The sequence below is a fragment of the Leucopleurus acutus genome, assembly GCF_964270905.1.
Source record: "Leucopleurus acutus genome assembly, chromosome: 16".
Classification (NCBI taxonomy): domain Eukaryota; kingdom Metazoa; phylum Chordata; class Mammalia; order Artiodactyla; family Delphinidae; genus Leucopleurus; species Leucopleurus acutus.
In genome coordinates, this window is record NC_139158.1 from 82,545,981 (window position 1) to 82,616,586 (window position 70,606).

The 70,606-nt window shown below is 56.0% G+C and overlaps 1 protein-coding gene across 2 annotated transcripts; it reads right to left on the reverse strand.

The window, feature by feature from the left end:
- Window positions 1-1,813: 1,813 nt before the first annotated feature.
- On the reverse strand, window positions 1,814-58,955 carry PMEPA1 (prostate transmembrane protein, androgen induced 1; the record flags this gene model as incomplete). Of its 2 annotated transcripts, XM_082857434.1 has the most annotated exons (5): window positions 1,814-4,771; window positions 5,231-5,284; window positions 9,774-9,928; window positions 42,994-43,021; window positions 58,845-58,955. In XM_082857434.1, the coding sequence occupies 5 exons, from the start codon at window positions 58,953-58,955 to the stop codon at window positions 4,223-4,225; spliced, it is 897 nt and encodes a 298-aa protein (XP_082713560.1). In that variant the 3' UTR covers window positions 1,814-4,222. The 2 variants fall into 2 exon arrangements, with proteins under 2 accessions (XP_082713560.1, XP_082713561.1); XM_082857435.1 differs by lacking the exons at window positions 42,994-43,021; window positions 58,845-58,955 and adding an exon at window positions 57,800-58,286.
- Between the last annotated feature and the right edge of the window lie 11,651 nt (window positions 58,956-70,606).

Below are 70,606 nucleotides of genomic sequence, written 5' to 3' on the forward strand. Positions count from 1 at the left end.
CTGGGGGAGTCCTCTCTGCCCCACTCTCAGGCAGGAAGAGCCAGGAGCATCTGAGAGCCTGCCTCTCCCGGGTGCAAGCTGCATCCCAGAGCTTCCCAGACTCCCTGCGGATCAGCCTGAGGCTGGGACTTGGCCTAAAACAGTCCCCCTCGCACTTCTCCTCCCTCTGTCCTTTTCCCAGCTCCCTTCACTGTCTCCCCTGGGAGCAGAACTTTGATACATCCCTTCACACAAGTCCACGTCTCTGGAAGAGCCCCATTTAAGACAGTTTCTTTCTCGCAGCCCTTACCGGAGCTTTCATCGTGACACGGCGGCCGATATCCCAAGAGGGGGGAAACGTATGCAGTATTTTGCAAACTCTTTTACCCCAATGTCACCCGACGCACCCCCTGCCCGTGCAAGTGTTTTCACTGGGCTCCCTGAACGCTGCCTGAATGAAAACAGAGAGGTTGACGGAATTGCTCAAGGCCACACAGCAGCTCCGAGGGATCGCTTCCTTCCCACTAAAGGCATCCAAGTGTTGGTGCCGAGGGCGGTGGGGTGGCAGAGGGAAAGCAATGCAGCCCAAGAAAGCGAAAGAGCCTCGTTCCAAAGAATTGTAAAATTTATTGTATAAGTATTGCAGCTTTTCAGAATGTCATCATTGCCACTAATGATTATTGATACACAACAAGCGATTTCATCAGGCCTGTGGACTGGCATCCAAATACAGAGTCTTACGCAGCAGCAACGCGGGCGCCGCACCCAGCGTGCCACGGAGAGTTTACATACGTGTAACTTGAACAAAACTTGGGAAACAGGGCTGCGAAAGAGAGCGGTTCCAACGCCAAGGGAGCAACGTGAAAGCGTCACCATCAGCACAACCACCATGGAACCAGGCAGGCAAATGAGAACGCAGCAGGTCCTTCTGAGCTCTATAGTACAGCAGAATTTGAAGCGCAGTTTCCGGAAAACCAAACAAAACGGAACATTTTCTCTCCTTTGTCATCAGCATGTTCTACGGATCTGGAAGCTTGGTGTTGCACGTAGAAAAGAAAAGTCTCTGAAAAGTACAATTCACAGAGCAGACAGAAAAGGACTGGGAAGGGTTCGGTCCTCGCCCCGCCCCGGTGTTTGCCAGCCGTGGGGAGGCGTCGCTCTCAGCTCCAGGCAAAAACACGGGGACGTGGACGGCTCTTAGGGCACTTTGCTAAGTCCGTCTGTGTGGACCTGGGCTTGGCGGGGGAAAGAGTTTTCCTCCGGAGGAAATGTGATGATTGACAAGCGGGGAAACAATGAGAGGCTTAGAGAAAGCCAAGCTCTGCCACCTTCTCTGAGCCCAGCCTGGTCTCCCTCCAACCGGCCACTGCCGAGGGCCACCCCCCACCCCACTGACTTTCTACTGAAAAAAGGGGGCCTCCCGAGGGATGCGCAAAGGCTTTTCGAAGGTAAGGACATGACAGCTAACACCTAGTGGAAGGAGTGTACCCTCAGGGCTCTGGGTCCAGCAGGGAAACCAAGAGCTCTGCAGAAACACACCCCATGGTTTTCTTGGGAGGTGCCCTGGCCTTGACGAGCTGCTCCACCATGAACTTCTGCAACTGTCATCCGCTAGGCACGGAGCCCAGGGACAACGCGGCGGCCTTGAGGCCTGGACCGCCATCCTGGGGCGTAATGGGGGCGTGGGGAGGGTGCTCTGCCCTCAAGCCAGCTGAGGTCAGTAACCCCCTCACCTGCTTCCTTCTTCTACCTCGCTGCTCATACGGCAACGGCAGACCGCACCACCCAGCAACGAGATTCAAGGTTTGGTTCGAGGACCTCGGGAACACTTGGGCCTGGCTCTCGTCTGCTGCTACGCTACTCACAAAAACAAGGTCCACGACTAGGTTTGTGACCCAGGTGGGAGATCAACGAGTACTGACAAGAGGCTGGAGGGGCAGGAGGGGCGGCCTGACCCAAGGGAGGCACATCCAGGGTGGAGGGCGGGTGGGTGGGACACGGCACGAGGCGATGGGGATGTTTTTAAAGAAGCAGTAGCCCTCTGTCCACCTCGAGCGGGAAGGCCGGGCCCGGGTGAGCAGGGCGTTGTCCAGGAACGCCGCTGCCGGGGGACAAAAGGGGTCAACCGCTTTCTCAGTAAGGCACTAGGGAGACGTTTCACATAAAGGAACGATTTTTTTTTTTTTTTTAAACTTTATCTATAAATGTGTCCCTGTACCTTTCAGGACAAACTATGGATGTCTCTGCATGAATGACCTTTTCAAAGAATCTTTGAGAGAGAAGCAAAGGTTAGGCAAAGGTTAGGCTGAAGACCCCACGGAGAGGCAGGTTTTATTGTCAAGGTACCAGAACTTTCTGCCAGGCTGGTGAGCGGGCACTCACACCTCGGTCATCTATTGGTCACCGTGGTCTTAAAAGGTACGTATAGAAATAGAGTTCAAATGGTCAGAACTTCAAAACTGTTCTCGAGTTTTTGTTTTTCAAGTAATAAAAAAGTTGTTTAAAATCAATACTTATTGCCTCTTATACCTTTCTCTTATGTTAACCGGCTAGTTGGCATTCTGCCGAAGATGAAAAGACACCTCCGTGGGATGCAGGGGGCAGGGGGCAGGGTGGCCTGCTCTCCCGCTAAGGGCGTCACCCCATGGAGTATTAGCCCACCCTTGGTGGGAGGGAGGACCCCGACTCCACTCTCTCCCCGCCTTCTCTACTTGCACACACGCACGCCACCAGCAAGGGGTCCCGCCGACATCTACTCAGTAAAACCCTGGTAAACAAGAGTTGTGTCTGATGAAGACGCTTATGAAAACACAGATACACAAACACATCAAAAATGATGGTTTCCACGGGGAAGGGAATGAAATGCGAAAGAGAGGAGAAGGGAAAGAATTCTGCTTCTACATCCTAAAGCTCGAGTTCACGTTGGTTCGACTGTCTTTCTCGTTATAACCCTTTTGCAGTGTCCTGGGAGAAACCTGGGCGTGTCACCTTTTCATCTCTGGTCTTCTGGTTATGGGCCTGTTACGTGAGAATCAATACATAAAGACAGGGATGAGGTCACATGGCTAGTCCTTTGGGCCTTTCCTATACGCCAGTGGGCTGCACCCACCTCAGCCGGTAGAGTCTGAATGACCAGAGCATCCCGCACGCGCGAGCCACCTAACCGCCTCTGGCGTGGCCCTGGCGAGGCAGGCAGGGGGCAGAGAGCACCTTAGCGAGCCCCTTCCTACAGGGACCTTCGTGGTTCAGAAACGAGGAGAAAATACTAAGATTCCTTCAGTAACAGTTTATCTTCATTTTGGGAAGAGCAAAGCCCACCTCCTGGAACTTGGGGCCTCGAGTAACTTTCCTATTTTCTTTGCGATCCAAAGGCTGTCCTGGCCCAGAGGGGAAAAAATGCGTCTCCTTCGGGAGGGAATGTATAACGAGGTAATAACCTATCACTAGACAGAAGCTTCCACTCTGCAGGAAATCAGCCCCTCTGGGAGCCTCTCTCCAGACTCAGCGTGGAGCCCACCCTCTGCCTGACATCCACCGTGAAATTCCAACATTTCTCCCTTAAAAGTCTCGACAGACGTTGATAGAAGTTTCCATCAAACAAGCACTGACATATTTATATTAAAAAATAGTGCAAAAGCTCAACATTTATATAAATAACTCTAAACCCCTGCTTTGTAGTTTTTTTTCTTTACAAGGTAATACACACTTTCTGAGTTGGCACTCAAAAATGGCCTTTTTTTTTCTCTTCTAGCTCAGAAAACAACTTTTTTTTTTTGTAATAGGCCTCTTCTAATACAAAAATACTCCTGCCCTCGCACATACAGTCTCTCTTATTTTATATATATTTATATTTATATAATATTGCAGATCTTTAAACAAAGGTTTTGTGCAAATATGTCTTTAAAGTTAAGTGAAATCATCATAAACAAACAGAAGAAAGTAAGCATTCACGCACGCAGCTCAACTAGAAACAGGAAAGACTAGCGTAGAATTTTGTTTCCTCTTTTGCCTTCAAGACGCAGCTCAACAGAGAAACATGGTTTTTTTTGCAAGTCTTCTTAGCTTTGTGCATTCAGACCAGACAGAACATGTAAATATTTACACACAGAGAGGTGGGGAGAGGATGGTCATGCGTCGCAGTTTCCTGTGTGTCGCCCCGTCCTCCTCTCTCTTTTCTTTCAAGAAGTGCGGAGTGTTTTGCTGTTTTACCTACTGCGGCCCCGGCCCTGGCCCCCCGGGACTCCTAGAGGGGGTGTCCCTTCTGTTTATCCTTCTCTTTGCTCCAGGCCGCTGTGCTCTCCAGGGGGGCGATGTGTGCGGGGTGCAGCCGGGTGCCCTCCAGCAAGGAGGCCGGCCCGCTGCTCTGCTGGTGCTGGAAGGTGGAGGCCCCGGGGTAGTGGCCGATGACCTCGCTGTAGGTGGGGGGTGGCCCCTCCATGCGCCCACCGCCCCCGTAGCACGTGGCGCTGATGCCCGAGTTACTGCTGGGAGGGCAGGGGCCGCCCAGCATGGCGCTGTCCATCAGGTCGCTGTCGAAGATGGTTCTGTTTGGGGGCGCACGCACCGACTCCCGGTTCAGCTCCAGCTGCTGCTCGGGGTCCCGCAGCTGGAGCGTGCAGGGGCCCTGGTAGGGCGGGGGCTCCTCCCCGTCCGACAGCGAGATGGTGGGCGGCAGGTCGATCTCGTGCTGCAGGTACGGGTAGGTGGGCTGGAAGCGGTGGAAGCGGTCCCGCTGGGCGAAGGCGGGCACGGCCAGGCGGTCGGTGGGCCGGGGCGGGGCGTAGACGTGTGGCTGGAGGGGAAGAGCAGAGTGAGTGTCCCCCCAGGGGCAGGGCCCCTGTGACTCTGCTCTCTGGGGAAAGGGAGAGATGGCCGCCGGGTGGCGGGGGGAGGAGCCAAGCCCAGGGTCCAGCCCCCTGACGACTGGAGAGCCCTGGAGTGTGAACATCGTCACACAGTTGGAAGAGGGCAGCCTTTGGCCTCCGGTGTCGCAGATACTGAGGGCTGCTCCCCGGGGGTGGGGAGCGTATGACGTCCCGGTAGGGACGATGCCAGCAACCAAGGAGGATTCTTCAGAGAAGGGCAGGTGTGGGCCTCCTATAGCCGCTCTACTAGCAGGGGAGGTGCCCCCGGTCCGGATTAGGGGAGCTACTGGGTAGGGGGCCTTCGGCGTCCACTACAGCAGCCTTGGGTGGGGGGGTGAGGGGCGGGGGGAGGGTAGTGGTGGAGGGGAGGCGGCGCTGGGTCTCACCTCTGGGATTCCACTGCCTGACACCGTGCTCTCCGAGGGCCAGAGGCATCCTTCCTGTACGGGGAGGAAGAGGACAGGGTCAGCGGGACGGGCAGAGGTGGGAGAGCAAAGGGGCAGCCTGGCGTGGACTCTCAGAGCCTCCACTCGGCATGAGATGCTGCACCCATCCCCCGCTTCAGCCCCACTGCAGCGACCCCAGCCCGGGCCTGGACGTTTCTCTCGGACATGACACAATCGCTGATCTCCCAGGTCCCAAGGCTGCCCCCCGAAAATGTATCCTCCGAACTCACACTTTCCAAAACATACATCTGATTCGTGGGTCCCTCCTTCTCAAAACCCTCCAGCAGCTTCCGTGGGCCTTAGAACACATCCAAATGCACGGGTGAACCGGCTAAGAAAGCCTAGGTACTTGCTGTGCGACCTCGGTCAAGTTACTGCATCTGAAAACGTGCATAACTGCAGTATCTGTCGAAGAACTGAAGGAGGCGAACATGCAAAAGCCCCCGGGGTGCGCGCAACGCTCAGTGAGCCTGTGACAGTGCCGGGTGCCACCACCACTCTCCCTCCTGTCGCGCTGACCCGCTATTTAGTGCACGGAAGTGCTAACTGTGCACCACGGGGCCTTCGCACTGGCTGCCCCACTGCACAGCTGGCTCCTGCTCGCTTTTCAATTCCAGTGCCCACCGCAGGCTTTCTCTGGCACCATTATCTAAAGGGCCTTCTCCCATTAAACATCCCGTCATCTGCTCATCTCCTTCAAAGCATCCGTCATGTCTGTAATCACCTTGTCCGCGTATTTACTTAGCACTTACTATAGTCTGTCTTGCCCCCGTGGTTGGGGGCCCAGTTTATAGATGAAGAAATACAGGAGAGTTAATTATGCAATCATGCAGCACCACTTCTGTTCTGGTGATACGCATGGATAGGCCCGGGCCTATGGGGAGGGATGCCTTCCTTCCTCTAATTTTATAGTTTTATTGAGATGTAACTGACATATAATCAACTGCACATATTCAAAGCATACAATTTGGTTGTTGTGGCATAGGTATCTACCAGGAGCCCATCACCACAATCTAGGTAATGAACATATCTATCACCCCAAAGTTTTTTGGGGGGCATGTTTTCTTGAGGGTTCCCTTGTAAGACGATTCTCACCGGCAGTCTGGGGAGGAATTGCCAGGAGGGCTGCAATTTCCTATTTGGCCACTAGGGGAGCTCTGTGTCTCTCATCAGGAAAGCACCCCACAAAGACTCACCGGGGTCTAGTTTATTCCAGGCGTGGGGATACAGAGGGCAGACATACACGATTACTGTTAATATGGTCATCAAGGGCCATTCTGTTACTGATATTAGGAACGCCTTGGCGCCAGGCACTGTGCTACGCTCTTTAAAGCACTAACTCAACTCTCCCGACATCCCGACCAAGCCGGCAAGGCTGAGGTCAGGTGGCTGAGCCGAGCTGCTCCCGCTGGCAGCGGGCAGTGCTGGGATCCAAACCTCGCCCACCGCCTCCAGAAGCATTCGGGCTCAAGCCGACCCTGGCAGGCTCTGTGGCCCCCAGTCGGGCCCCTGGCACAGTCCATGTGAGCACCAGGAAGCAGATGGGGGGACATCCACCTGCTCCCCATTCAAGTCGGGAGTCCTGGGGAGGGGTGAAAGCAGCCAAGGTCAACTTGGATAAATGTGACCCAGACGGGCCCCTGCCTAAAACCCCCCAGGAGGCCCTCTGTTCAAGGTCCCCACAATGTCTTCCCACCACTGCCCACCCCCCAGCCCTCCGTCGAGCCCTAGCCCGGGGAGTCTCCACCCACAGTGCTTAGGAAAATACCAGTCACTGCTTGGGAGGCCCCACCGCAGACCCCAGAATCACTTCCATCCTTGTCACCTGACTACCCCCAACTTGTGCACCTGGAGGTCACCTCCTCCTCCAGGGAGGCCTCCAGGAACCTCCTACCTGCCGGATGCCCCTCCCACAGCATCTCAGCTCCTGTATCAGCCTGGCCCTGCTGTGAGGAACCCGGAGGCCAGCTGGCTGCACTACACCTGCCCACAGGCCGTGTCTTAACTCACCTTGTTCTCTTATTCAGTGAATGGCCCTGACGCCTTTCCAGGTGCCAGTGCCCACAGGGCTGCTCCTGGCAGCTCCTTCTCTCACCCCCGCTCCACTCCCCCGACACCTCCTTCTCTTTCTAAAAGCTTCCTTGGAGAGTTCGTCCAGCTGCCCATGGCTTCCCCATCTAGACCAGGGGTCTGCAAACTGGCTCCATCAAGGGAGCCAGACAGTCTGTCACACCACCAAGAAGGCTGCTGCAGGGCAACTGCAGCTACAGAAGAGACCGTGGGGATGAGCCCAGAAACCTGACTCACAGAGTGGGCACCTGGCCCTGGTCTATCTGGACCTGGCTGACTCCCGCCCTGCCTTCAGCTGCAGTCTGTACCCCTGCAGTATTTTCTAGCTTCTCTGGCAGCAGCATCAGGTGGGGAAGTGAGGTCCCAGGGCCACAGGGCTTTACCTGCACCTGAGCCCCACCCTCCGACAGATGAGGAAATGAACTCCCAGAGGTTCACCCTGAAAAGGGGCCACGGCAGGACAGCCATGCCAGGGGTGGGCCCAGCGCCAAGCAGACGGCGGCTGCGTTTGGGTCTCTCTGGGAGGTCATGGGCCCTCGAGACTCCTCAGACACGCCCTGTCTGGCAGGGGCCCCAGGGGAGCCGCCACACGTACTTCAGGTCTAACAAGCCTCCATGTTTACCCAGCTGGGCATCCCCGGGGGCCTGTGCAGGTGGCTGGGAGAAGTCGGCCGGGGGCAGGGGGGCAGGGGGGCAGGGGAGACTTTCTTTTAACCTCAGATGTTCAGGAACCAGAGCCCGAATCCTGACCTCCACCTGGGCACGAAGTCCCAGTGCTGCCTACAGGGCTGTCCCCGCTATGGTGGCACGGGTCCCTCACGCCGGAACCTCTGCCATCTCCCCAGCTCCCTCAGCTAACTTCACCCTCCCTGTGGCCATGCAGGGTAGGAAGGAGAAAGGCTCGCTCCACCCATTTTACAGACGCACACACTGAGGCTCAGAGCGGGTAGGATGCCCCACCCTGGAGCACGGCTACCAGGCTGACGTCTTCTCATTTGTCCAAAGCTTGCCCCAGCATCTGAGGTGGGACAAAACGGGTCATGGGCTCTTCAAGCTGTCGCTTAGAAGCTGTGTGGCCCTAGGCAAATGTTCCCACCTCTCTGAGCCCCAGTTTCTCCTCTGTAAAATGTGGGAGGGATTACTGAGCGCGGACGTGGCAGTGCAGCTGGTGGCACTGTCACTCAGGCAACAGCAACAGCACATAAACACGCAGGTAAGCCCTGCAGGGAGCTGCCGAGCGTCCTCCAGACACACCGCCCTCGGGTTTGGGGCACCCAGTGCTCCCGTCAGAGGGACCAGAGCGGATGCTCCTTGCCCTGGCAACCTGGTGACATACTGAGGCCTGACGCAAGCGGAAATGCCCAAATTTGCCAGGGACAGGCCTGCCAGCCTGACTCAGCTCAGTCCCACAGACTCTGGGCACCAGCGCTGGCCCCAGGCGTCCCCCAGAGCCGGGAGGCCATGCCCGCTGCCGCTTCCCCCCAGCGTCCGGTGAACACGGGCTCAGAGATGTGCTCCCTGCACAGCCCCGGGGCCGCCCACGGGCCCCCCTCTCCGTGTCATCTGCAGCCCGTCCCTCAGACAGCTACTCCTGTCCAGGTTGTTAAATTACACCTGACAGGCGTGGAGATGGAAACTGTTTAGTGATGGACTCTACACCGCCCCCTGGTCCATCTGCTGAGGAACACGGAGCGGCGGGCAGGGGTGGCACCGAAGGTGCAGGTGAATGAGGGGAACGTGGGTGCTCAGGTCTGGACGAGGGCGAGTTCCCAAACCGCTGGGAGCTGCTCCACCTGCCCCAGTTTGTGGTGTTTTGTGGGGATGTTCCTGGGTTTTCAGAATGCCCAACAGGGCACACGGTTCTAGTAACATATCCAACTGCAGTTTCGCAGGGACAGCAAGGGCCGCGCCGCGTTTGTCCTTCTCACCCTTCCTGTACTCGCCCACTCTGCACGCCACCCTTGTTTCTCCCTTCAGAGCTCGGCCTCAGGGGCTCACCTCGACTGTCCTGGGTAAACCACCCTCTGGGATTCCCGGTGACTCCTTTCAGCTTCCTTCGGAGCAGCCGGCGCTCCTGTCTGTCTACATCCAGCCCATCAGGCAGCACCCCCCTGCGACCTGCTCGAAGCTATCTCCCCCCAATGCCTGGGAAGGCTCTAGACACACAGAGGGTGCTCAGTAAATGTCTGTCCAACGGATGGATGGACGGATGGATCTGGGGACCAAAGCCCCACTGCATGGACTGGTCCACGGGCTCCCTTCCATCTGGGTCACTGCCTATACCTAGAAGCCCAGCACCCCCCAGACTGTCTCCCTGCCGTCAGCTCCTGTGAGCACCCGACCCTGACCCCACAGGCACTTGATGAGGGGCGTCCACGGGCGCCCTGGAAGCTCAGGGAGGGCAGGCACTCACCGAGGACAGGGCGTCTTCCCTCCTCCTGCCCTGGCTGTGCCGGCCAATGAAGGAGCGCGCGGACAGTTTGTAATGGCTCAGCAGACACGTGATCACCACCACCATCACCATCACCACCACCACGATGACGGTGATCTCAACGAACTCCAGCTCCGCTGCAAGACCAAGGGGACACGTGAGACCTCAGGGACCCTGGTGCGGGCAGAGGCTCGGGGCGTCTGAGCACCCACACACCCCAACCCACATGCACACCTAATACGCAGAAACGTTAGCACCCCTACACACCCCCACACACGCCAACACAAACGAACACAGATAACACAGCCACGTACAGACACATCTATCACACACGCGGGACGCACGAAGACACACCACTCTCCACGGGACAGAGCGTGTGCGGGCCACCGCCGGGAAGAGGCCTCAGAGAAGCCCCATTCCGGGCGGCTGCAAACACTGCAGCTCTCATTTCTTTTTTTCGGGTTTGTTCTGTTTTTCCCCCAGAAGGCGGAAAAACCCTCAAGTGCTGGAAAAGGAAGGAGGTTATTTTGATCCTGCCGGAGTCGGGCGGTTTCTGCTGACTCGAGCGGGTCCGTGTCGGGCGGCGCGGCAGCTGGCCGTGCCCGGTGCCAGCAGAGTCCCCAGCAGCGGCGGGCGAGATGCCGGGGACCTGGGGAGGGACAGGGCGGCAGAGGGGGCGCAGCCGGCCTCCGCCAGCCTGAGGCCGCCCACGGACGATCCCAGAGGGCAGGCAGGAAGGCCCCCCTCCCCCGCTAACAAGCAATTGGCGGAGGGCTCCCCAGGGGCACAGGTTCAAGCTCAGGGCCACTGACTCAGCTCTTCTTCCCCCCAGAGAGACGCAAGGAAGCTGGGGTGCGGGGGGCGGGCCGCAGGTGGGGACTGTGTCGCTCGCAGGTCGCTCAAGCGGGGCCCTGCCAAACCCGGTAAGGGCCAGCCCTCCTGCCGCCAGCCTCGGTGTCCCGCGGGAGATCGGGGCATCCCGGTGGGCGTCCCTGCTGGTACAGCCGCGGAAGCTCCTCCACGCGCAGCCTGCCCGCACGTCCTCTCCGAAGCCCCGGCCACCCCTTCTCCCCCACCCAGGGCTCTGCAGGACGCCCACCTTCCTGCACCACGCCAAGCCTTTGCCCAGCTGTGCCAATGTCTGCCTGAGGCCGTCAGTGAGTCGGGTTAGTCTAACCCCCAGGGGACACGTGGCAATGTCTGGGGACACTAGTGGCTTGTCACAACTGGGGGCGCTTCTGGAACCTTAATATCCTACAGGGCACAGGGCACCCCAGACAAAGAGTGTGCCGGGGCTGAGGACCTCTGCTCAGGGCTGAGCGTACACACGGGTACTTTTTATCATCCCGTCTTGCAGGTGAAGAGACCGGGTTCAGGCCTAGTGACAGACTCGTGTAGCCCCAGGGCCCAGCGCTGGTGCCCCCCCGCTCGACCACCCGCTGGACGGCCGCCTCTGCACCCGGGAATTCGGTCTGGAGCCGGGGCCCTGGCTCCGGCCTGTGTGGAGCTGCAGCCCTCCCTCGCCTTGGGGGGCCCAGGAAGGAGGATGAAGTAGCCAGGGACTTTGGTGAGACCTTCCCGAGCCCCAGAAGGCCGTGCCCCGCCTAGCGGGGAATCGGACAAGCCTCAAACCCTCTGAGGGGCTTCTTCGCTTTCCCGCCAGGAGGACGGCAGGGCCTGGGCTGGGCAAAGGCCAGGTCTCTGGCCTCAGACCCGATCACTGCGGCCACACCTCTCGCCTCCCCAGACGGGCTGGTCCAGGGCCCGTCCGCTAGGGCCTGGGATGAAGCTGCCCATTCAGGAGACACAGAGGCTGGCTTTGTGCAACACCCACGGCCCACCCCAGAGAGGCCTGCACCCGCTCCCCCCAGGCCATGCACTCTTCACCCCGCCGGGGACCTGGGGGTGGGCACCTCTCTGCCCCTCCCCCCGCCCTCTCCAGGCGCCCTGCCCGCCCGGGCCCGCAGGAAAGGAGGTGTGCGCTGCCTCCGTCTCTGTCCCTGGCCCCGGCGGCCTGCAGGGCCCTGGCCAGGCCTCTGCCCTCCTCCCGGTGTTGTCCAGCGGCCGAGGCAACAAGGCCGGTAGGGCCTGAAAGAGAGCAGTGGACGAGGCCCCAGCAGGCCGAGTGGGTGTGAACAAACCTCACAGCTCTCCCGACCCCAAAAGGGCAGGAGGACCTGATTTCTGGGGGCCGGGGTCCAGTGTGAAGCGTCACCCCTAGGAAGGAGCCCAGGGTGCCGAAAGCACCAATGTGACCACCCTGGTCCCTGGGCCACAGCCCTGTGCACATCCATGTGGGAGAAGAGAGGGGAAAACGCTCAGAAGAAGAGAAACCACAAATCATTTCTAGGCTCCATTCTGGAAGCCAAAGGCCTGGGGTCTTGGCCGGAGGAGGAGGGAGACTCCTGCGGGCTCCCGAGACCCTTGGGCAGGTCCCCAAGGGGACCCCCAGGCTGGCTCCAGGACCCTGACTCGCTGAATCCATCCCAGCTTCCCTGTGTGGAGGAGGAGGTGGTGCGAGGGCGACGTGCCCAGCGCGGAGAGCACTCCTCAGGGTGACCACAGTCAGTGGGGGGCCCTGCAGCACTCTAGCCACGGCAAAACACGGGCGGCCCGAACCCGTAAGCCTGAATAGAGAGGGTCGAGCAGGACTGAGCTGGGTATTCCGGGCCGTGCAGAGACATGGACTGGGGGGGGGGGGAGGGCGGGCACTGAGGGGTGCAGGAGAGGCCCCCCCGGCCGGCAGGTGATTCACCCCAACCCATGAGGCAGAGAACACCCCGGGCTGGGTGTTTTGACCTTGGCCACGGGGTGAGGGGGCTCTGGTCCCGCCGACAGCACCACAGTGAACTTTCGCTTTCAGGGTGCTCCTTCCGGGAGACACTGCCTTGGGCGACAGGAACCCACCTTTCCGGGAAGTGTATCAGAAAGGACCTGCTGGGAACGGTGGCAAACTGGGGACCTGAGGGTGCTTGCATGCACAGTCCCCTGCCTCCACTCAAAGGAACGGAGCTGCAGGGCAGCCACCCTCACTACACAGGCTGTGCTGTCCACTTGGCCCCAAGCTCCACCTCGGCCCCCATTCTGCTTGATGGCATCTGCCTGGCCCCTGTGGGCAGCCTGGGTTTCAGCATTCGTACCCAACTCCTCAATCCTGCTCCCACAGCAGGCATCACTAATCGAGCAGGAGGTCCTCCTCACCAGGTCCACAGGGCACTCTAGACAGGCACTGCTAATTGAAAGCCCAGCAGGCCAAACAGGACAGCCCCCAGGCAGGCTGGCCCAGTGCAGCCACACCTCCCCATCTCCCCAGAACTGCCTGGGCCTTAACGCCGGCAACACATTCTAGAGTTTTGAAAGCACCGAGCAGGCCAAAGCCTGCAGGACGGGCAGCTTCGGGAGTTCCAGCCAAGAGAGGGGCCCCCAAGATGTGGAGCCACACCGATCCTGCTGGACATGCGGCCGAGCGCCCAGCACAGCGGTGGAAGGCGTGGGTCCAACCACTGCCCCCCACTCAGCTCAAGTCTCCTGTGGCCATGGGACTCACAGCAAAGCCTGGTCACAGACAAAGGGAGACTAGAGCAAGAGGAGATGGCAGGCTGGTCCACAGCCCAAGCTCCCCGTTGTCGTGGCGACTACTCACTGGGACTAGTCAGGATGGTAACATGTACAACACACGCACGGCCCTGCTTTGAGCCCGCCTCCCCCAAGTCTGTGGGGTGCCAGCCATCACCACTGCCATTTTACAGATGGGCAAACCGAGGCATAGGGAGAAATTGCTCTAGATCAAAGGGCAGGGCCGGTCCCGAACCCAGAGCCTCCCTCAGGGAGCGAGAAGGGGAAACTGCTAAATTCTCCCAGCGTTCCCAAAGTGTCCGTTAGTTTCCCCTTCCCACGCCGGGAATACCTCGGAGGATGCCCAGTCCTGTCTCCCTGCATGTACCAGCTACCAGCTGTGTGACCCTGGGCACAGGCACCCCTGTGAGGTCCCCGGGGGATGAAATAATAGATGTCAAGAGCTCAGGACGGGGCAGAAAACAGCACGTGATCCTGTCACAATTCCCAACATGCCTTTGGGGACAACAGGCGCCCCTCACCCAGGCCGATGCCCTGGAAACGCTGAGCATGCCTCACGGGCCTCTGCCCCAGGGTCAGTCCAGAAAGGTCACCCAGGGTGGCGGCTGGACTTCTGGGCACTGGTGTCTGCTCCAAGGACAGGAGCCTTTGGGGAGGAAACATCACATTTCCCTCATCCTGTTCTGGGCGTCAAGTCCGCTCGCTGTTGGGGGGTGGGGGTGGGGGAGAGGTCCTGCCACTTTTCTTCATAATCTCCCCCTTGGGGTGGGTGATGGATGTGGCAGGCTCTTGGGGGTGGCCAAGCCCATCTTCCACATGCAAAGTAAGGTCATTCTAATTTGAGTGTCTTCTTTCCTCGTGAATAATTTCAAATTAACAGGTTCGTCCGCCTCATTGGGGCGGCCTGACCCTCCTTTTGTCTCCTCCTCCAGAGACAGACGCAGTCACGTCGAGACGCGTGCACGGGCATCTCTGATCCTCTCCCAGCCCCTCTGACACTAGTGAGAGAGGCAGCGTCGCGGAGAGGCCCCTCAAGGCCAGGCACAGCCCAAATCCGTACAGGCATCGTCTTACTGAACCGTCACCAGCATTCTGTGAAGTAGATACTAACATGACCCCCGCCGCCAACTTTACAGATGGGGAAACTGAGGCTGGGAGAGGGGAGGTGACTGGCCAAAGGCCACACAGCCCAAGAGAGCCCAGACCCCCCCAAGCCCATACTTTCAGGGCCAGGTTAGGCTGATGCCCCACACCCAGCGGTCCTGGGTGCTGTGGCCCCAGAGTGTCGGGAACAGTGTGGGTTCAAGCCAGGCGCTTGTGTGGAGTGGGCTTGGTCGCCAGGCTGGTTCAGGACCGCTGGAGCATCGCTTGTCATGTGTCCTCGAACCCAGTATCTTGGCCAGCAGTAACCACCTCCCCACCAGCATGGAGGAGAGTCACAGGATGGTTAGAAGGACCTCGTGCCAGGCACTCAGGGCAGCTCTGGGCACCTCCCGCGAAACTGCATAAAGATACTCACAGCTGCGTTCTCCTCTGCTGCTACCTGAGTGCCAGGCACCTGCCCAGAACAGGACCTTCCCTCTTCATTCCCACAAACCCCCGAGGGGCAGCAACGTCGGTCAGACCACGAGTCAGAAGAGAACAGTCCTGACTCCGAGGCTTCCTCCTCCGGCACCTGGGGGAGCCAGGACGCGCTCTCAGAATGAGATCTTTAAAATAAAATTAAACTGAATAAAAATTCAAGTCAGGCTTTGAAAGGAAGCCAACCGTATCAAAATAGTTCTCAAACTCTCAACCAGACTTGCGACATAGGAAGAATACACAGGATCACACGTGTGACCCGGGGATACTATCACAGTAAATATAACCCGGCCGGTTTCGACGCGACACGCAGCCTGTGGTTTCCACCGGCGACCACATCGCAGGTGCTGTTGACGCCCTGCGGTTTGGTGTCCGTGTTCCTGTTCGGGCTGGTTAAGGTAAAGATGCAATGCTTTTGCGTCCAAGCTTATGGTCCCCTGTTCTTGGTGATGGAGCCACAACGTGAACCAAACGCAGGAGCCTTGGTTCAAACCCCTGTCCGGCCACTTCCCAGCTGTAAATGGGGCTGGTGTAGAATTCACCATGCGACGTGGGCACGACTGTCACTGGGCTCTCAGTTAATAATTGGAGCGGCAGCCCGGCGCTGGGGCTCTTTTCTCCTTCCTTGGCTGGAGAGCTGGGCCAGAGTCCACCCAACTCCTGCCAGCCCACGGGAGGTCTCCAGACCAGACGGCTCTCCCCCCTCCCCCGCCGCCTGCCCCCATCGCGTCTGCTCCGGGCGGCGGGGCAGCCAGCGTGCTTCCTGGTTAACAAGCAGCCCGTGCAGGCAGCCCTGTCTGGCCTCCCGGCCGTACGCCGAGGAATTAGGAATTGGCACTGTCTGAAATTTATGAAAATCTAATCTCGTTAGGCCTGCCTGGATGCGACGGGGCCGGGCTGGGGCGGGCCTCATTGTCATTCAGTGGAGCCCTAGCCTGCCTGGGGTTCCTGCCACTTCATTTGCTGCCCCTCCTCCACCACTGCATTTGAATAAGAGCCCAGCTCCTTCCCCCCCTGGAATTTCAAATAAAATTGAACCAGACGTCAAAGGAATAACTTTCTGATCGCTCCTGGTGCTATTTCAAGCACCCCTGACGCACCTCTCTTTCTTAGGGTAAGACCATTTGTAAGTAAAAAATTGGTCTTTCTCTTAAGGTTTGGGAGGTGGGCAGCAAATCTAGGCCAGTTTTCCCTTTTTTAAAGACAGACCACATCGCTTACCCAAGCACCTACTCTGTGCCAAGCACGCGGCTGGGCTCCGGGCACCTCATACCGGAACACATAACCGTGAGATACTATCCACTGTTGTCTGGTGTTGTGGGTTAGGGGCAAACAAGTTCTAGGCTGGCTGGGGCGGGGGGATCCGGCCTTGCACAGGGGGCTGGGGCTCCCCGCATTGCTGTTCGTGGAAGAATTTAGGGTACAGACTCAGAACACGAGGTCTGCCCCCAAGATTCCTGGGTTCGCGTTCCAACTTTACCACTTAGACTGTGACCTTCGGTATATCACTTAGTGTCCTCATCTGGGGGTGGGGGGGAAGAGGGATCACCCAGTCCCCACTTCACATGGCTGTGGTGAGAACTACATGAGTTAACTGGAGCCACAGACTCAGGATGACAGCACCTCTGCAGGGAGACCACCTGGGAAGCCTCATTATGGGAACCAAGAACTCCAGGCCCTGGGCCACACCTATCCCCTAGCAGCCCTGAGCTGTGGAATCCACAGTAGCTGGAGAAGGCCCATCAAAGTGGGCCCCTCTGCCAGTGCGGTAGCTGATGGACGGTGCAAGCTGGGGGCATCTCTGCAGAGCAAAATAACAATCTCTCAGAACTTCCAAGAGACAACCTTTGACCAGGCAAATCACTTCCTGGGTATTTATCTCCACGTGCATTTCTCCTGGGACCCTCTCCCTTTCGCTCTCTCTGCTCTAATAAGAGTTCTGTTCTGTGTTCTGTAAAAGGTCCCAACACAGCCCACCTGAGGGCCTTTGCACGTGCCTCTCCCTCTGCCTGGAATGATCCTTCCCCACATCCACGTGCTCGCTCCCTCCTTACCTTCTGGTCTCTGTTCCAATGTCACTTCCTCAGGAAGCATCCCAGAGCATCCTGTGTGAACCAGTGCCTGCCCCAGTCCCCAGGACCCCGTGTCCCGTGCAGGCTTCACTCTTCTCTGCAGCTGTAATCAGAGGCCACATGCGGCCTGTCTAACGGCTTATTTCCTGCCTCTCCCTCCTCGAATGCCAGTGTCCAGTGACCCTGTGAGCATTCTGTGTCCCCAGCACCTTTCCCAGAGCAGACGCACAATAAATGAGTGGAATAAAGGATCGCAGGGCTCTCAGGTAAACAGAGGAGGGTCAGGAAAGCCCACTGCGGGTGTGCGCGAAAAGGGAGAATGACTGGGAATCACGTAAACGTCCCTCCAAGGGGTCGACGCGACCAGGAAGGCACGGCCAGCAGGTCTGTGGGCACGGACACGGAAAGATGCCCCGTGAGAAAGAGGAGAAGCCACCAGGTAGGACGAGCCCATCTTTGTTTAGAAAAGCACAAACGTGTGTATTTTAAAACAAAAGCGAATCTTGCGATAAATACATATGCCCGTGACTACATGCGTCTACACAGACCAGGGGACAGGTGTGGTTACCCTGGTGGGTGCCCAACAGAGGACGGCCCCTTCCTTGTAACACACGCTCCTGCACACTCAGCACTGTTGAGCGTGTGTAACTACATTCATAATAAAAGAGAAAAACAAAGATGTAAGAAGCACCTGTCAGTATCCAAACAGGCAGCCTCTCCCCGTAATGGGGCTTCCCAGGTGTCTCCTGGCAGAGGTGCTGTCATCCTGGGTCTGGCAGCAGGTCTGGGTCAAGCCTCCCAGCCTGGGATTGAGGGCAGTGGAGCCCAGGCATCGGGTAGCCTCTGACTGTTCCTGGGAGATTAGGTGCGGCACTGAGATTGCCCTTGGTGGGGCACGGAAGGGCCTGATGGCCCCTCCAGGTGGCCCTGGCTGAGGAGCCCAAGGTGATACCCAGGTGCCAGGTGGTCATCTAGTCCCCGGGCCTGGCCTCCCCTCGCCTGGAGAGGGGAGACGCGTGTGGATGAATGCGCGGCTTGCCCCGTGAGACTGTGGCTCCCTGTCTCTCCCCAACACTGGCTGGACTGACGGCCTCCCCAGGGATGCAGTGTGTGGTGCTGTAGAGCGAATGGGACGACAGGGGATGGTCCACGCTCACACCTGAGCCACACCCTCTGCCTGACCACTTCCAGCCTTTCCTCGCCCAGCTGACCCCTTCCCCCACTTCCCTCTCCCCCCCCCGGATTGCACCCACGCACACGTGCATGCATGAACACACACACATGCACACGCACGCACGCACATGCACACACACGCACGCACACACACACGTACTTCCTTGCTGGGCTTGCCCCCCACGCCCCCCTGAGCTCCCAAGAATGTGGGCATCGGTCTCCCAGCTCTTATCTACTCTAGTCTAGAGCATCACGGGATGGGAGCACCGGAAGCAGCTCTACAGCCCCCACAGCTGCAGCCTAACAGAAGGTCCACTCTAGTCTGTCCCAGTGGCGGTGGAAGCATCCGGAAGCCCAGGGGACCCTACAGTCAAGGTTCATTAATTAGACAATAAATACAGGGCCAGGTTTAAAGGGTGTTGATGGTAAATCATTAGCCCCACATATCATGCTTATGTGTGCGTCTCCTTTTAACTAGTAAGATACCTTGTCCTGGTTACAGGCGAACTGCCTTCTTGTACCCGAGTGGCAGAAGTGTGCGGGGCCTCACCCCACACATCCCGAAGTTGCCTTTTGGGAGGTGGCCCGGGAAGGGGCTGCAGCTGGGCGATGGGTGAGCCCCGGGTCTCACAGTGCGTGTGGGAACGGGGTGGGGAAGTCAACTCCAGGGAGAGCAGAAGGTCTTTATAATCATTGCAGAACCTCACGATTAAATGCTCCTTCAATAAGAAAAGACAAAGCAGTGCCTTTTACCTTTCTTGCTATTATCCACATGGAAAGAACTAATGGGACTTGCTTTTTTCTATTGTCACTGATGTCGAACGTCTTTAAACACCCACTGTCAGCAAAACAGCAATCACCGTTGGAGAGTTATTGGCAGGATGGAGTGAATTTGCGGGGAGAGAGCCCTTTCTGTCAATGGACAAGGAGGTGCAGTGGAAAGTGATTTGAAATAAATGAAATGCGTTTTGTTAATTGAGGAGAGGAGGCATGGGTGAATGAGCTGTCTGTGGTGGCAATGTCAATCAATGGTCATAATCACTTCGAGGGCACCATGGCAGTACCTACCAAAACCTGAAATGCATACTACCTTTCCACCCAGCAATTTTAACTTCCAGGATTGTATCCAACAGAAAAATTCGCAGAAGGAGCTGAGAGCATATACGTATAAGGACACCTCTGCAGGGTTTCTGGTAAACGTGAACAACCAGAGACCGTCCAAATCCCAGTAGACAAACCCTGGTGTGTGTATAAATATATATATATATATATCTCACTATCGAATACAATGGGGCCACTAGAAAGATACATAAATCTATAGTGGGGTTTCCCAACCTTGATACTACTGATGTTCTGAGCTGGATAATTCTCTGTGGTGTGCTCTGTGCATTGCAGGATATCTAGCCACACCCCTGGCCTCTACGCACTAGATACCAGGAGCACCATCACTGCCAAGTTGTGACAACCAAAAACGTCTGCAGACATCGCCCAATGTTCCCTGGGGGGCAGAATCACCCCTGGCTGAGAACGGCTGATCTATATAGGTCGGATGGTGGCTGGCTGTTTGCAATTACTGCTGAGCAGAAATAATGAAACTGGAACAGTACATATAATATGGACCCATTTTTATAGCAAAAATGAGGATAAAAATCAAATTGTTCGTGATGGCCACTTCTGCAAGAGGGAGTCTATCCTTTTTGCTTTCTGTATGCCTATATTGCTTGTATCTTTATAACAAGCATTGACAACTTTACTTTAATCAATCTTAATTAACATACCAAAGAGACTCAGGCGCGTGTGTGCCTGTGTGTGTGTGTGTGTGTGTGTGTGTGTGTGTGTGTGTGAGTTTCAGCATGCGGTGACAACGCGACTCTCGCTTGCCCTCACCACTCAGGAGTCACCGTGTGCTCCTTGGAAACCAGCAGATGTTTCTCTCAATTACCAATTTTCAAGGGCCTGGTGTTTCCCAACATGAGCTCGGAGGGGCTTGGAGGGCAGCGCCAGGAGAGGGAAAGTGAATGCGGCTCCGTCTCCAGGCCTCTCAGACAAAGAGCTCAGCTCTGAATCGGCCCACAATGCGGCCGGTATTGAGCCGCTTCTCAATAGCTCCTCCATCAACCCGACCCCGTGCTGGAGGCTTCGGGGTCGGCGAGATCCGCTCCGTCAGGAGGGATCTCAGTGCTGGCCACGGGTGCCCCTTCCCTTAGGACCACGAAGGGCCCAGCCATTCCGGGTCTCAACCAGGGCAGCGGCAGGAGATGCAGTGATGGCCAAGGTCAGATGTCAGGAGAGGCTGGAGAAGCTATAAGAGCAGGACAGGGTCCCCTGCACCCTTGGGCTCCCAGGAACTGAATCTGATTCAGCAAACACCTAGAGTGGCATCAGCAGAAGCCCTGGAGCTGGCCTGCCTAGATCCAAACCCCAGCTCTACCTACGGCCAAACATGCGACCTGAGGACGTTATTTCATCTTGTGCGCCTCAGTTTCCGCATCTGGAGAGGCGGGGCACCAGGAGCGCCCAGCGTAAGTCATGCAGGTGGATGGGGTGGCTGAATCCGTATCAAGTGCGCGGAGCATGTTAAGTGGCCCATAAGCATCAGCTGTCGGTCACGAGGGCTACTCGCTCGGCTCTCCGACTTTCATTGCTCATCGCCTCCTGATTGCCTACAAGATCCTCTCAGCCAACAGCATCCCTGCTGCCCCGTGAGCAGAATCTCCGCTTCCCTTCTGCTGGGCCTTTGCCCAGGGTGGTCCACCTTCCTGGGACGCCCCCTCTCCTCTTCCTAATCCGGCTTCTGAGCCCAGCTCCAGCTACCTGACCCCCCGCGGTCACTTCCTTCTCTGGCTTTCTCTGGCAGTTTTAAGCTCTCCCATATCACTGGTGGTTAATGTTGTAAATACCAACCAGGATATCCGCTATGACTTCCAAGAAAATGTATGTGTCATGACTTAGCCTTCCCTTGGTCTGTGTCTTATTGCCACTGTCAGTCTGTCCACACCATCAGGATGCTGTCTCCTTGTCCGCAGCTTCCTCACAGCCAGCATAAGACTGGCAAGCAGGAGCCTTTCTGCCCAGTCTTTGCGGGGGGTGGGGGGGGTGCGCACTCCTCTTCAACCCTCAAAGCCCACCTGTGGTTGTCCCAGAGCAACTTTTACATCCTATTATGGTGTCAAGCCTAGGCCATTGCCATGTGGGATTCCCAGCTCCAAGGAAGAGGGAATCCCCTTTTCTGGTTTCTCACTGGTGTCTGGCCCACCATGGTGCTCAGGCAGCAAAGAAACTTGTATTGGTCAATACATAACCAAAAAGCAAGGAGCCTGGAACCTCCAGAGCAGTGCAGAGGCTTGAGGTGTAGACCTGGATGTGCCAGGCTCATAGCAAACCCTAAGGTGATAGCTACTATGGGGGCTGGTGCTAACAGATCAACTTACAAGGATCTCACCTGCCTTCCCAAATCCTCTGTTCGGAGCAGAAGGGTACCTTGTGTTACGGACTGAATGTGTGTTCCCTCAAAAATAGTATGTTAAAGCCCTAACACCCCAAGTGTGGCTGTATTTGGGGATGGGGCCTCCGAAAAAGCAATTAAGGATAAATGGGGCCATAAGGGTGGGGCCCTGGTCCTATAGGATTAGTGTTCTTATAAGACACACCAGTGGGGATTCCCTGGTGGTCCAGTGGTTAGGACTCGGAGCTTTCACTGCCGGGGCCCGGGTTCAATCCCTGGCCAGGGAACTAGGATCCTGCAAGCCGTGCGGTGTGGCCAAAAAAAAAAGAGACACCAGAGAGCTCACCTTCTCTCTCCGAACACACACACCAAGGAAAGGCCATGTGAGGACACAGCAAGAAGGTGGCCCGTCTACCAGCAAGGAAGGAAGCCCTCACCAGAACCCAATCTACTGGCACCTTGAACAGTAGGAGCTGATGTAGGGAAATCAACTACAAGCCGTGGAGGCAGGAAACCTGCCCTGGGTGGGGAGGTGGGGACGGGCCTACGGAGACACAAGTGCACCCACGGGGACAGAAGCACAGCCAGCAGCCTGCCCGCAGTCTCCCAGGGCGCATGTGATTTTATTTTCCAGGAGGGACGTTCTCTTCTGTCATCTACATCCAACCTCAGGGACTTTTCAGTCCCACTCATTCATTCCAGGGCGCACGTTCACTGCGCACCTCCTATGTGCCAGGCCCTGCACCAGGCCCCGGGGATTCAGAGCCAGGCCCCGGGAGCTGAGGATATCCAGGGCGGTAAGTAAATCCTGCTCTCTGTGGCAAAAGAATTCGAACCTGTGTGCTCAGAAACCTGGGTGGATTTATTTCTGGGACAGGAAATCAATGATCTGGATTCTCCCAAGGCCGTTCTAACAACACACGCATACAACAGGTGTGGCCCCCGCTCCCCGTGTTTCCCGGGTCCGAGTTTTCATCTCATGGAGCTTTCCCAGCAGCTCCAGCTTTGGGCAGCGGGCTTAGTCTTATGGCCCCCCTATTACAGGGAATCTGAGGCTCAGGGAGGGACATGCCCACACTCACACAGGTTTCCACGCGGGGCCTGGTGTCCTAACCGTCACCCTCTCCCGACAAGAAGCTCAACACGAAGCCACACCACAAACCACCGCCTCCCGGCAGCCCCAGGCTGAAGTGGTCCCTCACTCTCTCTAACCACCTCCTCTCGTCTCGTAGAAAGAGCGGCAGCCGGCAAAGGCGGAGTCCGTCAGGAGACAGACTGGGCTGCAAGGTGACACGCGTGCCAACGTGCTGGCCTGGGGATGCAGGTGGTGCGTCACCTCGATGTGGGCCTCGGGTCCCGAGGAAGAGCCCTGGCCCAGGAGTTTATTTACAGGTTTCAGGGGGTGGGGGCGTGGGCTCTAGGAAACAAGGCTGGACACACTGACAGTCGGCCACTGCATGGATTCCCTGGCTGGGCAGGGCCCACGGCCAGGAAGAGCTTGGGTGGGGGAAGTGACGTCACCACGGCAGGACCCCCTTCCCCCAGCAGGTGGGAGCCCCAGCGTCTGTCTCTGCCTCTCTCCGAGGGCCTGTGAGTCTGGGTCTGTCTGAGGGCGTCTGTGTGTCTGTCTCGCATCGTTGGCTGTCTGCGTTCGTATGGCCTTCTCTCGGGCTGTTTGTCTTTCTGGGTGTCTCCCGCCCGCGCGCGTGTGTGCGTGTGTGTATGTGTGTGCGTGTGCATGTGTGCATGCGTGTGCGTGTGCGTGCGTGTGCATGACAGTCTGGGGTCTAAATCTGTCCAGTCTTTCCCTGCGACTCTCATGAGTCCCTTCCTCTCTCCTTTTCAGGCAACAAGCAAAACAAATTCCCAGAGGGCAGTTACAAGCCTCCCAGACACCAGCTGCCTCTCCGGGTCCCCATGCCACGGGTGAGGCTATTCCAGCACTTGGTATCATTTCCTTTTGAACATCTTCCAGGAGCAGAAAATTCCAAAGAATCGGAAGACCAAGGTTCCGAACAGCTGTTCTCTGAGGGAAGCAGAGCTTATGATGGGGACTGAGATGGGGACATAGCAAAGCCGTGGGAGACAAGCGGCCCAGCTCCGGATTTGAGTCCAGGAGCTACCACTTCCCGTATGTGTGACCTTCGGCGGCTACTTGGCCCCCTTTGCTCTGCTTCCCCATCGTAAAGCGTGGACCAGTAACAGTATCACCTCCCAGGATTGTGGAGGATGAACTGAGCTAGTAGATGTATACTAGCTCTCCCAACACTAACTGGTACACAGCAAGTGCATAATAAATGGTGGGCGTCATTAGATTAAAAAGCAGGCAGCCCCACCTGACCAGGTGTGAGGGACACGAGAGCGTCCGCACATGTTTGTCAGCGATCCGGAGTGAACGATGCTGAGCAGGCGAGTTCAGTTTGTGGGATAACAACTGGCGTGGACAGAGGGAGGAGAGAAAAAGGCGGGAAGGACAGAGAAACCAGGAAAGTCACCAGGAGACAGACCCACAGGGGAGTCCAAAGTCCAGGTCCAGATGCTCAAGGGGGTGGCCGGCGGGGGTCCTCTTCCTGCCCTAACGGCTCATCAGATGCAGATCCAGCCACGGGGAGACTCTGCCCTGCGCTGTGCTCCAGAGGGAGCCCACCGCCCTCACGGGGAGCCTGCGGGGGTCTTCCCAGGCTGAGGTTGGAGGAGACTTGGGGGCCCTCCCTCAAGAGCAAAAGGTTTGCCTACGCGTTCTCTCTCATCTCCCTGCTTCCTCCACTGCACGCTGACACCCCTCCCCAGTCTACCCTGTGCCCAGCGGGCAGAGCAATCTTTAAACACCACCAATTGGATCCCTGACTCACGCTCAGATTAAAGCCCTGCAACGCCCACTCAACCTCATTTCTGTACCTCTGGTCTCCTTCCCGTGCTCACCACACTCCAGCCATGCTGGCCTTTTTCCTCTTCTCACCCCAGGACCTTTGCACGTGCAATTCTGTCCTGGGATGTTTCATGTTCCCACCTCAGGGAGGCCTCCCGGTCATCCTATCCCAAATGCACTCACCTCCCACCACCCTCTGCACCTCCTGATGGCCTGTCTTGGCCATGAGGGGCAACATAGTGCACAGTTAGGAGCCTGGATTATCCACTCTGTCCCATGGCTCTCTGTGGCTCTGTTTCTTTATCTGCATCTGCAGTGAGGGGCGTTGCAAAGGATAGCGCCCGCTCCCTGGCTGGCTGGAGGACTGTAATGTACCTGGAGAGTGTGTGGCGTGGGGCACAGCACCGTGTAAGAGTAACTATATCTTCTTTACCGATTCGATGGTTGTTTATTGCTGATTTCACCTCAGCAGCAAGGAAGCTCCACGCGAAGGCCCTTGTTTACCTTGCTCTCACTGAACCCCTGGAGGGCAACACCATGCTTGGCACCGTACGCTGCCCTCAATTAATATTTGAAGGAGGAAGGAATTCACGTCCAAGGTCCACTTGCCGGGACTCACATCTCTCCCCACAGGCCAGAGGATGGATGGGTGTTGCTGAAAAGTGGAGGGTCTTTCACAAAACGAAATATGCAACTACCGTATGACCCAGGAATTACGCTCCTGGGCTTTTAGCCCAGAGAAACGAAAACTTACGTTCGCATAAAAACCTGGGCGTGAAAGTTCACAGGGGCTTTATTCAAAACAGCCCCAAACTGGAAGCAGCCCAGATGCCCTTCGGCAGGTGAGTGGTCAAACGAACCGGGGGTACCTCCGTGGCCCAGAAACAATGGAAAGGAATGAACTACTGATGCGCACAACGACCCGCGGGGCTCTTCAGAATCAGACCAAGTGAAAAAAAGCCAATCTCAAAAGGTTACATACTGTACGATTCCAGTTATATAACAGTCTCAAAATGACAAAATTGTAGAGATGAACAGATTACTGGTTGCCAGTGGTTCATCTGATAAAACTGCGTGGAACTAAGCATGCATACAGGTCCACACAAACGCACGTGCACAAACACACTCGCTCAAATGAGTGCCTGAGAATGGGGAAGATGGGAGCGAGGTCAATGGACGCTACTGAACGCCGATTCCTGGCTGGGATACTGGGCCATCGCCGCAGAAGCTGTTAGCACTGGGGGAAGCCGGGGGACGTGTATAAGAGCTCTCCCTGTATCATTTCTTACGACTGCATGCGAATCTATGATTATCTCAAAATAAGAAGTTAAAGAAGAAAAGTGAGGAGTATGGGGGGCCCTGTCTCTTGGGGCCCTACATCACCCTGGCAGAGGGCAATGCCAGCTGCTTCAAGCGATCCCTGGGGCACGCACGGCCCAGGTCTGGTGCTGGGAGGATGGCTTACTTCAGGGGGAGGGTAAGAGCCGAAACAGAAGCCCCCCCGCCCCGCTGCCCCGGCCTCGCTCTGTCTCCCGCTCACAGCATCTGTCATCTGTGCTGCAGCCAGCCAGACGAAACCATCCCTCGGCTGTCATCTCTCAACTTGCAGGTCTGGCTCCCAGGTTTGAAGATTAAATTCTAAACATGCCGTTTAAAATTTAGAAATGAAGAAAGAAGATTTTAAGTAACCTCTAAGCATTGTCCTACCCCCCCACCCCCCGCAGCAGAGAGCAAAGCACCTCCTACTTCTGTCCCAAAGGGAGAGAGAGCAGCTTGCGTTCCCCAAAGTATCACCACATCCCCAATACAACCCAATAGCCCCAAAACGACAGGTCAAAGCGTCAGGTATGCCCAAGGTAAAGCATCACTGTTAAGTATCAACGTGTCGCCGATGACGAAGTGACTGCAAACTGCTGCTGGTCGCCATCTCGGGCACAGAAGAGTCAGGAGCTGCAGGGATCTTCAAACAACACGGGCGTCTTGGGAGACACCTGAGTGTCCTCTCAAATATGGCTCACCTGTCTTCTCAGGAAACCTGACCGGAACCGGAATTGACCTGTGATGAGCGCTGGTCCCTCCGCATCTGGGGGTCCAGGCCAGCCCTGTGCTAGCTCAGAAGCAATGCCTGCTCCCATGGGGCTCAAGTCGACTGGGGAGGGACCAAAGCTGAGCTATAAATATGCAAGTAAGCACCAACAGCTAAGGGTGTTTAGGAAGACAGCACAAGAGGGTGATGGGGGGAGTGCCCAGGAAGGGGGGCGCTCCTTGGATGGGGAGTCAGAGACCCATCTTTGAGGAGGTGGCCTTCAAGCCAAGACCTGAAAGATGAGGAGAGCTGGGGGAAGAACACTCCTGGCTTAATGACCGTCCAGTGCAAATGCCCTGAGGCAGGAACATCTGCCACATTCAAGGGGAAGAAAGAAGACTGATGCCTCTGGGCCACGGAGTGAGGGCATGAAGTGGAGTGAGCTGCTCTGGGGCCGGCAAAGTACACGAGAGTCTCTGGGGTGCCTGGGTGTGTGCGTGCAAGCAGAAGCAGCACAGAAAGTGTGAGTTTCGAAACGATTCACTTTCCAGCGCGATTTTCCGAACACGGCCACACATCAGAATCGCCGCGGAAGCTCCTTAAACGCAGCACACGGCCCCCACATCCACGACCGAGTCGACATCTTCCAGTGCTGTGTTCAGGGACCTGCAGGATTTGGTGTGTCTTACAATCACCCTGCTGTGGATTAGTCGATTTCTATCAGGCTCTTCACTCCTTTAGTGGAGGATCCACTTGTTCAAATAAACTCTTACACTCAAGTCCCAGATGTAAAAGCAAATGCCGGAACTTAATATTTAAACTAATTAAGGTGAAAGGGAGAGGAAGGGGTGGACACCTGGGACCTTGAGTGGTTCAGGGAACCCTGAAGCGACTGGGGTCAGGAACGAAGCCGGGCAGAAAACAAGCCTGCGGGATGCTGGGCCTCTGGGGAAGGCAGCAGCTTGGAAACCCCCAACGTGGGTCAGAAACAAAAAGGACGGACCAGAGAGGGGAAGAGACCTGCTCAGAGTCACGGAGCTACCTGGGCAAGGCCGGAGGGGCCGGCGCCAGCCTCCCAATCCCTTGGGATACCAGCCGCCCACACCGGCATTACCTGGTGGGGGTCAGCATGACGCGCCATGACCCTGCCTGTCTTTTCCAGGTGGCGTGGAGACTGCCTCGCGGTCACCGAAAGCCCCAGGTTGGATGCGTGAACGGGAGGCATGACTCCTGCCCATCAGCCACACCAGCTACGATGGCTGGGCTGGGCTGTGCTACAAGCTGTAAGTGCATTCTATCGTTCAAGGCTCCCAGCCGGCCACTGACAGGATGTCCTGTCAGCGCCTAATCCGACAGATGAAGAGACAGACTGCCAGCCCGCCCACACTCACACGGTCACCTCAAGGGCAGGCCCTGAGGGTATAGGCAGCGGTTCTCCCTGGGGACGATTCTGTCCACCTGGGGACATCTGGTAATGCCTGTGGACACTGTGATTGTCCCACCTGGAAGGGAGTCCTACTGGCTTCTAGCGGGTAAAGGGACCGGGGACGCTGGTGAACATCCTACAACACACAGGACAGCGCCCACAGGAAGGGGTTATCCTGCTCCGGTGCCACCAGTGCCGAGGTAGAGAAACTCTGGACGGTGGGTAATATCTCAAGCACGGCGCCTGGTACCTAAAACCTGCTCCCTGAACAGGAGTCAGGCAACACGAGAGTCCTCATTAGGCTCAGGACGGAGACGGCGGCAAGGACTTAAGTTACACACGGCTGTTTTAAAGAGTATCAACAGCCCAGTCGAAACATCTGATGTGAAAGGAGACAAACGAGGGAACAGCACTTGTTCACTGAACACTTGGATTGTAAATTCCTGCAGGTTGGAGCTGCAGCCGCTCCCTGATCACAGACGCATCTCCTGTCCCAGGCACACAGTAGGCGCTTCATAAATGCTTGTGAAAGGAGTAAATGAGTGAAAATGAGGGAAAGCAGCGCCCGCGTTGTTTACAGGCCCTTCTCTGCAGGAAGGAGAAGGAACCAACCACGGGCGGGGCCCAGATCAGTGAGAAAGGGGATTTCTGGAACGGGATGTCCCTCTGTAGGAAAACAGGGGTCTATGAAAACCTCTGGCTTCGGAGTTTTGTGCAAACAGCTGTCACTATCTGAGAGCGCTTTTGCCTGAACACAAAGACCATAAGGTCAGGGGCCTCAAAGAAACACAGTGTCTTCATTCAGTCTTACAGGCAGCTGCAATGTCCCGGGTGACCTTAGCCTCCAGACGCAAAGTGGGGCCCTCTGCATGGCCATCTTCACAACCAGTCCTCCTGGGCCTCGACACCCTACTCATCCACCCCAGGTTCTACCACCGACAGGGGGTAAGGCTGTGTCCAGGCCCACAGCAAAGGGTGCTGTGAGTGATTAGTGATGTCTGCCCCAGGGGCCGGCAGGACAGACAAGAGATGCGTGTGTTTCCAACTTCTGGTGGTTACGGGAAACCCTGCCTCACTGGGTTCCACCATGCCCTCCAAACCAGCTGCCTGTGTGAGGCCCAGAAGTCACCCTGACCCTTGCATGGCCCTCCTTTCTGCCAGGGCCACAAGGGGCAGTGTGCAAGCTGCCCAGAGCCCCCACCTGACAGTTTGCAGGTGAACACGAGACAGAAGCTATCCACGTTTTCTCTTCCTGGGCTACAATGGTAAGGATACTAAGGGATCCGCATCAGGGTGGTCCCAGCAACGAGAAGGGAAGGGGTCCTGCCAGGTCTTCCGCTTTTTAGAACACAATTTTTATTCTGAGATAACTATAGATTCACATACTATAGAGAGATCTCCCTACACCTTCGTCCAGGTGTCCCCAGTGGTTACCAACCTGCAGAACTGCATCATTTGTGGCTCTCCCACGTGAATCTGAAACTTTCCCACTTTTTGGTCAACGTGCGTTTTTCAGGTGAGGGGACTGAATCCCATCTCTCCCTCCACCAGGTGCCAAGGCCAGCAGACCCCACAGCTTCCTATTGCTGGCTGGGTCTCATCCCTCAAATCTCAGCATGTGTGTCAGCCCCTCTGAGAGACCTCTCAGCTCCCGCCCAGCACACGCCCCCAGGCACAGTCACGTGACCCTGGCATTACCAGCGCCTGAAACTACCGTCTGCTCCCCTGTGAGCGCCTGAGCTCCGCGAGGACTGGCACAGACCCTTTTCGGTCACCACTGTCCATCACCAGCTGCCTCAGTGGCACCCAGTAGGAGCTCAACCATCTGATGGATGAACACGCAACGGCCAATTCCCCAAACCCTGGGGCCATTCTCTTTCCCTCCATAAACTGCATGTACGCAGACACCGGGCTATGTTTAGCTGGGGGTTATGGTACCTGGAAAGCTGCAGTTGGGAATGAATGCTTGAGCAGAATCTGAACAAACCGGGTCATTTCTGTACCCTGCCCCTGAGCCAGGAGACCAGCTCCACCATCAATGCATCACATGATCTTGGGCAAGCTGCTTCTCTCTGAGCCTCAGTGTTCTCATCCATAAAATGGGGAAATGACACCCAGGTTACCCTGCAAACCTAAGCACGAACTCCCCACTGATAGAGGCCCAGGTCCTGGGTCTTCCTGGAGTGTCGGGGGTGCCAGCTGCCTGCCCAGAGGGGTCCCCCAAGACCAACCTCCAACTGCCCCTCCTGACAAAGAGGTGCAAACGGTGACAGGAAAGCAGGGCTCCTTAGCGAACAGCCCACTCTGAGAAGACCTGCTGATGGGGTGGAGCACAGCTGCTCGGACTGGCTGGCACCCCCAATCCTCCATTAAAAAAAAAAATCCCTGCCAAGCCCCCACTGCCTGCAAGAGTCAGTGTTCCCAGTCGCCAGCAGAAACCAACTTCTCCTGGAAGAAGAAAGGTTCAATTGATGAGCTATAAATATTTCTGCTAAACGCTGCCGGGGAGTTGGGCCCTGTGGATGAGCAGGCCCCACTGAAAAGGAAGGCGGCCACCAGATTTGTTTCGAATTATGAAAATAGATGTTGTCTCCCTACCACATCTGTTTTGCCTGACAAATGAGCAGCAAGTCGCCTCCTAAATAAGGCAGCACAGCAAGGCCGTCTTGAAACTGCAGCTTCCCCAAGAAGAAAAAACAAGGCCAGGCCTCCCAGATTTGAGCCTGAGACACGAGACTCTTTTCAATCTCATCCCTCAAGCTGCAGGCTCTCGGGGCATCTGTGCCACGCACATCCTTAAGCTCGGCTTTCAAAGCTCCCATCTCCCTGTGTGAACTGAAGCTGCTTGTATTAGAGGGAATGGGGATCCCGCTGCTCTTTAAAAGGAAAAAGAAGACCAGGAGACATATGATCAAGTATAAAAAAAAAAAATGCAAAAAAAAAAAAAAAAGTCCCCCCAAACTCAAGCCAAGAGTGCATTTTTGATGTGCTGAAAAAGGCCAATTTTTGGAGTGAACATCAATACTGGTGGCACTCGTTTCTCTATGCCATGATGGCTTGGTGACTGGGTTAATATAATCATTTTCCTTTAATTACTCCAGGACAGACCCAATTACAGCACAGACACGTCTGCCAGCCTGAGGATATCTAATAGCCCATCCTTCTTAAGGACCATTCCTGCTCGGGAGCTTGGAGGAGGGAGCAGGGTCAGCAGTGCATCTGCACACAGTACAAACCTGGTGATGCTGTCCTGGGCTCTCTCTTTTAGTTTTTTTTTTTTTTTTTTCGGTACGCGGGCCTCTCACTGCTGCGGCCTCTCCCGTTGCGGAGCACAGGTTCTGGACGCGCAGGCTCAGCGGCCATGGCTCACGGGCTCAGCCGCTCCGCGGTATGTGGGATCTTCCCGGACCGGGGCACGAACCCGCGTCCCCTGCATCGGCAGGCGGACTCTCAACCACTGCGCCACCAGGGAAGCCCTCTCTTTTAGTTTTAAAAAGGTCCCTGACCTTCATTTTGGATTTTTCTCCTTCAAGACGTACGTTATAGTAATGTGGGAGCGGGGAGAGACCCCAATGACTGTGGAACTCAAAATATTACAATTCAGTCACAAATCAGAACTGATAGATCTGGACTTACAGAATTTCAGGCTAAGGCAATGACCAGGACAGGCTTGGAACCCCACCGCGGTCCAGTTCTCCTTCGCCCGTCGTTGAGCTGCCCGCACAAGCCGGTAATAAACCAGTGCCGGGGTACAACGGGAGGAGCAGTGTCACAGGCCCCTCTGCCTGTGGGTTTTGTCTGTTTGGGGGAAGAAATGAAAGGATCGGGCCGAGAAGCCCAGAGTGTTTTGGGTACTTTATCTCCCATCTCCTGCGGATGAAATGTCCAATCCCCCCCCCCCCGCCCCCACTCAAGGAAGTAGATTGATATGCTGGGTTTGCTTGGGCCGGCAGAAATGAGATGCAGTTCAGGGATCCCAGGAGACATCTGGTCAGCCGGACGCCTCCAACCCCCTCCCCACCTTTTGTGCCCCCTACCATGTAAAGCCCAGAGGGCCGATTCATGACCGCGGGGCGGAGGGTGGAAATTTATGGCTTTGCAGCCAGGTCAACAGCGATGAAAATAGTTTTTGGGGGGGCACCTTGTGGCATTTGGCTGGGGGGGGCAGTGCAGCCCTGTCTCCATCTTACATTCACCCGCTCCGGACGGGAGGTCTGGTGTCTGCTTCCCTCCCAGCCTAAGCCTAACGTATAGCTGGACTGCAACGCAACTCGACTTCCTACCTAACGCCAGCGCCTTGTGGCTGCCCCCAAGGGGAGGGGAGTTTGAGAAGGACCCCCCCCCCCCCGCCGTCCCACCTCCAAGCCCAACTTGCACTGCAGGGTCTGGAAACTGCCCAGAGCACCCACTCTCCCTTCCTGGCAGGACAACGCCTGTTTGCAGGTTCAGGTCCTGCAGGGCTGGCGATGGGTGTCTGGGGGCCGGGGACCCTCCGGCCGCACAGGCTGCTCCCTGTTCACTGAGGCAACAGTCCCCTAGTCCCTATGGCAAGGAAGTTAATGAATGCATCTATTTCGAATAACTAAAACCTAGGACCCCAATCAAGTCGCCCTGATACTTTCATCCTTAAAAAGCTAACTTCTGGTGTTTCCTTTTATTAGCCTATGCCTATATGTTTCGTTTTATTAGCCTATGCCCCGGGGGCGGGGGGAAGGAATGCCAGAGTGATAAGAAGAGGGGCAAGTTGGGGGAAGGGATGGGAGGGGTCTCGGCCCACCCTTCCGAGAGGAGAAAACCTGGATGTCACTTTCTCTCTTTTTTTTTTTGGTGGCGGTATAAAATTAGCACAGTCAAGTAAATGTGTTATAAACACAAAGACGCTGCCAGAAGGCGAAGTGCCTTAAGTTAAGGGAGGGAAGATGGCGGGAGAAGGTTCTGGGCAGGGGGAGGGCAGTCAGATGGTAGGGGGCGGGGAGCTCTGCAACCTTCCTACTCAGTGTCCCGTAACCAGAGGAAAAGCCATTTCCCTGCGAACGTACATCTGCAGGGCGTCTAGACAGTCATAAAGAGGACAATTAAAGAAAGAAAAAAGCCGCAAGCCCCCGTCGCCCCTCACCTCCCCTCGCCAGGGCACCGGGTGCAACCCGCTCACTGCCCAAACCGGCGAAAAATTATAAAAGCGCGAAGAGGCAGCGTGGGCGAGGGGGAGGCCGGGGCAGTCTGGGCCGAAAACAGTTTATGAGCAAGTGTTTGGAAATTCTGCTTTAAATAAGCCGGTAAAGGAATTCCACCTTGTCAGAGCTCTCTCCCTCACGCAGGCCAAATATCCCGCTGGCGTGCTGTCTAGACACAGATAACAAAGGACTTTTTACGGCGGCCCAGAGACGCGCTGACAAAGTCGCCATTTAAAGATGCAGTATTGCTTTCTCCGTCGAAACCATTTGTCAGATGGACTTCAATGAAAACGCTAAGTTAATGGTCTGTTTTGGGGTCTGCCGGTGGACGGGGCGGGGAGGGGCTTGGGCCGCCCCGGAGAAATAGAAAACACATCATCTCCGATTGGGCCGCCCTCCAGGTTGCCTGGAGAAGAGGACTGTACGTGGCCCACCGGCACATAATTCTCGCTCTTCTTGTTCTAAGAAGCCGGCTGCTAAAATGCTGCTAACACCCAGGCTGGGCAGGGTTACATTAGAAAGCATGGGCGGGGGCTGTGGGTGGGACGAGAACTTGTCTCCACCTGCCTCTGTGGGGGGAAAGACACGGAGAATAAACGGGGAGGAGGAATTTGGCGCCACCTCCAACCGTGCATTTTGCAGGAGCGGCCCTTGCCCCTGTCGTAGAGTCGCAGCAAAACAGGCAAAAAGTCCTCCCTTCCCAGGCAGGGACGGTGTCGGGGGTGGGCCGGCCTCCGGGGTGCATCCTTTGGACGCGTTCAGTGTACCCCAACCCCCCCCAAAACCAGAGGATGTGCCTCTACTCGGCCAGGTCAGGTCAGAGGGAGGAGAAACCGCACCCAAGCTCGTGGGCTCCAGCCCAGGGCGTGTGCAGGACCTGGGGCGGCCAGACGGGGCGGGTCCCCGACATGGGGTCTCCGGTCTCTTCAATTCAGATTTGCCAACTTCTAGAGGAAGGCCTGGTGCCCACTGGTGCCCAATATGGGGTCATTCTTTCCATCAACCCTCACCGCCTTCTCTGCCAGGGTGCTGGGTTTCTGTCCTCCCCCGTCTCTCAAACGTGCGGAGTCCAGACCCTGGAGCCAGACGGACACAGAGCAAACCCCAGCTCCACCGCTTTCAGGCTACGTGGCCCAAAGCAGGTTGCCTCTCTGAGCCTGTTTCCCCACCTGTGCAGCGGGGTCCCGGCCACCTGCCCAGAAGGGCTGTCGTGAGGATTAAATGCCCCCGCCACTAGCCCGGCATCCTGCAGGCCCAGTCCCAGGTCCGGGCCTCGCAGCCCTCACCTGTGAAGTGGGTACCGGCCTCCTTCACACGCTGGGAGGAGGAGAAAGTGAGGACACAAGGCACATGGTCCGTAAACAAAACACCGCCAGGATTGGGAGGCTCACCAATGAAAGCTGTCTACACTGTCCACTGGGGAGGTCAGCGTGCTGATGACATAAAGCGTCAGCAGCCTCCCACGCTGGTCCTTACAGGGACCCTGATCCACTCAAATAAACGGGGGACTGATTGTGGGCTATATGTCAGAGGACTAATGAATGGAGTGTTTCCTCCCTTATTTGGTTTTGGTTTCCAGACTCATTTTTAATAACTGCTTTTCCAGAGGCTGCTTCTCCCACAGTGAACAGCCCACAGGCTCCGCCGTCTGTAGGCAGAACCTCTGGTTTCACCCAGACACACGGATGTGGAGGTTCTGCAAGACATCCACTGCCACGGGGTATATGACACCGGGGTTTAGAACGGTGTTCTCTTTGGTCAAGGGGTTCAACCGAGGCAACGGGAAACGGGAGCCCGCGGTCTCTTGTGCCTGGGACAGGGCTGAAGCTCTGGAAGGATGGGAGAGGCCGGCTGGGTCAGCACGGCCATTTAACAACTGGACCCCAAGGCCGGGGCCACTGGGGATGCGACTTGCCCAGGTGACCCAGCCAGAACTAGAAAGAACCCAGATACTTCCTGCACTGGTGAGTCCCTCCTACACACACCTGTTGCCACTCTCATCTGGCAACCACAGCAGACATTACTAATCAATGACTGCACATTCCCCGAGCCCAGCACAGGCCTCTGGGAGCCTCCTGTCCCCAGTGTCCCAGGAAGTAAGTAAAATGTTCTCTGCCAACTCTTTTCCAAACACAGTCGTGGGGAGTCTTTGACCCAAAAGGAAATGATAAAATACGGGCAGGAACTAGGAGAACTTCTGCAGGACCAGGTCCAGGGCAGCTGGGAGGACCACTGATGGGCTGGGCCCCAGGGATCACAAACACCCACAGAAATGTCCAGCCTCTCTCCACACCTTTGCCCACACGGGTTCCTACTCTGCCTGCCTCTCTCCACCCTGCTCTGCTTTCCCGAACTCACCTCAGACCCCCAGGGCCTCCCAGAAGGCTCCTGGGAGGCTGCGGCAGCTCTCTCCACCAGTGGAGGAAAGTGTCCAGGGGCGGAAACCAAGTTCTCCTCACCAGGCTCAGGGATAGCCTCTGTCCCTGACCATTCTGGGTCCTGTGTCCCTCTGTCTTGCCCTCAGCTCTGAGCACCTTGAGGTCAGCCTAGTGGTCCAGGTCCTTCTGTAACCTCTGTCTTCACCATAACCTTGAGCCCATCCTCCCTCCCCTTATACCCAGTCCAACCGTCATCCCTGGTATCATGGACCTCGACAGGACCGCCCCTCGCTGCCCCCCCGCCTCAAGCCCGTTCTCCACTCTGCAGCTGGAGATGGGCGTCCACTGGACCCTGTTACCTGCCCCCCTCCCCTGCTCTAAACCCTTGCAGGGCTCCCCAGTACCCAAACTCCCCTGAAGCCAGGCGAGATCAGACCCCATCCTCCCAACTCCAACGGCCCCCTCTTCACCCATCAGCTCCAGCCACCGTGGTGGCTTTGAAGGTCCCAGAGGCACTGCACACTTTTTCTGGCTTCAGCAGGAAATCTTCATCCCTGAGATGAAATCCTGCTTCTCCTTCCCCAAGGCTGGGCCAACAGGTACTGTGGCCTGACTGGGTGATGAACGCCATGTGGCACTCCGATTCTGGGGGCTTCCCCCCAGCACAGCAGAGCTGGGAGGGGCCTCCTGGTGAGAACACGCCATTCAGAGAGGGCAAGCGACTGGCTACATCACACAGCACCAAGTCCTGGCCCGAGCCGAGCCCCACTGGCCTGACTCCCATCCTGGGCATGTCGCCCCCACCCCAGCCCCAGGCCTCCACGGCTGCCCCTACCTCCCAGATGCTTCTCTTCCTAACTGCGATGGACTCTGCCCAGGCTGCCTACTGCCTCCGAATTCCCCAGGGGAGGGGGCTCATTCCAAGACTGAACGATGTCACAATCACCAACAGCAAGAGGGACGGCGGCACTCACTCGGTGCCAGGCAGGGAATGTGGACAATCTCATGTGTGTCCCCATTTCACAGATGAGGCAACCGAGGCTCTAAGTGGTTACAGACTTTGCTAGCCAAGAACCAGGCCTAGAACCTGAGCTTCAAACTGGAGGTTCTGCGTCTCTCCTCAGCCAGTGCCAGCTCCCGGGCAATGAGCTTCCTGTCAACAAAGGCCACAGGACAAGGTGGCTTTGGGCTCCCACCTTAGTGATGTTTTGGTCCGCCTCACCCTTGACGAAGCACCCAGACATCGGGAGCGCCCTGAGCAGGTGGCGGCTGGAGGCCGGGGGATGTGGTACGGCTGTGTCTCTTCCCACGGGGTTTCTTGGGCTCAGGCCGGGCCAAGCACTGCCCTTGGGACCTGGCTGGCAGCCTGGCCCAGATCTCCTGGCATGGGCCGCAGGACTTTATTTAGACAGCGTCCGCTGGGCAGCTTCGGGCGCACAGGCCCGAGGGGGCGTAGCTCCGTCGGGTTTCACGGCGCGTCTGCGCCGGGAGCTGCCCCCGTCATTATAAATCGGTGCATGTTTTGCTGGGAGGCTGGTCACTGGCCGAGCAGGGGAGACAATGGGCTGCCTCCTTTGAAATGGGTGTCTCTTCACCCACCCCCACCCCTTTCTTCTTTCGGGGAAGATTTCTTCCTGCCTCGGCCCAAATCCCACTCTCTGGGGCCTCTCCCCAACCCCTGACCCTCCAGAACAAAAGGGAGCGTGAGTGTCTAGACCGCCAGTCTGAATGTGAGAAGGGGGCATTGTATGACCAGGACGGAGGCCTGGCCTCCCAGGCGGAAAGGTTGGGGCGTGGGGGGGGCCGGGAGGGGCGTGGTGAAGGCCGGACACCCCTCGGGTCCCCTACGCTCGCTGCCTGTCCCTCCTGGGACAGAGATGTGGCCTGAGCTCAGCCCCGAGGATCCAGCCTGGGTGGCATGCCATCCCCAAACTAAATGCAGGGAATTCCTTAGCCTGTCACTAAAACGTTCATTCACTCCAGGAGTTAATTCACAGGAAGGCCCCGGAGCAGTGCCTGAATCCATGCGTGGCCGTAAATGTCAGCTGTTCATCTTGATCAGTTTAGAAGCTTCACGTGTATTTTGGGCTGAGGGGACCAGGGTGGAGAGTCCCCAGCAGGGACCCTGGCGTCTTCCAGCATCTGGAAGGCCTTGCTCCGAGTAGGGGAGGGGACGTGTTCCTGGACACCTGGGTGGTGAACGCTGGCTGTGTGACTCCAGGTTCCTACTCACCCTCTCTGGGCCTCTGGGACACCTTGTCTGTAAAAAGAGGCTCGAATAAGATCTGTGGTTTTTCAGACCATGTTTCACCAGCAAGGACCTTCAATTCAATGAAAGTCTGACCCAGGAGCTTCGCGGTATCAAATGGATACAGAAGCAGCACTACTCGGCCGATGTGAGCCCCAGAGGTGAGAGGCTGCGTCTCCCATAGCAGCTGAGGTCCAGCGGGCGCTGGCCCGGCCTCTCCAACGGCCATCAGAGGTGAAGGCGCAGGCTGCTGTCCAGGCAACCAGCATCAGCAGGAGATCCCCAGGCGGGCCTCAGACCCCACGTCTCAGTGGGGATACGAGGCACGGGCAAGCTGGAGGGGACGTCTTCCTCCCCCTTGCAAAAACCGCTGCAGGGGAGGGGGCTGCACCCATCCCTCCAACCACTGCTACCTGCCCTTCATCAGCCTGCAGTGCAGATGCCTGGAAACAGACCTGCGGAGTAAACTCACCTCCACGTGATGGGGCTGTGGGCGTTTACACTTTTGTCTTTGTCATTTATCAAATTCTTCGAATTTTTCTTAAACAAGGAGCACATATCACTTTTTTCTATCAGAAGAACCGGGCTATTTTCACTGTGAAATCAGCATGATCTCTTTAGGGCTGGTATACATTGCTCTGGGCGTTCCGAGGGGTCCGTTTAGAAACACGAGCAGAAGCTTGAACAGCAAGCACACGGGTTAGCCCTGTGACTCCACTGCCTGGCATCTATCTGTTCTAGGAAACCTCAGAGCGGGGACAAAGGCTTCAAGGCCAGCCCTGACCCACTAGAACCCCTGGGGATGGGCCCTGGATGCCAGCATTGCTGGGGCCCCAGCTGATAGGAATCCAGGACTCTGTTCTTGAATCTGTATCTCCTACAAGAAAACCTATAAAAATGCTGATTCCTGGCCCACCCCAGGTTTCTGGATCAGTGCCCCAGAGGGAAAGTCGCGAAGTTCCTCTTTTTCAGCTCCATATCTGAGTTAAGAACAAATGCACGTGATAAAACGGGCCGCACTGGTCCCACAGGATAACCTCAGTTTACAAGACTGATGGAAAAGCAAAGGAAACAGAAAGACGGTCCCGGCCCCCGCCCCGCCCGCCTCTCCCTTTTCCTGTGGGACTTTGGGAAAGCTGTTACACTTGCATTGGTTTCCTTACTTCCTGTCTGCCCCACTCAAGTGAGTCTGCCTTTTACATGGCTGTGAACTTCCAGAGTCTTAGGCCCAACACATAGTAGGTGCTCAGTAAATGTGTCAAATGAATTCACGAGTGAAGGAATGAAATATTCAGGCAAACTACCCATCAGTAAGGTTCCTAAATGAGCACAAAATTACAGATGACACATCCACCCCATCCAGCCTTCCAGTACCCCTAGGACGGGCCGAGGGCTCTTGCATCCACAGATGGGTGCCCCATAGATGCCTTGAGTGGGGCACTGGCCAGGAGCCCTGGGCAGGCTCTGTAGGGGAAGGGGTGGATTCAGGAGGGTCAAGGTCCCCAGAGGTGCTGCAGGGCTGAGTCATCAAGGGTCTCTGGGCTGGCAGACGGGAAGGTGAAGGAGGTGCTGGGGGAGCCCAGGCTGGCAGGCCCATGGGCAGGGTCTGGTGAGGCCCCCTTGAGGCAGCAGCTCCTCCCGTCCCCCAGAACTCCTCTCCTGGTCCCTCAGGGGTGGGGGAAGGGCAAACTTTTCCCCCAAAGAAATCACTCCTCTGCTGTGGAAAACTAACAGGTCAGAGTGGAGATGGGCAGATGCCCACACCCTCCACACTCCCAGAGCAGGGAAGAAACCGGCCCGAGGCTGCAGAGCAAGCTGGGGCCAGGTCCACGTCTCCTGGTCTAGGTTTTGTCCCTGACACACATACAACACAGGGGCCCAGACTCACCTCGCTGGTGCCCATAGCCTCAGCTCTAACGCCGCCCCGACCGCACGGCCGTGGACAACTGTGCCTCTACTTCCGCTGGCGAGTGGGGTGAACACAACCCTGAGTGTGCCTGGGAGGGGCTGGTCCCTGTAATCTCACGGGAGAAACCTCTCCCTGGGTAGAACTCCTACTCATGCCTCAAGGTCCCGTCTAACTTTTCCCACTGGAGCCAAGGGCTTCCACATCACTCTCCCCTCCCTTCTCACAGGCAGGTCCTGGGGCAGGTGTCGCCATCTCTCCCTCAATACTGGCCACGTCTTAAACCACAGAAGAGGCTGCATTCCCGAAGCACCTACGAGGCGCCCATTGCTCAGCTAAGCATGGCTTCTCTCCTGTAATCCTCACTACGACCCCATAACGTGGGGGACTCTCACCACCCCCACTGTGCAGAGGCGGAAGCAGAAACTCCGAGAGCAGGAGCGGCACCAAGGACCGTCTCCTAAGCTGCGGCGGGCAGACCCATGCCCCCTGCTCCCTGGGTCTGGGTCCTCAGTGACCACTCACTCCCTGCACGCCGGGCCTGGCCTCACCAAGGGCTCCAAATGCTGCTGCTGCCGCTTCAGGGCAGATCAGATGTGCCCGTGAATCATGGGGGCGGGGCGGGTAACCACGGGGCAGCCTGGTCCTGCCCCCCAGAAGCCCCCTCCTCTGCTCCTTCAGGGAAGCCCGGTCTCCACCTGGCCTGTGGCCGGCAGGGGATGACATGGCCACTCCTGGCCGCAGGAGGAATTCCGCGAGGGCTGAGGCTGCCAGATGGAGCAGAGGCAGGACGGCTCTGCCACGCCGGCCGGCACCGCGAGCTCGGCACCCGCTGGCAGGGTGGCCTGCGGAAGCCTGGAGGCTGGGGCCCCTCTGTCCACTCTCCAGGGTGGAGGGAAAAGGCAGAGCTCTGGGAACCGCAGGCCACCATCCCTCCTTCCTGTTGCTGACCGGCAAGGCTGGTGAGATCCTTGGCCGAGCCCGTAGCCCACACGGATACATAAGCGGAGCTGAAGCCATGCTGCTGGGATTCAGGTCCCGGCCCTGCCCCTCGGCAGCCACGAGCCGGAAGCCCGGCGCCCTCTCGACCTCGGCACGTGTGCGTCTGTACACGGGGACTAACAATCTTCGTCCTGGCTGCCGGGGGCGCCGGGAGGATCCCGCGTCACAGGGAGAGTCCCGGGCCGCGTTCCTGGGGACACGGTGGGGCTGCCTAAGTGCTGCAAGCAACTGTTGATTTAGTCCTTGCTGTGGTTTGAGGTCTCGGGGGAAACAGTCAAAGCAAAATGTACCCAGAGGGGAATCAGGGCCCAAAGAGGCAGCACGAAGGCCAGACGGGGCCCGAAACAGCGGTACCACGCCGGCCATGCTCACCTGTGGGCAGGCCGGGTGCCTCTGCCCCTGCACTCCCGCCCAGGGGCCAGGACCTACGGATGCCCGCCGCACGCCAGGACCTTTCACATTCCAGCCAAGCTGCAATGCCTCTGTGGGCTGCAATAAAAATTCCTAGACAGGTAGTCAGGGACGAGGCGGGCCCCAGATGAGCAGGGAGGGCAGGGACCAGGGCCGTGTGCGCTCCGCTGCCCCACGGGTAGGGTCAGTGGGTTCAAGGAGCCACCTGTTTGCCCTTTCCTCTCAGTTCTTTAGGACCAGACCCAGGCCCAGGGTCTGAGACCTGGGGTCCGGGTGCGGGAAGGTCTCCGAGTCAGGGGCTCTTTGGGAAGAAGCCTAGCTCACACCCCAGCTGGAGCAGCCTCACGGGGTCGGGCCCCCAGGGAGCCTTGACACCACTAAGAGGCTCCATTCTAGTCTCACGTGGGGTCTTCAAACAGCTCCCGCCACCGTCTGTCACGTGCAAACTGTTTTTTTTCTTTTTTTAACACTGATTGATTGATTGATTTTTTTTTTGGCCGCAACACGTGGCAAGGCGGGATCTTGGTTCCCCAACCAGGGGTGGAACCCACGCCTCCTGCAGTGGAAGCGCAGAGTCTTAACCACTGGACCGCTAAGGGATTTCCACATGCAAACCGTTCAGAAAATAGGAGAGATAAGCACAGCTCTGCCAAACCCCAAGCCAGGCAGGTGGCAGAACTTCCCCCAACAACGGGACGTGTCCCAGCAGTGACCAGGTGATGCTGGGGGCATCTCAGCCAGAGGGCAGGAGCCCACACCCCCTGCGAGGCCCCGGCCGGAGCTGGACCCACCGGGCCCTGCGCTTCCCTTTCTTCCCACTGTGTCTCCCTCTCCCCAGAGCCGAAAAGGTGCATTAGCAGGCTACGTAATAAATCACAGGTCTATTCTGCAAAACATCAAATCATTTCAGGCAGCGCAGGGCAATTAAGTTAAGGAGATTTTTCCCATTACAAAGAAAGAACGTAGAAATTTTGATTCAAACACACACCGAGATCCGGATGACGCACAGCTGTGCGGGGCAGGTCGTGGACACCCCGGCCCCAGAGCACTCCTGTGCAAACTACGGCCCTGAGATCTGGTGGGGCAATGGGTTTGCTTCTCCCCACTAGCACCTTCCTGAGGATAAAGCTGGAGCCCGTCACCTGCCGGAAGCTGCTCGGAGCTGTCTGTCTGGGGGAAGGATGAGAGTTTCCCCTCCATCCATAACTCTACCCATGAACCTTCCCCTCGGGTTCCCGCCCATGACGCGACCCCGTGACCTAGATCTCATTAGAACTGAGTTGACCCCGACCTTCAAACGGCCGGGTGACCTTAGAGGGGCAAAGAGCAAAGTGCTTCTACTCTGCAGGAGGTGCCGTGAGTCTGTAATTGCTTATTAAAGACCCCCGAGGACCCCTCGGGGCGCGCATCTTAAACCAGCCTTCCTGACCTTTGCCATTTCCAAATACCCGGTTAAAGGAACTTAAATTCCTTGATATTTTAAAAAAATAAATACTCGATCAACTGAGTTTTACTATTTAGCCTTGTTTTAAACAACACTCATGAAGTCAATGATGTGCTGTTTTTGCTTGTTCCGCTCTTCCGTATTTACATTTAACATACATTAACCTAAGAATAGAACCATTAAATATGAAATACCCATCCACATGCCATCTAAAATCTTCTCATGGGCTGCCAGTTTGCTTTGGGTCTGTCGATTTCTTTGACCTTACAAGGTCAGGTGCTTATGACCCAAGTGACTTCTGTCCTCTGAGCCCCAGCCTGCCAGTCTGAAAAACAGATCTAGGAACGGCAGCTCCTGGAAAGCTGCATGTCGCACGGTGCCTGGCATTCACTAAACACCTGGCGTGAGCTATGTGTTGTCACGTACAGCCCCCAAATTCAGAACGCTTACTAACATCCCCATTGTACAGACGAAGAACTGAGGCCTGGCGGCCACGAAGCTGGTAAGTGACACAGCCACGATTCTGAACTGGCACTTGGCCTCGGAAGCCATTCTGCGGGTATCCTTTTCTTCTTCAGGGAATGCTCGAGTCCCAGTGTCGGGGACCCCGGCTGCCAGCTCCACACTCTCCAGTGAGGCATGCCCCAACCCCCAGGACATACAGCTCCATCCCGAGGTCCAAGCCATCCGTCAGCCATCAGCCGTCAGGAACTCAGCCTGGGTGCTCTCTGCTTGAGTAACCACCTCCCCCAGACATGATTCATACCTGTCTGGGGTCACCCACATCCTCATTCCCTGCAAAGGAATGCGGGCCAGGTGAGGCGGGCTGGCGGGCTGGCATCTGTGGCCGGCGGGGCTGTGCCAGGTGGCGGCAGAGGTGTAGCCTGCTGAGTTTCCAAAGCCTCTGCCACCACCCTGAGTCTCCCTGGCTAGGGCTGGACAGGTGCCCAGGCCCCAAGTGCCCGTTTATGGGGCTCAGATTCAGGTTATAAAAGCTCTTCCCCACAAAGGCGCCTGGAATTCCACACTTAGATAGTCATTCCTCTGGGTCCACATGCCCCTTTTACGGGGCTTTTCCCTGTTTGAATGGCAGCCCTGTGGTTCATCCACACAATTGAATGCCGCTCAGAAATAAAAAGGAATCACTACTGAGACACACAACACGGATGGATCTCAAAGTCAGGAGGCTGAGTGAAAGAAGCCAAACAAAAAGAGTGAACAGGGCTTCCCTGGTGGCGCAGTGGTTGAGAGTCCGCCTGCCGATGCAGGGGACACGGGTTCGTGCCCCGGTCCGGGAAGATCCCACATGCCGCGGAGCGGCTAGGCCCGTGAGCCATGGCCGCTGAGCCTGCGCGTCCGGAGCCTGTGCTCCGCAACGGGAGAGGCCACAACAGTGAGAGGCCCGCGTACCTCAAAAAAAAAAAAATAAATAAAAAATTTACAAAAAGAGTGAACATACAGTTTGACTCCATTTATGCAAAGTTCTCCACTCAGAAAATTTAATCTCTGAGATTAAATTTCAATCTCTGAGATTCTTTGATTGAATCTGCAGTGACTGCCTCGGTGAGGGGCAGGGCGGGGCAGGTACAGCCTGGGAGGGGCAGGGGGCCGGGTGCTGAGACGGAAGGTCCCTCGTCTCCATCTGGGCACTGGTAACATGCACAGACACGTGCCAAACCCCATCACAGTGCGCCCTTACGTCTGTGCACTTTCTGTCTATGAATTATACCTCGACAGACACGTCACAGCAGGGGAAGTGCAGGTTCCAAGAGGAAGTTTAACAACTGAAGGGAAGGGAAGGGACAGCCGGTGAGGTCTGACTGGGTCTTTACAGCGCCTTCCTTCTCACAAGAGCCTCAGGGTTCAATTAAGCCCGTTGTACAGAGAACAAAATTAAGAAGGGAGGGGAAGGAAAGAAATGGTAGGGGGAGAGGTATGAGCAGGGCTCATCGGGGGCTTCCAGGATGAGAAAATCTTGTGTCTGGAACATTCCGCCTTCAACTGCAAGCCCACCAGTGCCCTGTTCCCGCCTCTGCGTGATTCTCCCTTCCACCCCCCGGGAAAGATACCCTTCAAGAAGAGACGTGCCACCCCTGGTGAAGCAGAAAGCCGCACGCTGGTAGCCAAGAACCCAGAAGGCAAAGGTAGGGGCCGCTCACGCTGAAGGGTGGGTTAAAGGCGTGTCCGGCAGCCACAGGCGGCAGAAGAGGAAGCCAGGACGGTGGGTGCCCAGCCTGATCCTGGTGAAACCGGGGGCCCCTACCATTCCCTGAACTAGACGGTAAGTTACAGGCCCCGGGCCCCCACTCCACCCACCAGACCCCAGGCCTTCCCCTGCACCGCAGCCGGCAGAGGCCTCAGGGGTCGCTCGGCTGCTCGAGCACCCGGCCTGGAAGGACAGGACAGGCGCTGGAAGATGAGGCCGACGCCAGGGCTCACGGGCCCCGCGGTCCTGCTGCCCAGCGCACAGTGACGCGTGCAAGTGTGAGCTCCGGCCTGGCTCACACGGAGTCCCGCCAGCCTGCTGTCCTTACGATGACGACATTATTAGTGGCAGCGCTCTGATTAGCCACAGAAAGGCTTCAGGTTGAAAACTAGCCCGGATTTCCTCCTTTCCCTCGACTGAATCTCAGTTTCTCCATCTGTAGGCACGGGGTGGAGGCCGGCCCAGCGGGGCTTAACCACAGCCGCACCCTGGAAATTAGCCGGGGAGCTTTAAGAAGCCCCACTCCTGCCTTGGGGTGTGCCTGAGGGTCAGGGTTGCAGACCCCCCAGGGCTTCCATGACCAGCAGGATGGAGAAAGGCTGTTGAGAAGGAGGCTGGGAAGGGACCTCAGTCCTAATGCTCTCTGGACCCTCTCCTCGCGCCCTCTCCCGAGGCACCCTTCTTGGGGAGCCCAGGCCCTGCCCAGCGCCCCACAGGTCACCATGACCCTTTTCTCCCCTCAGCTGCAACCCGACACGGGACAGATTCCTGCTCTCGCTGGCACGGAGCCCCGGGATCGTCGCCGGTGACCATTCCAAGAAGGGGAGCGTGTGCAGGAGGGATGAACAGGACGCAGGCCCAGCTGCAAAAGCCCGAGGGCAAAGGCGGAGAGGCCTGGAGTCGGCCGCAGCCTTACGCGGGCGACAGGCGGTTCTGAAGCTGGGGGGACGGCGGGCAAAGCACAGACTTCGGAGTCCCGCAGCCCAAGTTCAAATCCTGCTCTGCACCTGGCTGGTGATCTCCGCCCCCTGGCACATGCCTTAGCTCCGCTTCCTCCTGTGCCAACGGGGTTGCCCCGAGGGCATACACGGTGCTTGGTGAGTGTCTGTGACTATTGGCAGGAATGGCTGGGGTTTGAAAAGCCACAGTGCCACTAAGGCAATCATCAAGGAAACAGACAGAGTTGCTGGACACTTGGGGGCTCACTGCCTGAATACTGACTGCCCAGCTCCTCTCCTTTCTTCTTCTTCCTGAAGCCCACCCCCACTCACTTGGGTCTATTCCAGGAGAGGGTTCAGAGCTCATTCTCACTAGATTGCAAAAGAACGCTGCAACATGCATCCCAGGTAAAAATGGAGGCTTCTGTGACATTTGAGTTGGTGACCCCGATTTTAAAGAAAGACAAATGAAGTAATATTGGGGAGCTGAGAGTAAGATGGGTAGGGGGCTTACTCCAGATCTCACCATGAATGAGCCCAGAGGATTGGGAGGGACCCAGGCCTGACAGCTGAAGCCGGGGCCTGGGTCACATCAAAGTGGTGGTACAGTCTTAAGAACTCATAGTAGGGACTGTCCCCGACTCGTCAGGCAGCCCAAGGGCCTCCATGTGACATGACGAGCAGGTGGGGAGTCCCGGTGGCTGCATGCAGGAGCAGTCCCTTCCCTTCCAGGAGTTCTGCAGCCCTTGCCACTGTCCCATGCTGGGATCGATTAGCAATGTCTGTCACGGGCAGCAAGGGGAGTGCTGGCTCAAATGCCATGCACTCATCCCTGATCCACACTTTGAAAGTCACAAAGTGGCTACATAAGTACCAGCTAAATTTTCCTCAACTAAAGAGTTATAGGAGCTGGGGATCCACAGATACCCGAGCCAGGACCTTACTCAGTGATGCGGAGGACAGGACACAGTGGAGCAAGTCACACAGATGGAGAATCAACCAGACAAGGAGACTTCAGAAGAGAAACGGCCACAGGAAGAAATAGTCCTTAACTAAACATAAGCAACTTCTGGGTTATGCACTTGCAGGCAGGGCCCAGATTCACGTGGATGATTGGAAGTTGGACTCATAATTACACCTCTGCGCCACGTCGCAGGCGACTCTAATTACCCTCTAGATGGGAGGATGGTGACAATTTTATTTAGGGCGAAAAGTAACTAATAAAATTAGACAAAATTAGCAGTTCCACGTGTAAGTCCCCACACGCTACAGATTAATGCAGAGACTTGACAACTGCAAACACCTAATAACTGTCCTTGTTAGAGACATGAGAGGGGGGATGGGAGTGGTCCCTGACCCTTAAGCCTGGACATCTGAACTATCCCGTGGTGAACCTAGTGGATAGACTTTTTAAAAGGGCAATGTTCTCTGCATTTGTGGCTTCCGGGAGAAAGTCTGCTCTAGGTTTGCCTGGGGGTGTCCCTAGATGTCAGCCTGCTCAGAGATTGGGATCCACAAAACACAGGAGAGATACACCCGAGATAGGAGTGCATTTAGCTGTGGTCCATCAGGACGATCAACAGCAGCAAACGGAGGGGTGTTCAAAGGGCTGGTTGGTGTCATTTCATCGGCTAGACTCACCGATGTAATTGACACCCTTTCCATCATCTCGATGCAGCCATCTTTTCCTCCCATACCGTAAACAGATTAGAAAAAATTGTTTCCCCTGTGGCTGTGACCCCCATCGGCTGCTCAACTCAGCCCCGTATGAATCATTCCCAGCTCACCGCGACTGGGTTCTGAAATGACTGGACGATAACGGGGCAGCACAGACACCAATAAATGAATCATGCCTTCCACAAGACCAAACCTTTGGCTTTTACAGACACCAATTTACAGAGTAGAAAGAAAAGAACAAAGAAATTACTCAGGGTGTTTGCGCAAAGTTGATTCATAGGTTTACAGAATTATTACCGACTAAATTATTTTCAGGAAGGCGATTAGACCCGTGACCAGCTGCAGGACCTCAGCCTGAATTCTCAGACTTGGGAATTCGCAAACTGGGGCAGGGGCAGAAACCAAATTCCTGCAGGGTTCCCCAGGCTGAATGGACCCTCCCTGCCTCCTTCGCTTTCTACTTTCTTCTGGAGGGTTATTTAAGACCTTGATGAAGCCTTGCTGTGTAGCCACATGAGCTGTGTAAAGGAAGTACGCATGCACGCACTTAGTTTTACTAAACGCCTTGGTGTTGACTTTTATTTTTTATTCCTGAAGTGGAGCAGCCGTAATAGACCACACAGATTCTCCCTTCTGTGATCGGGATTTTGAAATACATCATCTACAACCACCAGACTCTTCCACCGTCTCTCAACTGACGTCCACTGGAGGGATATCAGAGCAAAGCTACTCTACCTGCTATAAAGCTTAGGCAGATGGAGAAAGAGCGCTTGCTATGGCCACGTGCAAATTCTGAGCCTCCCCAGTGTAAATGTGGCCTCTGGGACGAATCACCCCACAGGGCTTGGGTTGACGCTGTTGGTCAGGCATTTGAACGTTATAGGGCAGCTTCAGCCCAGTCTGAAAGCATCCCCGTCAGGAATGTCTGACCCTGGTGGGCAAAGTGACATAAGTGAGAACAAAACTGAGCTCACGCCTGGCTGACGCTCTAGGGCAGCCCCACTTACCAGCAGCTGCCCGGACCCTCTCAGGCAAAGCACGGCAAGGGGAGCGACGGGGCCGTCTTGCGGAATCTACTTCAGATGAGCGGTCAGCAACCAGGTGCCCAAGACCAGCGGGGCTGAGAAAACCTCTTTTGGGAAAGGGCAGTTTGCTTTGCCCAAAACGTGCAGGAAAATTGACTGAGCTGCTCGTTTCTATAGCTTCTGAGGACAGAGCCTGGGAACCCTGATTTCACCTCCCTGGGGGAGCCCAGGGCAGAGCACACCTGCAGGGGGTGTGGGGATGTGGTTCCCGCTGTGGCCTCCAGTCAGGGGGCCTCAGAGAAGTCTCCTAGCCTTGGGTGGAATGCACACGTCTTAAAATATTCTGCATATTTTATATTATAAATATAAGTCTATATATGTATGTATTTTTTATACCCAATGATATGCGGTTTTGCATATTAAAGCACATATTTCTGTATTCTTAACCACTGACACCCACACAGATCCACAGCTGGATCTGTCACTTCTGCCTGCAACCGCAAAGCCAGGGATAGAAACATCAGCTCCTGCAGACCTTAAGGACCTACAGAGACTCTCCTATCCCTGAAGCGTGACAGCGATGATAGAAGGTGACAGATCAAATGCCGGCAGTTACAGAACCTCAGTGCACGCTCCCAGCAGCCACGGGGGTGACGAAGGAACACCATAAATCCACTCTTTCACTCACTGCTTCCTTGTTTACTGAACATCTACTCTGTGCCAAGATCATGCAAAAGTTGTACGCATCCTAAGTAGAACCTGGCACAGCTGCCCCCAGCCCCATCACCACTGACAGAAGATATGGGACCGTTTCTCCAAACATCAAAGGCACGTTGGTGTCCTGAACTCATGTGACTGTTCAGTGGTTTAAGGCGTATCTGTCCAGCCCCGGGGAGCCCAGCGCCGGTGCCGGGCATCGGGCACCAGGAGACGTTTCCAGAGGACAGTGTAACTTGAACAGCTGTGGCTCAAGGAAGACAGAAGCGAACTTTACCCACAACGTTCAGATCCCAGAGCCCCTGGGAGTTTACGCTTGTTACCAAATAATTAAAACTCTATTTTCTGCCAGGAGAACCACTTCCCAAACCCACCGACTACAATAATAAATGACTATAGTTAAAATACATCTGAAGGTAAAGAAAATCAGACTCCACGTTTCCCAATGCTTTCAACATCCTACAAGTGCATTGCAGAGGCACCGATTCTAAGCCAGGTGACCACCCCCTTCCTCCCCCCTCCCACTCCAGTGAAAAACAAATACATATCAGACTTTGCGGAACGTCCAGAAGATCCGATCACCACCTGGTTACCTCGGACGGTGAGTCCCAGTAGCTGCCTAACTCCTTGCAACGTGTGGGTCTCACCGTCACATCCGAGCGGACGCCAGCTCCACCGGGGGTGACAAATGGACAGAGCAAACCAAAAACCCTCCAAGTCTGAAACAGCTGTGTGCAGAGAAGAATGGCCCTAGAAATCCCCCTTTTGGGGGCGAGGGGCAGGCCCGGCGGTGCACCTGTGTCATTTCTAAGCTCTTAGTGGCACTAAAGTGACGCTGAGAGACCCCTTTCTGCGTGGGTTTCAGTACCTGCCCCCGAGGGAGAGGTGGGGAGGGGGCTGAGGTGCAGCTTCCTGCCCCAGACAGTGGAAACGTCACCAGAGCATTCAAATGTTTTGTGCCCGAGGTGCTTTTCATTGCTGGGCAGTTGTCTTGACAAGCTATGGAGCAGGTGTTAATCTCCCCTCTGTTTTGCAGAGGGGCAAGCGGGGAAACTTAGGAGGGATCCCCAAAAGGATGGTTTTCCAAGTCTATATCCTGACCACCTCCTGTCCTGCCTGGAATCTTCTAGGAGCCTGCCGGCCCGCCCTGCCCCCTTCCTCCCCCCCTCATACACAAGGTACCAACCAGGCTCGGGGATATAACGAACAAAATGGACCCCAACCTCTCAGCGACCAGAGGGAAGAGAGATGACACAACTCATTACACAATATTCGATACCACGTGATAGGTCTGGAAAGAGACCCACAGGGTGCTCTGGGAGCCCAAACACAGTGACCAGTCTGGGAGCCCGGGGGGCCTCCCCGAAAGACGCTTTGAGGTTGCCCCTGTTTCGGTTTCCTCTCAGCCCTCCTCCCCGAAATGAACTCATTTTCTCGTCCCTGTCCTTACTAGAACGGCAGCCCTTGGAGGGTACGTTTATCTGTGTAGTTGTTCCCTGATGTTCTGCGGTGCCCAGAGCAGCACTTGGAACAGCCCCCGCGGTGCAGGATGAAGCACTGAATTACTCAGCACCTACGGGATGCTCTGCCCCACGTAGGTCCCCTGTAAAGTCTAGATCTTCATCATCTCACCCTGGCCAGAAGGCGGGCAGTGCTCAGACCCCGGACAGCCTGGAAATCCTAGGAGAGCTAAGCTATGGTCCCTCCAGGAACAGCCCTGGGCCACTTAGCAAGCCCCTGCCACAGGATCGGATGGTGGTGGTCTGGGGGTGCAGGAAGGAGCAGGAGACAGAGACAGCCTGATGCGGGACACATGTTTGGGGGAGATCTTTCCAATGAAAGTCAGCCAGCATGCTGTCCGACTGCGTGCTCTGAGATTTGTTTTTCCCTGATGAATGGGAGTCGGTGTGGTGTCACGGGGAAGAGATCACGGGAGCGTGGGCTGTGGGGTCAGGGAGCTGATGTTTGAATCCCAACAGAGCATCAGTTCCTGGCTGTGTGACCCGGAGCAAGTGTCTTACCCTCTCTGATCCCGTTTTTGCATCTGCAAATTGGTGATAGCAACAGCTCTCTCACAGAGTTGTTTTGAAGATTGAGAAAAATGCGTCACTGGTACCTGGCACATAATAAGCTCTTCATATCCAACTAGGAAAGCGAGTGGAAACAAAAACCCATCAGTCACCCTGGAAACAGGAGACAGAAGCTGTTCTGTGGCTCCTGGAAAGCCTGGGGATGCCCCCAAACCTTTCTCAACCCATCCCAGGGTGCTGAAGCCCCTGCTCCTCTCGGCAAGCCATTCTGGGACCTTTCCCGGCTTGGTGACAGACATCTCTACCGGTGCCTGACGAGGCCCTGGCAAGACCCTGCCATGTCAGGGCTTGGTTTTGTGGTGCCACCCAAAGGAAAGTGAAGTCGACGTGACTTCACGGAGGGCACAGCCCACCTGGGGAGGTGGAAGGGCAGGAGCGAAGACGTGGGTGCTCAGAGGTGGAGCAGTGAAACCCACCGGGGAAGAAAAGATCACGGTCTCTTTCTGATGGCTCATCCTCCACCCCTGCACCCTCACTTGTTCAAAATGGAAATGAATTTTCAAAGTGAGAGCCTCAAACCATTTGGAGTTTCTGGGCTGTGTGCTCCCAACTGTCTTAGGAATGGACCCTGTGGGGTATCTGGTGTCAGGGTGGTGCTTCTTCATGGCCACATACCCTCCACCCCCAGAGCCCAGTCTCTGCCCCCAAAGCAGGCTCTGGATTCCAGTGACCCAGCGGGGGACCCTAAGAGATGTCTGGGCCTTCCTGGGCCTAGGGTGGACCTGCTGGAGGTTTGCCAGCCAGGGACAAGGAAACTCACACAAATATTCAATTACCTCCACTTTCAAGGTCATGGTACCCACATGGGCCTGTTCGTTCCAACATCCGCACAGTGCCAGCAGCCCAGCCCCAGGGTGGAGGAACCCTCTTCTGAAGTCCTTCTCAAAAGGCAGAGTGCCAGAGTGTGACCGCTAGGGGACAGGACAAGTGGGTCATCGGGTCTAGTTCACCGCACTGTCACCACCGACTCCCATGAACGCAGAGCCGTGCACACGCCAGGCCACACTCCCCGAGAATCATCTTTGAATCCTCCCAACACCCCAGCACACCGGAGCTGCTGTCACCTACACCTACAGATGGGCCAAGTGACAGTGAAAGGTGACACAGCCAGCAAGTCTGGGAGTGGGGCAGAGCTTCCATCCCTCTGGCCCTGGGTCACACTCTTAACCCACTTTAGCCCTCGGGAGAGAGAGGACCTGCGAGCAGGTGAGAAAAGAAGGAATTGTCAGTCCTTAAAATCCAGGAGTTTCACAACAAAACCTAGCTGTCCAGGTCCCTGAAACTGAGAGATCTGGCCTCACAGGGCCCACGTGACAACGGTGAGCCCAGTGGCAGTGGTCCTTTTAGGCAAGACTTCCGTCCGCCATTCTCTGCAGCTCCCCGCTCCGAAACAGAGGATACTGAGTTTGCCACCCTGAACCGTGCTCTGCTGGCCTCTGGAAGGCCCGGAGCAGTGGGGTGCATCCCCTCTGCTCCTCAGGTACACCAAGAGGAGGGGGCACGTGGCACCCAGCCCCACCCCTAGCCAAGCGTCTTCACACGCACACATGCAGGCATGCACGCGACACCTTTTAAAAAGCACAGAATGTGTCCTCGGCCTTGATCTCCTCCTCAGCACGTGTGCCGTACAGGAGCCCAAGGCTGGCAGGAGCACAGTCTCCGAGACTCGGTGCGCCAGAGCTCTTTCTCTTCGCGTGGGACCCCAGGTGCCAAGCTGCCTGCCAACTTCTCTCCGGGTGATGACACCTGGAGACAAGGCCACGCGGGCCCTCTCGCTTGGGCGCCCCCCCCCCCGCCCCGTGTCCTCCTCTCCAACACTTCCTTATGTTTTAACAATTGACCAAACCATGGACGTTTAAAAACCCTGAGACGAGGTGGGGCTGGTACGTGGAGGTGGTACCTGGGCACACCTGAGCTGGCCGCTCTGGGGTTACTGGGGCTCAAGTGCATCTCACCTTGTCCCGAAGTTAAGCAGCCCCCGCCATCCCGCCCCGCCAGCCTCCTCTCCCAGGCAGCCTCACACACAGCTCCATCTCCCTTCCTCTCTTTCAAAGGGAGAGTGCATACATTTGCACAACTTATAGGGGAGAAAGTATGTGTGTGTGCACTTTTTTCCTTTGTGTTTGTCTCACACGCCCAGAAGAAGCTGTAACCATTCCCAACCTCGAGAGAAGCTGGCCGGAAAGGTAGAAAGGGGTAGCAGCTGAGTGTGTGAGCCCATACGTGTGCGTGTGTGTTGGCATGGGTGTGTGTGCACACGTGTGTGTGTGCCTGTGTATGCGTGTGTGCACAAAAGCCATTAGTTATTCTGTGGCTTGACAAACACTGAGCTCAACCCTGCCCGCAGGACGTGCTGGGCGGTGTAGCTGGCTTAACCCAGACTTCCTGGGAAGCTGTGGCCAACGGCCTGACCTGAGATCCAGTCAAAACTCAGCCTCCTACGGCGCCTCAACCTAAAACCCGGACAGTCAGAAAACATGTGGGTTAAAAGTCCCAGGTGAGAGGGTCCACGGGGGTAAAAGCTGGTGCCGGCTGGACGTCCACACTTTAACCGGAAACCTGAAATATCAGCTTTCAAGGGTGCCCGAGTCTTTCCTCCTAATAAATGCAAATCCAAGGCGAAAACCGGAAATCTCATCAAGAAGGAGCCCCAATCCTCCCTGCGTGGCACACGAGAGGCGCTCAGTAAAGGCTAAGTGGATGAGTGGCAGGTGTCACCTTGGGCGTTTACAGGGGCTGATTTTGGAAAGGAACTGACGATCGTCTTCTCTCCACTGAGATCTGCCCTCCCGCCCCCTCCAGCCCCCTTGGAAAAACCAGTACGTGATTAAAACGGTGGTTCTCAACCAGGGACAATGCGCCCCTCAGAGGGCATCTGGCAAAGGCTGGAGACATTTTTGGTTGTTGCAACTTGCTGGGGGGAGTACAACCCTATTCCTGACACCTAGAGGGTGGAGGCGGGGATGCTGCTAACAGCCACCACACAAGACAACCTTCCCTCCCAACAGGGACTTATCTGGCCCGGGCGTCCTAGTGCCAAGGGTGACATACCCTGGATTCCAGTGTTACACATGCACAGCCCATATGCCACACAAGCCACCAGAAAGTGGGGTTCCTGTGAGTTTCTGAGTCTCTAGTGCGTGGGGATATCTGTTTGGAATGGGAGGAGAGGTCGGAGAAGAGGAATCCGAGGCTCAATGGCTCCGGTTGTGTTAAAAAACCAAGCCACCACCATAGACGCTGTCTGCAGAGGTGCAGGGCGCAGCCAGGGCAGGGGCACCTCCCAGGACCCTCCAGAAATGCTGCCACGAGAGCCAACAGCTGTCTGGCCCTACAATTCGCTCTGTCCAGAAAGCAGTTAGCATCTGTCTGCCCCCAACGGTCTCAAGCAGAAGCTGGAGGAGAAAGACAGGGGGTAATTGCTAAGAGATGCAGCGGAACTGAAAAGAGGTCAAAGAATGCCAAGAAAAATGCAAATGCGTGTGCCAAGAGGAATCCTTTCCTCAAAAGTTGCCACATCGAACTCCCTGGCTGTCATCTCCGGTGGGCTGTCACTTGAGCTGGTTGTTTTCCATTCCAAGAACCCTGGCTCTTTTCCGGAATGGTGTATTTTTCCGTGGGGTGAGTTCTGAGAACAGCAAAGTCCCATCGGACAGCAGCCCACACGCCTCGACCCTCAGGAAAGATGGGGGCCCCTAGAGAGTGTTGGCAGTGTCTTGTCAAAGCGAAGACCATCCCAGGTATCTGGCTCCCTCAGGGCCGACCCAGTTCCCATTCTTCCAGGTGCAAAGGAGACGTTGCTGATTTCCTCCAGCCCCCAAGTTCAAGGTGGACCTACTCTGGGGCCCCTGTTCCGTTTTCAAGATGGTGTGTGCGTTCCACGAGAAATAACCCTGGGTCTGAGTCTAGCATTGCTTGGGGACCTGGGACAAAGCTTTCCACTGCCACTTCCCCTCATCTATAAATCGAGGGTATGAACCCCGCGTTTGCCAACGGTCCGCCCGGGTCTGATATCTGGGGCCGCTGAAGACCCACACCAAGGACCCAGCGCCATTCGAGGGGCAGGAAGCCATTTCCCGCACTGGAGCCTCCAGCCAGACTTTGGAGAGCAGAGGTCTCATCTTGAAAGATGGTAGAGTTTTTTATTTCAACCATCACGGTCTCGTTTTTCAGATGAGGAAACTGAGGCCCAGGGGGCTTAACGGACCTACCAAGGGCAACCTCTTCTTTTCTAAAAGAGGAGCCACCCGGGCACTGCCCTGCAGACCAACTCCAAATCCAACTTTAACGTTCTGCTTGAACCCCCAGCTCAGATCATGAGAAAGGCACAGCGACCACTGCCCGTTTCTTTTCTCCCTTCAATTTTCCCTTCCCTCCTTCCTTCCTTATTTTTGTATAAAGAAACTCCAGGCCTTTAAAGCAGTCCTCATCAGACTGTTTCCGGGAAATCTGATTAGCACTCGCAACAAACTGTTATATTATACCTGCGCTCTAAAGACCGCTTCCCTCCCTGCCCTGGGCTTTCTTCCAGGAAGTAGAGGGCCGTGTGTAAAAAATACACTGAGCATGATGACTAATGGGCCACCTCAGGGCCAGCTGGAGCGGGCCAGGGTTCCAAGCACTAATAACCTCAAGGGTCCCATTCAAATGCTGAAGCACAGCGGTCAAAACAGGCATCGGACTTAACGGCCTCTCGGTGGCGCGGCCAAAATATTGTCAGGGCCGATTAGCCCAAGAAGGCACAGAAATAAAAATGAATGTTTTAAAAAGTCCTGAACACAAAGAAAGAAGAGCAGAACGTCCGGCCATGCTCAGCCCTCATAACGGATAAGTTCAACCTGACAGTGTGGACCGGGGTGCGGGGAGTTCCCTAAGGCAGTTTTACAGGAGGGGGAAAATGAGGCACGAAGAGTACTTGAGCACCAATCCACTTAGCACCAGAGAGACTCTCCAAACATGTGCGAACATATTTTAATAATATCCTCCTGCATTTCATTAGCCTCCCGAGTTCACAAAGGGCCTTTGGGAAGCAATCTGGTTTAATGCAACTCAATTCCGCAAACGCTGGCTCTGGGCAGGTTCTCCTGGCATCTCGCTGGCCTGGCAAGAGGCAGCTGCGGGGGGGGGGGGGTTGGGGGGAGGGGTGGTGGTGGCGGTGGCGGTGGCGGTGGTGGTGGTGAGGGAGAGCAAGGCTTTCAATTCCAGGACTGGAGGGAGTGGGGGCCGGCAGATGGAAGGACCCACCACCAACGCCAGCCAGCCTGCCCCAGCAGGGCCGGTCATGGGTTATTTTTACCCCTTGCGCCTCACTGTACAGGCTCAGGGGTCGAAAACTGTGGCAGCCGCCTGCGGAAACTGGCTTATGAGTCACCCAGTGACTGCCCTCGCTCGGTGGCGGCTGCCTCTGGACTCCTGGTCCCAGATGGAAGAAGGCTGGCCCCAGCAGGGAAGGGCTGTGTGCCACCCTCGCCTGGGGAGATTAGGGGAGACCAAGGGGACACCGAAGCTCAGAGACAAGAGGTCTCCAAAGGGTAGGTTAGAAGGCAGTCCCCTGGGGGTGCCAGTCAAATGCCCATCCACCCCAGTGTTCACCTGGGTGGGCTATGTGTGACGGACGTCTAGGCTTATTTGTCTCAACTTCTCCGAGCACAGGGCGAGTCAGCGCCAAGCTTCCAACACTCCCCTCCCCACCCTTGGTCCACCTCCCCCTTTCAGAGCAAGGCAGTCCCAAATACAGACAGCCCCAAACTTTGACTCATTTGTAACCACCGTCCCAGCCAGACTGAGCCAAGCTGTCCAGACAGAAGCTATTTATAGGTGCGTCGGGGACACAGACAATCACACAATGACACACACTCAGGATCCACGTTCGCCAGACCCGCCAGCGCTGAGCCCTGGATTCAGACACCTGGACGCAAATGGTCCCCAGACCCCCAGAGAGATGCACACACTCAAGAGAGGCACCCAGACCCGGACACAGAGAGACCCTGAGACCCACTCGGGCACACGCACTCCTGGGGCAGCCCGCGAGCCAGACACACAGACACGACAGAGAGAGGGACGCCGAGACCTAGACCGAGACACCCAGACACGCACACTCCACAGACGTACGGAAACCCACTCACACAGACCGAGACCCACAGAGCCACGCACGCTCCAGACACACACCCGGAGCCCCAGGCACCGCGCAGGCCAGACAGTGTCTCACACGCCTGACACCCCCCTGCCCCCAATCCAAAGTTGATAAAGAGCCGGCCTAATTGCTCCATCGCTACTGCCCTTTAGGGAAATAAAATGGAAACTTCACGGATCCACCCGCCCCAGCCCTCCCGCGCCGGGCGCCCCGCCGCCCTCTGCGCAGCTCGGCCCCGGGTCCGAGTCCTGGCGGGCGGGGCGCGGGCAGCGGGGGCCGTGCCAGGCTCGCAGCGCCGCGGGACAAAGCCGGGACGGCCGCCAGCTGCCGCGAGCCGGGAGGGCGCGCCCCGGGCGCGGCGGGCGCAGCCGGGGCGCGGGGCGCACGGCCCGAGGGGGCGCGCACGGCCCAGGCCCCCGCCCGCATTTGCGCCTCGACTCGGGGTCCGAGCCTGACGGGGCCTCCGGGGAGGGGGGCGCGGGGTCACTCACTGATCTCCATGCTCTGGAACAAAGAGCGTTTGCAGTTGCACGTGCAGGAGACATTGGGCTGCCCGGCGGCGGCGGCGGCGGCGGCGGTGCTGTTGACCCCCATCAAGCGGTGCATGGACGGCGCGGCGGCGCGGCGCGGGGCGCAGAGGGCTCGGGGGCGGCCGGGGGGGGCTCCGGCCGGCGCCCGGCGCTCGGGCCCCGCATGCAGGAGGCGCGCGGCGGGGAAGGCGCGCCCCGGCTCGCCGGGCTCGGGGCGCCGCCAAGTTCCCGGGGCGCCGCGGGACTCAGTGCTCGGGGCCGCGCTCCCCTGCGCCCCCCGGCTGCCCCTCCGCAGCCCCGGGGGCGTCGGCAGTGCCCGCGGGTGGCGTCCGGGAAATGGGCTGGCAGCCGGGGCGCGCGCTGCCGCCGGGGCTGAGCCTCCGCTGCTGGCTTCCCCCAGCCGAGCGCCTCCGCCGCCGCCGCCGCCGCCGCCTCCTCCTCATTCAAGTCCAAGGAGATCGGGTTTCGCTCCGAGACCGCGGTCGGAGGCAGGCAGACGGTCTGACGTCAGCGCTAGACGGGGCTGCCGGTTCCCACCGCGCGGGGGCCGGGGAGGGGGCGCGCGCTGCGCCAATCCCCGCCGAGGTTCCCCCGCACCCCTTCCCCGGGCCGCGGGGCGGGGTGACGGGGAAGGGGGCGGGCTCTTAAAGGGCCAGAGCAAGGCGGCCCGCGTAGACCCAGGACCCGCGCGGCGGAGGAAGGGCGCAGCGTCCCCTCCCCTACGGGGGTCCGTTAGGAAGCTCTGCCTGGCACAGACCAGGCCCGGGGCAGCGGGATTGTGTCCCAGCCATCGCGGGTGCGTTCCTCCCAACCCGGTCCCCGGGGTCCTTGACCGAGGCTCTCGGGGGGAAGCTTGTCCCCCACCGCCCCAGAGAAGCACGATGTCCCTGGGACTCGGGGCAGGGGAAATTAAGGGAAGGGGGGAGCCCTCCAGGTTACCCATTACCTGATTTCGCAGTAAGCTCCCCGACTCCAGATCTGCAGCCCCAGGAGGCCCCAAGCCCACTGCGCCCCCCGCGCACTTTAACCCGACCGAGAGGAGGTAGACTGGGGAAAACTGGAACTCGCGTAGGCACGCCCCGGACAGCTCCGAGAAACGCCCGGGAGCCCTTGTCATGTAAATACGTGTCCGGGACTCGTAACTTCCCAGCCGGCGGGGCCCGGAGCAAATCCACACCCAACGTCTGCTGCCCGAGGGGCCACCGGCTTGGGGCGGGGGGGCGGGGAAGGGGCACAGCTCGGGAGTTCTAAAGACGGGGGAGGAAGTGCGGGGGTGTACTTTTATTTCAAGTTTTAATTACAGAAGTGCTGCAAGAACACATTCTCCTGGAATTAAAAAGATATTAAAATATTACGTAAGAGGCCCCCCTCCCTGGCCCATCTCCACATCCTCTCAGCAATTCGGTGTGTCCTCTCCTAGACCCTGCCCGAAATCTCCATTTATTTAACAAGTACTTATCTACCGTGCGCCAGAAACTTATCAACAGGAACGCAATCTGACGCCTACTCTGAGGGGCAGGAATATTATTATCCCCATTTTACAGACACGGAAAATGGCCAGGGGGTCACTTGCTTAGGGTCACACAATGGAGGAGTCTAAGCTGAACCCAGGTCAGCTCCCCACCCTGGCCCCCGCCCAAATATTTTTAGTTCTTTAAATACCCACAGATCCCTGTAATGCCTGGAGTTTTCCTAATGAGCAGAGAATACTTTTGCATTTGGGAGGGGTAGGTGTTAAAAGTTACTGGCATTTCCTTTTAATAGACTGGAACCAGAGCTGTATCTTGTAGAACTCACTGAATGGCAGCCCCAAAAGTGGTGAGGTCTCTTCCCCAAGGGGGCACAGTGATGCCTCTTGCTTTCTTAGGAGGGCAGGCCCAGAAACTTTTTCTAGAGGGTTCAAGCTCAGGAGTGATTGACTGGTGAGGGAGCCAAGCCCAGGGGCCAGGAAGGGGGGAAGTGCTCAGGGCCTACGGTGGAGGGCGCCCCTGCCATGGGCTGGACAGTCTCAGCCCCTACCTTAAGGAGGGGTCGATCTCACCAGCAGGTCCAAGGAAGGAACAGGGGAGGTCTGGCTGCAATTTGACCTCAGCAGTTTGGAGAAAAAGCTGGAGAGCCAGGAACACGCCTTGGGGAGTCCCTGAAATTGTTAGCAGGGCCTGGGGATGACCTTGAATCCCACTCATTCCCCAAAGGAGACCACCAGCCTTGCCCCTCATTTCAGCCATTCCTTCATTCATTCAATGAACAGACTTTCACTGAGCTCTAGCTAGCCCTGAGTGCCAGGAATTCAGTGAGGCCAGGGGCAGCCCCTGCGCTCCTGAATTCTCTTGCAGCCGATCTGGCCTGTCTGGCAGCAAGAATCACACACCGTTGACTGTCTTGGAAATGAGGCAACATTTTACACAATTCAGGTTAAACTGCCACCAGGCAAAAATAACCAGTTAATTCAGTGGATTAAAAACAAACCCACTACACTGACCTCTGGTTCATCTGTCTGGAGCAACGGCACTGGTCACATTTAATGAGCACCTATAATGTGACCCCACTGTTTTGATGGTGACACCTGGGACTAGTTAGTGGTCTCCGTCCTGGCTCCAAAGCTAGTTCTGCCTGGAGGCCTAATGCAGGGTCTCAGTATGGTGGTGGCAACGGCACCTCCAAGGACGAGTGGGACACAATCATGTGACCTTGCTGAGTATCTTCACTTCTCTGACCTCAGTTTCGTCCTCTTCAAAGTGGGGATGCTAAAGGTGCCTTTGCCTGGGGTGATTGTGAGGGGGTGAGGGGGGCAGTGCCTTGGAAGGGCATAAGAAGAGGGCTGAGTATATATTAGCAGTTATGTTATTTAATCCTCATGGAACCCCGGCCGGGGAGGCTCTGGCCTTATGTTGTTTTCACTTTTGCAGACGAGAATATTGACAGTTGGAAAGCCTTCCCACAATGACAGGGCCCCTGGCTGAGTGGGTAGCAGGAAAGGACAAAGATGCTTTGGAAGAAGCATACACTTGACTACCCACACTCATGGGAGGCTTCACGTGTGCCTAGGGCTGCCAGATGAATGTGAATGTCAGATAAACCATGAACAATTTTTAGCATAAGTGTATCTTGTGCAGTATTTGAGACATACTTATCCTGGAAATTGATGTGTTGCTTACCTGAAATTTAATTTTAACTTGATGTCTTGTGTTTTTATTTGCTAAATCTGGCAACCCTTTGTGTGCCAGGCATGACCCTATGTGGTGCTGGGAGCGCAGTGATCGGGGCACAGAGCGCGCTGTCAGGCTGGGCACGGGAAGAGGTGATGTGGACTGAGATGGGAGAGCTCACTCTGTTGGCAGTGCGGGTACTGGGAGGTGGCCCACCTCTGCTGGGCCAGCCTGAGTCCGTGGGAAGGAGACCGAAAGTCAGGGAAAGACATTTCCTTCCTTTACTCAGTAAATGTTGTGCCTCTATTCAGTGCCAGGCTCTCTGCTGGGTACTAGACACAGGGCAGCCACCAAAACAAACTCCCTACCCTCCTGTGACATCGTGGGAGTCAGGAGAGACTAGAGACAGGCCCGAAAACCCGTAGCTAAACTCGGTTACTTCAGACACGGTAATGATGGGCTAGAGGTTGGGCTGCCGATCGGGGCGGCCCACTCCGAGGAGGTGGTGTTTCATTCAACTCATGTTTACCGAGCACCCTCCTAGGGCCCTCCTGGGGCTCGGATTCTTGCGGGTGAGACAGACAGCAGATGCGTAAACATGTAAGTCCAAGCGGTGGTTTCAGAGGGACAAGAGTTGGAAAGAAACAAAGAGACCCGGGCTGGATGCAGCTGGAGCCCAAGGGGTCAGGTGGCCCCTCTGGGGAGGTGGGACAGCAGGGAGGGAGCCCCAGGCTGGGGCCGGCACGTGGCCAGGCCAGAGCCCTTGGTGGAAGAGGAACTAAAGGAAATCTGGGACTTGGAATACATTTCCCAACCCGGTTACAGGTCGTGGGATTGTGAAATGGGTGTGTGTCCCCAGACGACCGTTGGCACACACCTTTCTGGGCCTCCAGACAGCACATGCGGCTGTCTGCCCCTAGCAGGGGTTGGATCTCCCACAGGGGGATCTTTAGATAGAAACGTTGAGGTCCAGCCCCGTAAGGAGGCCTTGCGCCTGCCAGTACCTGCCGTCTGGGCTGCACTGTTGGCCGGCTTCACGGGTGTGCAGCCCAGGCAGATGCCAAGGCCCCAGGCTCCGAAGGGCCCCTTGCTTGGTTTGAGGTTCTATTGTCACCACCTTGAAGTTCTTCATAATTAATAGTTTTTGAACAATGGGCCCTGCGAGTCCTGCAGACGGTCCCACTCAGGTGCCAGGCCCTCGTCGGCGGCCCTGCAGGGACCAGGGAAACAAGCGTGGGTTTGGGTCGTGGTCGAGGGTGGCCGGCCGTGTCCTGACTGTGCTCGCTGGGGCCTGCTTTGACAGCGGCCAGTGGGGACAAAGCAGACCCCGGCCTGTGAGGTCCAGCCCTGCCCCCTCACCTCATGCCATCCCCAGGCCTGCGGGACAGAGCTGCCTTTTCAGAAACCGTCTCTGGTGGCCTGAAGTGGTTTAACCACTTCTTCTCCCGCCTCGCCACTTTTGGAAACCCCTTCCGCTGAGCCACTTTCTCCCTCAGCTCCTCCAGCCCCCAGTGCTGCTGGTGCTTTCATGGGCCTATCGATCTTCCCAAGTTAGCATCTTTGGACTTTGTGTTTTTATTATTATTTTTGTCTTGTTTTGCTTTTAAGCACTAGTAAGAGCTAATGTTTATCGGACACTGCCTGTGTGCCAGGCCCTGTTCTAGCCTCTTCGTATTTGTACATTTCATCATTCAACAACTGTGCATCGGGGTCCTATAGGGAGCCAGGGCTCAGCTCACTGGATCCCCACGTCAGCCCTGTGAAGTACAAGCTAATAGCATTTCCATTGGCCGGATGGGGACGCTGAGGGTCTGGAACCCATGAACGAGATGGAGCAGGCTGTGAAGGCAGAGCCCCAGAGCCCGTGGGCTGACCTCAGCAAACGGTGTTTCTGCTCCCCTGCGCCATCCTCGCTGTCTCTGCCTGGGTCCGCCTCGCCTTTCCCGCTGGTCCTGCGCTCCACAGTGGCTTCCCCAGCTCCACCGTTTGCCCCACTGCTTGGTGATTTCTGTCTGTAAAACCTCGCCTTCGAAGACCAAGAGCAGCTGACCTCTGCAGGGGCACCTCCCCGCGCCCCGTAGATGACCCCGGCAGGCTGCCTCACCTCGTGGAAGCCACATCTCCTCTACTCCTCAGCGGGGCAGGAACAGGATTTCACGGGGTGGGGTGGGGAGAGCGTTTCAAGGCCCCAACACAGTGACCAGCGGCATCAGACACGTGTCTGCGTGTTCACCGTCTGTCTCCACTTGAGTGGTAACCCCACGGGGGCAGGACAGTCTGGCTTGTCCCCCATGCATCCCTGGCGAGTGCACTGAGCAGGGCCTGGCATGCAGCGGGCACTTGGCAAACCTCCGTGGAGTAAATGAGTGGCACTTGCACACGTACACAGATAAGCCACACTTGGGGCCACCTTCCTGCCTGGCCGACAGTCCTGTCTTCCTGGCTGGCTCACTCGCTCCACTTCCGGTCTCCATGTGCTCTCCTAATGACCAGCTTCTAAGTGTCCAGAAGCCAGAGACCTGGGCAGTGCCTACCAAGAACAAGTGCTTGCCTCGTACCAGAACCAGATCCAGAAGTCGTAACCATAAAGATGCGAGGAGTGTGTGTGTGTGTGTGTGTGTGTGCATATATGTGTTGCACGTGTGTGGGCTGTATCCTGAGACACACTCGTGCTGTGGGGAGGGGTGTGTGTGTGTGTTGTGTGTTTTGCTGGTTGTGTTGTGTGTGTTTAGGTGCTGATGCAGGAGCTTAGCTCCTGGACAGATGTCACATGGTTGAGCTCTCCAGAGACCAGCAAAGGAGCCCTGTTAAACTGGTCACAGATGCCACCGGGGAGTCACTTCCTTCTCTCCTGTGTAGTTTCTCATTTCCATCAGGGAACTGGTTTCTACAGAGAAGACAGGGCTTTGAGACCAAGGCAGGGAGATGAGGGGTGGACCGAAGGAAAGGACGGAAGGAAACATTTCAGCTAAATCCTGTCTTCTGACAGATGGGTAAACTGAGGCCCAGGCAGGGACATGACTTGGCCAAGGTCAAGCTGCTGGAGAAGGGCCAAGCTGAGCCAGCACCCTGCTCCTGACTCCCGGCGCAGGCCCTGCGGGGTCTTTGGTTACCTTATGTAGCTTAGGATACAGCCTTTCCTGCCACAGGCTGAGCCTGAGAGGGGTTTGGAAGATTCCAGATGTTCAGCTCATGTCTAAAACACGTCCAGAAAGAACTGTTTGTCATTGAAGCTGATTTCATGGACCAGAAATACTGGGGCGGAAATGTTCTGTGTCTCTGTTCTCATGAACGATACATTTTACTGTTGTCAGTAGTGAGTAATAATGTAAACCTGTGACACTTGGTGGCATAAAAGGCACTTGTGCCAGGCTGGGCAGTGGCACTCTGCTGCTGGGATTAGGGGGGCTGGTGAAGAAGGAGGTGGGTATGAGGGTACGGGCCAGGCTAGTCGCAGAGGGTGCAGGGAGGGCTGCGTCCGCCTGGCTGGGCTGGGCCAGGGACGGGCACCATACCTGGCACACAGAGACTGTTCCACACTGCAGCCGTGGCAAGCCAGGCTCTGCCCTTGTAGAGTTTACTCTCTGGGGGCTCAGTCATTCAGTGATTCATTTCCCAAACGCTGAATTCTGCATGCCAAAACCTGGGGTCACACAAGTATAGGCCACCACTTCTGACTGCATGGCCTTGATTGGGAAAGTTACTTAATGACTCCAGGCCTCAGTTTCATCATCTTTAAAATGGAGATCATCAAGGAACTTAGAGTGCTATTGGGAGGATTAAATAAGAAAACTCCTGTAAGGCAGGTAGCATAGGGCCTGGCTAGGAAGAAGCTCTTGAAAAAATTTCATTATTGTTATTACTGCATGCTCTGTGCTGCAGGAGCTCCCTGTTCCATACAAAACACAAATGAACCCTAGAAATCCCCTCCTTCCCTTTGGAGAAGTTAGCCCAAATTGTAATTTTCAAATAAATTTGTGAGTTGCTTCGTTCAGTGTCTCTTGCTGGACTGTGCCCTGCGTGTCCCGTGTTTGGTCCCAGGAACAGATGCTCAGATGTCCCCAGGGCCTCCAGAATGCCAGACAGGAACTGGTGGAGTCCAGAGGAATGGGGCATCATGGTACCCCAACAGTCCCCCTCCCCCCAGGGGTGTGGCACCCAGCATATGCTCTATGCCTTCTGTCTGCAGTCCCTGTGCCAGAGCTGGAGGTACAACCTCTTCCTCTCTGCACAGAGAGCCCTGGGCTCAGATAAGGGGTTTGGGAACACAGAGCTGGCTTCAGAGGTGATGAAACTGGCGCAGCATTTTTGAAAGAGGCGTGGGCTACACATGTCTCGTTCTTTGCTGTATCCACAGCTCCTAGCAGCGACTGGCAGGTATAATTGCTCAGTATGTACCTGCTGAATGAATGAATGCAAGACAGTTTTGCAATGTGCCTTAAAGGACGAGTGTCCTCACCCTCTGGTTCCATTTCTACAACATATTTTAAGGAAATAATCAGAGAACTGATTTTTAAGGACAAGGATATTTATTTTCATTTGGAAAAGCAAAATTCAATGAAATTAAGAAAAATATAGGGGATTGCTTGAATAAAGGTCAAAGATAATGCAACTGTTTAAAATATGTTTTCAAAGATTATTTGACGATACAGAGAGAAGTCCTTCATGAAGTAAATTTTAAAATAGGCTTCAGAACCGATCCGAATTTTGTACAAATAAAATTATATTATTAGAAAAAAAATGAAATGATAACTGCCAAAATGTTAACAGTGGTTAGTTTTGTGTAATGGATTAAATGAAACTTATATTTCTCTTACACTGTTTGTTGTAGCTTTTACAATGAACGTTAATAAAAAAAAAAAAATTAAAGGCTACTTAAAGGTGTCTCTGAAGCAACTCGCGCGTCTTCTCCCCTGCGGCTCCTTTAACTCCAGTCAAGACGCGGAAGAGGCGGGGGTGCCAGACACCACTGACGTCAGAAGCAGCCCAAAATGACACAGCGGACGAGCCAATCCCAAGTTTGCATTCTGGGAGCAGCCATTCGATTGGACACAAGTGCGGGCGTCTTCGCCCAATGGCAGAAGAGGGGCAGGAGCCCGGCGGCAGCGTGGGTTTTAAATCCACATGGTGGCGGAAGGGCGGGGCGGCAGCGGCGGCGGCGCCTTTGGGGAGAGAGTCCTCTGCCCTGCAGGGTGTGCGTGGGTGCCATCCTCCGCGCCTCCTGCGTCCTGGGCCAGGTGATCAGCCTCACCGCACCTGTTTGTATCAGCAGGTACCGTATAGGGTCTTGTGAGTATCCAGTGGCATTCGTTCATCGGACAGATGCTTGCTAGCCTCTACTGTGTGCCAAGCAGGGCCTGGTGGGATAAGGTAGAACCCACGAGAGATACCCTGAGAATCCACGCTCCTGTGTAACGACCAGCAAGTGTCTTACCGTTACCTCCACCCTGCTGTGCTCTCTAGCGCTAACTCAGTACCTCTCCCAAGATGTGAGCTTCCCAGGGGAGTAAGTGACGGGGATACCGTGTGCCTTGTGAAGGGTCTGCCCCATAGTTCATGTTCAACATGTACTTGTGGAATAATTATTTCAAAGACCGATTTTTAGCGCAGGGCTTGCCAGGTAGTAGATTTGATAAATGGTAGCTGTTTGTGCAATAAAGAACAATAGCTAGTATTGATTAAACACCTATCGTGTGCAAGGCGCTCTGGGCACTTGCCATATATTACCTCATTTAATAGTCACAAGATTCAAGTCTTCCCTAATTTAAGAGTTACAACAAGCAGGTTAAGTACCATTATTATTCCCATTTCACAGATGTGGAAGCCGAGGCAGAGGGAGGCCAGGTAACTTTTCCAAGATCCTGTAGCTAGGAGGCGGTGGGGTTAGATTCAAGAGGCCTTGGTCTTAACCACTGCCTTATCCCAATATTTATCCAGTACTTGTTTTTCTTTTCTAAGAAAATTCTCGTAAACCAGCCTGTGCTCCTGGGAATTCAGAGACAAGGGAGGAATCAGGTGGGTGTGGCACAGCCAGGTGAGCTGGAGTCCTGCCACCCACCACATTGCCCAGCTCTGCTGGGTAGCAGAGGTCAAAGAGGGGTGAACAGAGAGGCTGCCACTGGGGCGTGCCAGGCCCTGTGCTGGGCTGGGCCAGCGGTACATTGATGGGCATGACAGATCCATCCCTGCCCTCATGGGGCTGGCAGTCTAAACCAGCAACCACTAACTGGTGACCTGTGGGCAGGCTGCGGAAGTGTTTTAGGTTCTGCCTGCCTAATGTTTGCAATTTTTCTAAGCTTTTTAGCATAAGTCGCCACAGTCCCCACCCCTCCCTGTTGTATCACACATGCCTACCTTTACTCAAGTGTCCCTGCCAGCACCTGAGTGTCTCTGTCCCCTGCTTTAACCATGAAGGAAGCCCCCAGGTGGGGCCAGGCACCTGAAGCCCAGCCTCCTCAGGGGTGGCACTCAGGTGAGGCTCTGGCATTCTTTACCTTGCCTCCTGTCTGCATTTAAAATCCCAGAATCTCCACCTTGAGCCCTGGAGTCCTGCTCCTCCCAAAGCCGAAAGCCCCTCCACTGGCCCCTGATGTGATGTGCAGCCCTCACTGGAATATCTGAAAACTCTGGTGGGGGATGCCAACTCTGACTCATTTAAACCTGGGTTCAAATCCCAGCTTCACTGCTAAGCAGCTGAGTGACGCTCGACCATGAAAACTTGCTTCCATTTCCTCCTCTGCAGAATGGGGATAACAATCGTCCCTCCTCTCGGGGTTATTGTGAAGGGTTAGATGATGCAGGGAAGATGCTTGTCACACAGCAGGCACTCATCAAATGGGCTGCTGATCTTTCTTTGGGAGGCACTGTCACCGGCAGGAAGTTCTTCCTTACATCAAGCTGAGGTCCAGTTGCTCTATAACTTCCATAACTTCATGCTCTTGCCACCAAAAATGTGCTTCTGTTTCCATAGAATAGCCCTTCAGAAATTGAGGACCCAGCTACACATCACGGCTTCCCATTCAAGACCGGCTGCATAATTTGTGGAGCCCAGTGCAAGCTAAAAATGTAGGGCTCCTGGTTCAAAAATTAGTAAGAATGTCAAGGTAGTGACAGCAGAGTTCAGAGCCCCTTCTGAGGGCAGAGTCCCATGTGACTGCCCATGTCACACCCCATGGATGGGCCCTGCTCCCATGGGTGGTCTTTGGCCCTGTAATGTCCTCCAGATCCGCATGTTGCTGGAAGAGGTCTGCCTGGACCAGGACGGAATGAGGAGGGTTTCCAGCTGGGCCCAGGGAAAGGCACCGGCTGGCATGGTCTACACCTGTTCGGGAGTCCTGGTTCACAGATCCTACCCTGCCACCTGTCCTACAGCCGCTGGCGCTCTCTGCACTCGACTTTTTGTCTGTCATTGTGAACATATATCTAGAGTAAAGTGCACAGATCCAAAATCTATAGCTGGATGACGTTTTATGTTGTATACACCTATGTAACCACCACCCACCAGTCTAGAAAGTTCCCTCCAGTCCCTTCCCGGTTACTACCCACCACACCCAGTTGCAGGTAGCCATCATTCTACCTTCTTTCACCGCGGATTCGCTTCTCCTGTTCTTGAACATTATATAAACGGGATCCTACAGTGCGTGCTGTTTTGTGTCTGGCCTTTTCACTCGCTGTTAACTCTGGGAGCCTCATCCTCGTCGCTGTACCCGTGGTTTGTTCCTTTGCGTTGCTCTGCAGCAGTCGTGGCGCACCACGATTCTCCTGTGGATCCTCCGGTTCATTTTGGTTGTTTGCAGCTGTTGGCCATCGCAGGCAGGGCTGCCGCGGGCATTCTGGAACCATCTCGGCGTGCTCACCGTGCATGTGCACTCGTTATCCTGGGGTCACTGCCAGGGGTGGGGCTTTGGGGCAGAGGTCGGCCTGGGTTTGGCTTTAGCGGATATTTCCAGAGTCTCCAGAGGCGGTGGTACCAGCGTGCACTGCTGCCAGCAGTCACGTGAGCCTTGCTGGTGTTCCACAGCCTCGCCGACACTCACCGTCGCCACTGTTTTCATCGCAGCTATGCTGGTGATGTCACTCTTGACCCTTGGAACTGACCTAAGGAAGCCGAGTGCCGCGACTCACACTTGCTGTTCCTTCCTGACCGCTGGCGAACCCTGGACTTTCACATACCAGCCCTGGAGCTCCCCCTCCCCCTTGGGGTCACTTGCAAATTTCACAAGCATGGACTTCATCTAAGTGAGTGATGAAACTCTGAACAGGACAGACCGCAGAGCAGGGAGAGCCCCAGCTTCCTCCTGGACACTTCTCTCCCCAGCTGGGTCTCGAGTCTTTGATCTCTCCCGACGTGATCATCGTGCACTTCGTTTCCACACCTTGAGCAGGAAGGTATCCGATCTTTTTAAAGTCACACAATCTATTTAAGAACATCTTTGGAAGAGAGAAGAGGGGGCAGAACAGATGTTAAATGTACACAGTGATTGTAGGTTGCAGCCAAATGTATGAATGATTAAAATATGCAAAAGGATGCATCTCAGAAACACAACAATAATAATAACGCCCAGCCCTTATAGCACATTCACTATGGGAGGCCCTGTGCTGGGGGCCTGGAGCATCTCAATGTGAACTTCCCAGGGAGGTTGATTTTATTTTTTTAAATTTTTTATATTTTAAATTAAAAAATTTTTTATTGGAGTATAGTTGATTTACAATGTTGTGTTAGTTTCTGTTGTACAGCAAAGTGAATCAGTTGTACGTATACATATATCAACTCTTTTTTTAGACTCTTTCCCCATATAGGCCATTACAGAGTATTGAGTAGAGTTTCCTGTGCTATATAGTAGTTCCTTATTAGTTATCTATTTTATATATAGTAGTGTGTATATGTCAGTCCCCATTCCGGGCGGGTTGATTTTATCACCCCATTTTACAGATAGGAAAACTGAGGCTTGGAAGTTGTAGCTTGCCTGTGGTTCCACAGCTGGTGAAGGATGGATTTGAACCCGAGTCCATCTGTCCCCAGAGCCTCAGCTGTGGACCCTCCTCCCGTACTGCTCCAGAGAAGACCTTCCTAAACGCTGGCTGGGTTCTGATAGACCGCAGTCAACAGCAGACGTTGGGAACTGGCCACCCACTGGATGTGTCTTGCTTGATCTACAGAGCACTTTAAATTTTTTAAATTAGTTGCTTACTTAATGAGGAAATTTCACCTTAACAAATCTGGATTTCTGGCTGTTCCTGATAAACCAATCGATCGGACCATACGGGGTGAGAGCTGAGCAGGTGCTGTGTCCTTGGGGTGAGGACCGCAGGCCTAGCTTGCCTCATTTTCCCCACTCCCCACTTGTGCAGCCTGGCCTGAGAGCATCACCACAGCCTGCCTGTCGGGTGTACTGATGGAAAATGGAAGTGACCTTTATTCCGAGGGGACCTTTGCCAGAGCCTGCGCATCACTTCCTTTTCTGGGCCTTTGAGGCAGGGCCTCTCACAGATCTGTTCTAGAATGTGACTGGGGGGGATTCCAGGACGGTCATTTGATTAGGAGAGCCAGCCATGCACCTTGTTGAAAATCATGTCACTTGACCATCCACTCTTTGCAGATGTGATGAAAGTAAGGATC